Source organism: Camelus ferus, chromosome 13, assembly GCF_009834535.1.
Source record: "Camelus ferus isolate YT-003-E chromosome 13, BCGSAC_Cfer_1.0, whole genome shotgun sequence".
NCBI lineage: Eukaryota > Metazoa > Chordata > Mammalia > Artiodactyla > Camelidae > Camelus > Camelus ferus.
The window spans coordinates 64,950,540-65,022,628 of NC_045708.1; the positions used below are offsets into that span (position 1 = coordinate 64,950,540).

Below are 72,089 nucleotides of genomic sequence, written 5' to 3' on the forward strand. Positions count from 1 at the left end.
AAAGGGACACTGTCATAAATATTTGTCTATTTTCATGGGGCTGCATATGCCCAGTATTTCAAGGGAGCTTTTCCTAACTCCTCTGGTAAAGATGAAGGATCTCTCTTCCAACCTTCCAACCAAGAGTTTCCTGATTTTATTGAGGGAGTAATGGCATCTGCTCAAAATAACCTATATATCCCCCAAACATTAGAGAGGATCTTTCTTCAACATTTCAAAGACTTTAAACAAATTTTTCTTTAGGCATTGTGATATGTTGTTATTTGGGGTTAAAATGATAATGATTCACTAATTCAGTCAGTCCATCTGTCAAAAACAATTGCCTGAGCACCACCTCTATGGGATGAGAGCACACGTGGTTTGCTTTAAGCCCCTAGGCTGGAGTTCAGGGAGAAGTAGGGGGCAGTAGGAAGGGAGGGCAGGGCCACGCAGGGTGTATTTGTATGCCCAGTCGCCTACCACCTCTAGGTAATTGCCGTTTCCCTGAAGTGGCCAGTGTAACAGCTTCATCCTGTATCTTGCTCAATGTATTAATTCTACGAATGTACGATTGTCCCATAATATTCCTGAGAGAATGGAAGGAGGGTGTGGGATGCTGCCTAAAAGGGCAGAGTCTAGACACCTGTGATAAAATCTTTACCTTGATAAAAATCTCTTGCTTATTCAGAATGCAACATAGGTATCCTCCTACTTCAATTCTTAATTTAAAGATATTTTCTACTATTCTGTTTTTAGTTCTCTTTTGGGTTCTGATGAGCCCTGGCTCCTTTTGCTTTAGGACTAGACATTCTTGATTCATCACAACCCCTAATCTGACCCCCTTTCTCCACTTTAATAAAATCTTATATTATTTGCCTTACAAAACAATATTACCTTATTGTGAAGTGATTACATCTATGACTCTGGAGTAAGACTATTCAGTTCAAACACTGACTTTGCCATTTACTAGCTATGTGATCGTGGCAAGTTAGTGAAACTGTGTGCTTCAGTTTCCCCATTCATAAAATGAAGATAATATTTATACTTACATTACAGAGTCCCAGTGAGGATTAAGTGAGAGAATCTCTGCCCTGGTAAGTACTGAATAAATATTAACTATTAGTATTATTCACCCTTCCTTAGTAATAATCAACACACACCAGACTTTTTTGATATACTTGGGTAAAAACAAATTCATTCTTTACTGGACAGGATTTTTAAAACATTTATTCTAATTATCAAATCTGCCTTAGTTTATCAGTCTTTAAAATTTTTAATTTAGGTTTCAAAGTCATCTTACCTAATTGGGTATTATTTACATTTAGCAATCTTACATTCTCTTCTATTATTTATACCATTAGTAAATAATCTAAATAATAATTAAATCACTGTGTAAAACTGAATAATAAAATTAGCATTACTGTTTCTATTAATTTCATTATGTGATTGTATTTATTTTCACATTGTACTCTTCAGAAAATACAAAGTGTATGTCTGTACAGAGGAAATTAGTCAGAATTAGAAAGTTTATAAAACATGTTCCCAAAAGGAATACAATGTATTTTATAAAAAGGTTTGGATTTTTCTATGACTCAGAGCATTTTCATAATAACATACAATAAAATGACTGTGTTAACTGAAGTCAAATATTTTCCCACAAACGTAACATTGATCTTTGTACAGTCAATGTCCCATAATTTGCCAACATTGATAACGTTCAGGAATATATATACATGGAGAGATTAAAGGTGGAAGAAAAGCCTCTTGAAACAACCAACACTGGAGCCAGGAACAACTCAAGTGAAGTAATGGGCTTATTCAGAAGTTTTGTCTTCCTCTTAGGCCTATGCCTGCTGCAGAGGTCCAATACTTCCTTCATTCAGCTGAATGACAATGGTTATGAAGGCATTATCATTGCTATAGACCCTGCTGTGCCCGAAGATGAAACACTAATTGAGCAGATAAAGGTAAGGAAGAAATGGAATTTCTTCTGTTTGAATTGTAGAGGGAAAAATGGCAGTTATTAATTATTGTGGAAACTTCCCAGTACTCCAGGAAGCTTAAAAGCAGCATAATTCAGAGAGGATAAAGCTGGAATGGGCAGTGGGAATTGAAGGTTCTAGACAGGGTCCTACCCTGTCTCACTATAAGACCAAAGGCCAAAAAGCACAGGGCTTCCCTGATTCTCAGTTTCTTAATCTGTAAATTAGCAATTGGACTTGTCTGTTCCTAAACAATTTATTGAATGCCTGCTAATGGCATGCCAGGATAAAGAGCAGTGAATTTTTAAAATCTCCCGATCTCCTGCAATATATATTCTTCTCAGATGATGTAGATACAAACATGTCCATATATATGGTAGTAAGTTGCTATGGAATAAATCAGCAGAGGGGGATAGGCAGTGTTGGTGCAGCTGGGGTAGGAGAAGAATGTGGGTTACTGTTTCATGCAGGTAGTCAGGGAAGGTCTCACTGTTAATGTGACATCTGAGCAGAGGCCTGAGATGAGGGAGGGAAGAGCCCATTGAAAACCCGGGGGAGGAAACAGTAGGTGCAGTAGCATGGCGGTGACAGCATGCTTGATGTGACCAAGGAAAAAACTGTGAATGAGCAGGAGGAAGGGTGGGAAGAGCTGAAACCAGAGACGCAGCAGGCCCCAGACCACTGGAAAGATCTGGACTTTTACTCTAAGTGACATCAAAATCCATAGAAGGGGAGAGTTGTCTCTCTCGTGCTTATTCTGGGGCCACTCTGTCAGCAGTGTTGAGGAAACACTGTAGAGGGTTTTCCATTGTCACATCTGGTATAAGCTCTGTTGCAGCATAGAGGTTTAGAAGGGCATCGGGTAGGAAGCTGTCATAAGTGACAGGTGCTGGTGGCTAGGAACAGGGACACTATGGTAGAGATCACTAACATGGTGTGATTCTGAATGTGTCCTTTGTCTATGAGGTTATCATAGACAAGTTTGATGGTGGTTTAGATGTGTGGGGTAGGGGAGGGGAGGAGGGAAAAATAAAAGTCAAAGAAGTCTTCAAGGGTTTTGGTCTGAACACTTGAAAGTATGGAATTATTGATTGAGAAGGGAAATACTCAAGTGGAGAAAATTTGGCAATTGAAAGATCAGAAGCTAGTTTGGGAATTTTTGACTTTGAGATGCTTATTAGATAATAACATGGGTTGAGATAGGAATGTGAATTTGGTAGGGGGAATATGGGTGGAGATAAAAATTTGGGAGGGAGTCATCAGTGTGTGGATGAGATTGCAAGTCATGAGAATTGAAGAATTCACTAGGAGGGGCAGATAGAAAAGAGAAAGGCTCCAGGACTGAACCCAGGACTGTGATATTTAAAGTTCCATCCAACTATAACATTCCACGTAATAAAGAGACTGGTATTATATTATGGCTGTGTAGTAGTTTTCCCTCTCGCTGACATCAACATTTACTAATTCCTTACATTCAATTCCCCCACTGCTGTGTCCTTGTGCTCACTGTTTCAGTCTTCTGCATCGGTGTTGTTATCCATCAGAAGCCAATGGGCTTGACCTGAGTGGCGAGCAGGTGATTCAATGGCTGCTATTTATCATTTGTTCTGTATAATCTTAAGCACGGTGGCGTTCACTTATTGATATCTTTTGAATTCCAGGAAAATATAGATTCCTTTACTGAAGAACACAGGCTTGAAGAGCAGTTAATATTAGCTAATTCTGAATGACGGCTTTTTAGTGTCCAGGAAGAGCTGATCAGTGTCAAAATTCTCTGAACCTCAGAAATCAGTATTTGGAAAAATTTGTAAGGGAAAAATTTAGTTAAAATCATGGTCTACTGAATATACAAGTAAAAGTTTGATTTCTAGTAAATATTTCTAGATTAGAACAATATTTCCTGACATTTTCTGGGTCTTTACAAGGTCGTTGCATTAATATTATCAGGAAAACTTGTGAAATACCTTCATCCACATTGCACAGAAGAGAAAACCTGGATTTAGAGAAGGAAATAATTTTTCCAAGGTCACATTAAATCATACAATCAGAGCTGACATCCAGCACATGGGTTTTGAAGGCTGACAGGTCTGAGTTTGCGTTCTGGCTTATATAAGATGACAAAAATCACTCTTTTTTGTAATTGATGAACAAACTTGTGGAAATAACATTACCCTGAGGATACTATCTGACCATATTAAGATTTATGTTTATGTTGAATTGACTCATAATTCATAACCTGAGTTTCAATTGTCAACTTTCTTTTTTTTTTGAGGGGGTGTGCCCTTATTTTTAACATTTTTTATTGATTTAAAATCATTTTACAATATTGTATCAAATTACAGTGTACAGCACAATTTTTCAGTTATACATGAACATATATATATTCATTGTCACATTTTTTTCTCCGTGAGCTACCATAAGATCTTGTATATATTTCCCTGTGCTATACAATATAATCTTGTTTATCTATTCTACAATTTTGAAATCCCGTCTATCCCTTCCCACCCTCCACCCCTATGGCAACCACAAGTTTGTATTCTATGTCTATGAGTCTATTTCTGTTTTGTATTTATGTTTTGTTTTTGTTTTTTGTTTTTTAGGTCCCAAATATGGGCGATCTCATATGGTATTTTTCTTTCTCTTTCTGGCTTACTTCACTTAGAATGACATTCTCCAGGAGCATCCATGTTGCTGCAAATGGAATTATGTTGTCTGTTTTTATGGCTGAGTAGTATTCCATTGTATAAATATACCACTTCTTCTTTATCCAGTCATCTGTTGATGGACATTTAGGCTGTCTTCATGTCTTGGTTATTGTAAATAGTGCTGCTATGAACATTGGGGTGCAGGTGTCACCTTTGAAGTAGGGTTCCTTCTGGATATATGCCCAGGAGCGGGATTCCTGGGTCATACAGTAAGTCTATTCCTAGTCGTTTGAGGAATCTCCATACTGTTTTCCACAGTGGCTGCACCAAACTGCATTCCCACCAGCAGTGTAGGAGGGTTCCCTTTTCTCCACAGCCTCTCCAGCATTTGCCATTTCTGCACTTTTGAATGATGGCCATTCTGACTGATGTGAAGTGATACCTCATTGTAGTTTTGATTTGCATTTCTCTGATAATTAGTGATATTGAGCATTTTTTCATGTGCCTATTGATCATTTCTATGTCTTCCTTGGAGAATTGCTTGTTTAGATCTTCTGCCCATTTTTGGATTGGGTTGTTTGGTAGTTTCTTCTTAAGTCATATGAGCTACTTATATATTCTGGAGATCAAGCCTTTGTTGGTTTCATTTGCAAAAATGTTCTCCCATTCAATAAGTTGTCTTTTTGTTTTACTTATGGTTTCCTTTGCTGTGCAGAAGCTTGTAAGTTTCATTAGGTCCCATTTGTTTATTCTTGCTTTTATTTCTATTGCTTGAGTAGACTGTTCTAGGAGAACATTTTTGAGATGTATGTCAGATAATGTTTTGCCTATATTTTCTTCTAGGAAGTTTATTGTATCTTGTCTTATGTTTAAGTCTTTGATCCATTTTGAGTTTTTTTTGTGTGTGTGTGTATGGTGTAAGGGAGTGTTTTAGCTTCATTGCTTTACATGCTGCTGTCCTGTTTTCCCAACACCATTTGCTGAAGAGACTCTCTATTCCATTGTATATTCTTGCTTCCTTTGTTGAAGATTAGTTGACCAAAAGTTTGTGGGTTCATTTCTGGGCTCTCTGTTCTGTTCCATTGGTCTATATGTCTGTTTTTGTACCAATACCATGCTGTCTTGATGACTGTAGCTCTATAGTATTGTCTGAAGTCTGGGAGAGTTATTTCTCCAGCCTCTTTCTTTCTCTTCAGTAATGCTTTGGAAATTCTAGGTCTTTTGTGGTTCCCTATAAATTTTATTATGATTTGTTCTAGTTCTGTGAAATATGTCGTGGGTAATTTGATAGGGATTGCATCAAATCTGTAGATTGCCTTGGGCAGTGTGACCATTTTAACAATATGATTCTTCCAATCCAAGAGCATGGGATATCTTTCCATTTTTCAAAGTCTTCTTTAATTTCCTTCATCAATGGTTTATAATTGTCTGTGTATAATTCTTTCACCTCATTGGTTAGATTTATTCCTAGGTATTCTATTACTTTGGGTGCTATTTTAAAGGGGATTGTTTCTTTACTTTCTTTTTCTGTTGATTCATCGTTAGTGTAAAGAAATGCAACTGAGTTTTGAATGTTAATCTTGTAACCTGCTACCTTGCCGAATTCTTCGAACAGCCCTAGTAGTTTTTGTGTGGACCTTTTAGGATCTTCTATATATAGTAATATGTCATCTGCATATAGTGACACTTTTACCTCTTCTTTTCAAGTTTGGATCCCTTTTATTTCTCTCTCTTGCCTGATTGCTGTGGCTAGGTCTTCCAAGACTATGTTGAATAGGAGTGGTGATAGTGGGCAGCCTTGTGTTGTCCCAGATTTTAGTGGGAAGCTTTTGAGTTTTTCACCACTGAGTACTATGCTGGCTGTAGGTTTGCCATATATAGCTTTTATGATGTTGAGATATGTTCCCGCTATACCCACTTTGGTGAGAGTTTTCATCATAAATGGGTGTTGAATTTTATCAAATGATTCTTCTGCATCTATGGAGATGATCATCTGGTTTCTGTCCTTTCTTTTGTGGATGTGATGTATTACATTGATTGATTTGCATATGTTGAACCCCCCTTGTGTCCCTGGGATGAACCCCACTTGGTCATGATGTATAATCTTTTTTATGTGTTGTTGGATTCTACTTGCTAATATTTTGGTGAGGATTTTGGCGTCTATGTTCATCAGTGATATTGGCCTATAGTTCTCTTTTTTGGTAGTGTCTTTGCCTGGTTTTGGTATCAGGGTGATGGTGGCTTCATAGAATGAGTTTAGGAGTATTCCCTCCTTTTCAATCTTCTGGAAGAGTTTGAGAAGGACTGGTATGAGTTCTCCTTTGTGTGTTTGGTAGAATTCCCCAGTGAAGCCATCCAGTCCTGGACTTTTATTTGTAGGGCGGTCTTTTATTGCAATTTCGATTTCATTTCTAGTGATCGGTTTATTCAAGTGGTTAGTTTCTTCTTGATTCAGTCTTGGTGGACTGTATGTTTCCAGAAACTTGTCCATCTCTTCTAGGTTGTCCAGTTTGGTTCCATATAGTTTTTCATAATATTCTCATATGATGTTCTGTATTTCTATTTTATTTGTTGTAATTTCTCCATTTTCCTTTCTTATTTTGCTGATTTGTGCTCTCTTTGTTTTCTTCTTCGTGAGTTTGGCCAGAGGTTTGTCGATTTTATTTACTTTTTCCAAAAACTAGCTTTTGGTTTGATTGATTTCTTCTATGGTTTTTTTAATCTCTATTTTATTTATTTCCTCCCTGATCTTTATAATATCCTTCCTTCTGCTGCCTTTTGGGATTTTTTGTTCTTCTTTTTCTAGTTCTTTTAGTTGGTGTGTTAAATTATTTATTTGAGATTGTTCTTTTTTGAGGAAGTCCTGTATCGCTATAAACTTCCCTCTTATCACTGCCTTTGCTGTGTCCTATAAATTTTGTGTGGTTGTGCTTTCATTTTCATTTGTCTCAAGGTATTTTGTAATTTCAACTTTAATTTCCTCATTGACCCATTGGTTTTTTAATAGCATATTGTTTAATCTCCATGCTTTCCTTTTTTCTCCTTTGTTTCTTTGTTGTTGATTTGTAGTTTCATGGCATTGTGGTCAGTAAAGATGCTTGAGATAATTTCTATCTTCTTAAAATTGTTGAGGTTCCTTTTGTGCCCAAGTACATGATGAATCCTAGAAAATGTGCCACGTGCACTTGAAAAGAATGTATATCCTATTTTGGGGGGGTGTAATGCTCTGAAAATATCCACCAAATCTAATTTTTCTATTGTATCATTTAGTTTCTCTGTTGCCTTATTTATTTTCTGTCTGGAAGATCTGTCTAGTGATGTTAATGTGGTGTTAAAATCTCCAACTATGATTGTATTCCCATCAATATTCCCCTTCATCTCTGTTAGTAATTGTTTTATGTACTTAGGTGCTCCTATATTGGGTGCATATATATTAACGAGGGTAATATCCTCATCTTGTATCACTCCTTTAATCATTATAAAATACCCTTCCTTATCTTTCTTTATGGCCTTTGTTTTAAAGTCTACTTTGTCTGAAATCAGTACTGCAACACCTGCTTTTTTTGGCTTTTGCATTTGCATGGAATATCCTTTTCCATCCTTTCACTCTCAATCTATGTGTCTTTCTCCCTAAAGTGGGTCTCTTTTATGCAGCATATTGAAGGTTCTTGCTTTATTACCCAGTATGCCACTCTGTGTGTTTTGACTGGAGCATTTAGTCCATTAACATTTAGAGTAATTAATGATAGATGTGTGTTTATTGCCATTTTGAACTTATCTGTACATTTGATTTGGTATTTTTCTTTGTTCCCTTCTTCTTCCATTTGTGGCTTGGTAATTTTCCTTTGTATTATCATGGATTTTATTTAGTTTTTGTGACTCCCTTGTAAGTTTTTGGCTTGTGGTTACCCTCTTGTGTAAGTCTATTAGCCCAGTACTATAACTGTTTTTATTAAACTGATAGTAACATAATCTGAAACCCATCCTACCAAGAACAAAAAAAATTAGAAAAGAAAGAAAAAAAATTCTATATTTTCCTGCCTCTCTCTTCCAATGATTTAGATGTCTTCTTCTAAAATTTCATTTTATTTGTAATTCATGAGTTATCACCTTTCCAGTTGTGAGTTTCTCATTTCTGTAGCATCCTGCTGCTTTTCTATTTAGAGTAGACCTTTCAATATTTCTTTTAGCATGGGTTTAGTGTTGCTAAACTCTTTTAGTTTTTGCTTGTCTGTGAAGTTCTTTATCTCTCCTTCTATCCTAAAGGATAGCCTTGCTGGATTAAGTATCCTAGGCTGCATCTTTTTTTTCATTCAGGACTTTGAATATATGTTGCCACTCCCTTCTGGCCTGTAGTGTTTGTGTAGAGAAATCAGCTGAGAGCCTTATGGGGGTTCCCTTGTAACTCACTCTTTGGTTTTCTCTTTCTGCCTTTAGGATCATTTCTTTATCCTTAACTCTAGCCATCTTGATTATGATATGTCTTGGTGTGGGTCTATTTGGGTTCTTTCTGTTTGGGACCCTCTGAGCTTCCTGTACTTGGATATCTGGTTCCTTCTTTACGTTTGGGAAGTTTTCAGTCATGATTTCTTCCAATACCTTTTCAATCCCCTTTGATCTTTCTTCCCCTTCTGGGGCCCCTATTATGTGAAGATTGGCATGCTTTATATTATCCCATAGGTCCCTTATGCTATTGTCATTTGTTTTTATTTATTTATCTTGTAGCTGTTCTGATTGGGTGCTTTCTGTTGTCCTGTCTTCTAGGTCACTAATTCGTTCCTCTACATTATCTAGTCTGCTTTGCACAACCTTTAGATCATTTCTCATCTCAGCCAATGAGTTTACGAGTTCTACTTGGCTCTTCTTTATAGCTTCTATTTCGTTTTTGACATATTTTATATCTTTAAACACTATCTCTTTTAGTTCCTTCAGTACTTTGATCACTCCTTTTTTGAAATCTTGATCTAGTAGGCTAACGATGTCTATTTCATTGATCATTCTTTCAGGGGATTTCTCTTGTTCTTTTAATTGGGAATGGTTTCTCTGCTTCTCCATCTTGGTCATACCTCTCTGGCACTGTGGCTTATGGAGTATCAGTTATCTATTGTGATCCTTATGGAGTTTTTTAATTTATCTATCTAATGGCTATGTAGGAATAACACATAAAATAAAAAGAGAGAGAGAGAATTTTAAAAGAAGGGAGAAAAAAGTTTTGAAAACAGTGTATAATGAATAATAGAAGAGTAAGTTGAAGCAGAACAGCAGTCGGGTTGAGATGTCTTTTAAAAACCTTTAAAAAAGGGGAAAAGAGGGAAAAATGTATTTGAAACCTGTGTATAATCAATAACAGGACATCAAAACCAAGAGAAAAATGAAATGACTTGGATTTTTAAAAATAATAATAAAAATGTTTTTTAAAAATTTAAAAGGGATTAAAACTGGGAGTATATATAATTGTTTAAGAAGTAAAAATTAACAGGGTAATATAAAATAGAACAGGTAAAAACAGATTTTAAAAAAGGGGGGTAGGGTGTTCTGGAGACTGAGTGCTCTTAATGCGAAGTCTCTGTCTTCGCCCTGTTTTGGAAGCTCAGCTTGCTGTTTTCAGAGGCCCTCTGTTGGTGCCTTTGTCTGTGCTGCTCCCAGTGCCTGTCCACAAGCAGATCGCGCCCCCTCCCAACACTGGGTCAGGTGCAGCTCTCCTTTGCTGTGGGCGGGCGGGTCGCTGCCCCTCCGGATGCCGCAGTCAGGATGTTGCAGACCTGACAGGTAGGAGGGCGGGCCGCGCCCCCTCCCAGCACCGCGGTCAGGGACTGCGTTCCTGCCCGAAAGGCGGGGGTCGCCCGCCCTCTCCGGGCCCCAGCGGCTCCGCTGCTCTGTGCGGCTGCGCGCTCCGCCTCGGGTCTGCGCTCCGCAGGCGGGCTCGGGGAAGACCGCGGAACAGCCCTGCCCCTGCTCCGGGCCAGAACTCAGCTCCTTGGTTGTCTTGGCGGAGCAAGTTCTCTGAGGGACCAGGATGGAGGGATCCTATCTGCCCGGGGCTGTAGGCAAGTCTCTGTCTGGCCTTTGAGGCTGCTAAGCCCTTCGGTGCGGATGCAGGTTTCGCCCCCGCCCCCGCCTGGGTGCTCAGCGCGGAGGATATGGCGGCTGTGCCTGAGCCCCGCCTCTCTTCCCCCGAAAACTTTCCGCAGGTTTTCAGAGATGGGGTTGTGCACCCTTCCCCCGAGAGCACATCAACCTTGCTGTTTTATGGAGGGCTCAGGTTGTTCTGCCCTGTGCACCCACAGCCACGGCATGCAGCCCCCTGCGTTCCCCCGGGGCTGCCTCCGTGCAGCCACTCCGTCCTCCACCTGGCTAGGGCAGCCTGGCCCTGCCCGCCGCTGCAGGCCTGCGTCTCAGGCTGGGTGTCGGGGGGACCGTTTGTGCCCGTTTAGCTTAGTTCTGTCGGTCAAGGGCTACTCTGTACAGATCCGAGCCTCGGAGGCTCCCCCTCCGTCCCGCTGGCCTCTCGGTTGGAGAGGGGAGACCCAGCGAGCGAGCGGCAGTCCTCCTTTGCCGCTCCCTCCCCGCGGGGCCCGTCCCGCGCTGCTTTGCCTTTTCTTCTTTCTTTTTCCCTTTTCTCCTACCAGATTTTTGGCGTCTTTATCTTTTGAAGAGGACGATGTTCTGTCGGAGTTCCGCAGGTGCTCTGGTTGGCTGAGTGGGTCTGTGGATGTGAGTCTTGGTGTATCTGTGAGAGGGTGAGCTGCGAGCGTCCTACTACTCTGCCATCTTGGCCTCCTCCAATTGTCAACTTACTTTATTCCTTTCATTCATGTGTTTTTGCTTTTGAGAGTACTTATTCTTTTGAAACTTTGGTATCCTAATCTTCTTTGATCCAACTAGGATATTATAGGAATTTAGATGGAATATTGTATACAATATTCTGCTTGGAAGCTTGTGAGAACCATAATTAGCCACCCCAGCATGCCCCCAAGGTATCACAGTCATCTGATATAGGGTCTGGGCCATCCCTCATGACCTGAAACATACCAAAGATAGTTGTATAGAGTTATGAGACTACAAAGTAAATGGTTCCCTTGCCCAGCCCATGCAACTGTATGCAGCAACCCTACTTCCCCAAAGTGTACCACAGTTCAAGTCGCCATATATACGATAGACACTCATAGGCACAGAGCGAGCCATCTCTTTAAGCAGAAGGTAAAAACTGATTGAAATCTAAATGTACCAAAACAAAGAGGAGAGGCATTCTTAGGGAACATTCTCAGGTAGAAAATTCTCTCTGAAGTAACCTTCAATCTACTTTAGGAGATCTTTGAAGTCCTTTTCCTAACTCCTAGCCAGTCCTCTGGGTCTTCAGTTCTTTATACCCTGACTCCTGATTGATCCCTGGCTCTGAATCCAATCAGTTTGCTGATCTCTTCAGTACAAACGAGTCAGCACATTGGATTCTCTTCACGAGAACAGAGGAGAACCCTGGAATTCCTGAAGAAGAGTAATTCTAGTGGGGACTTACGTAGGTCAGGAAGCAGCATGGAGGAGGAGAACTTGCCATGAAGAGAACAACACTGTTGACTGGGGTGTTGCCAGCAAGATGGAGAGGTTGGCATCGTTATCCAACATGCAGGGTCCCACAATTATTCAGTGGGGTTAATCACATAGAATAGATTACCAAGGAACTTTTCTGTTTCCCCCACTAGGTAGTAAGCTCTAGGGAGAGACTATTTCCTTCACCAATCATTGTACCTTTGGGCTCAGGATACTGAAAAATATAAGGAGATATTATTTTCTGCTTGGTGACAGAGCAAAATGATCTGCCTATGACCCAAAAGCTCTGCCTCACCTATGATTTCTTTCATCACTCCACTCCCTGGGCTCCCAATCCAGTCCTTTCTCCTGAGGTTGGGAGTGCAGTGAAAAATATCTTCTATAACCCCTCCTTATAGACAACAGCTGAAGCCGTTCTCTACTAAGACTTATAAAAAGTGATGGTATCAAGCAGGTTTATGACTGCCTAGTGTGCAGAGTACTTTATAGCTTATTCCATGTTTACAACAATTTTAAAGATGGGCTGTAATAGTCCACTGAGGCCAAATTCTATCACCCAGAAAGTGCTAATGCCAGTGTTGGAACCAAGTAGATGACTCTAAAATCTACGCCTTTATCATTTTATACAATTTCTCTTAACAGCAAACAGTAGCACTCGCTCCTCGTTGAAGGCTTATGGAAAACTCAAAGACCTTGATGTGTGGGATCAAGCTGTACTTTTGGGCTGACAAGTGGCAAAGTTGCAATTGTGAGGGAGAGACTCTGCTCATTAGTTAGTTGCTTTTTCTATCTACTCTTAATTGGGGAAATGCCTGTGACGAGCATCTGCTCATTTAGTCCACACTCACTTGGCCATCTTCTCATATTTTTTCCTTTAATAATAGGAAATGGTGACTGCAGCATCTACTTACCTGTTTGAAGCCACAGAAAAAAGATTTTTTTTCAAAAATGTATCAATATTAGTTCCAGAGAATTGGAAGAGCAATACTCAGTACAAAAGGCCAAAACATGAAAGCTATAAACATGTAAGTGTCAAAAAGCTTCTCTTAGAAACGTTTTCTCTGCTGCCTCTCGATTTTGACCTAAATTGATCATCTCTGAGTTTTCTCAGACACATGTTATCATTTCTATTCTGATGTTTGAACATATTTTTAAACAGTCCTCAGGCTGATGTTTTGGTTGCACCACCTACCCTCCCAGGCAGGGATGAACCATATACCAAGCAGTTCACAGCCTGTGAAGAAAAAGGAGAATACATTCATCTCACTCCTGACTTCGTACTCGGAAAAAAACAAGATGCATATGGACCGTCAGGTAGGAATTTTGGTTAAAACACATATATTTTGGAATGATTCCAACAAGCAGCTTTGTATCCACGTTCAGTGTACAAGTCTTGGAACCAGAGTCCCTAGGGTCAAATCCTGATTCCCCTATAGCTGTGTGTGACCTTGGACGAGTGACCTAGCCTCTCTGTGCTTATTTCCTGTGACTAGAGGAGTTCCCACCTTACAGAACTGTTGGGAATATTACACTAGATACTCCTCGTGATTGTACTCAGCACAGTGTCTACAGAAAACTGAACACATGGGACAGCCATAGTCAATGTTTTTCACAAGGAATACTTTTTAGATTTTAATTTTTAAGTTTTCCACTCCTGAATGTTAATTGATCACATGCCCCCTCCATGGAAGGCAGATGCGTGGCAAACTGAAAGGGGCCCAGGTGACAGTTTCTGGCCAAGAGAAAACACTCCTAGGCTGTCAGTTTCTGATATTACTATTCAGCCAATCCTTTGAGCCAGATGACCCTGCCTCTAAGTGACTGTTTTTACCTATAAAAGTGTAAATTTCATCTAGTTCAATCTAAAAAGTTAAGATCACTGTTTCAAATGAACTAAAGCACATTATTTTTCCGATAAAAATGAAAATCCATTGTCAAAGGAGGGCCACCCCGCATGTCAGTACTCAGTGGAAGCCTTCCTAGATTCACACTCTCCAGACTCACCTCTTCTTCTTCCGCTGCCCCTTCAATGAACATTCACTGTCTCTTATCTCTGTCAGACAGTCAGCTAGTCGTGGTCCTCAGCAGTGCCTGGACCTGCTCCCCACCCCAATCTTGAAGCCTCCCTCATCCTGTCCCATTCCAACCCGACCTCTCCCCCAGACGTCAGCCTGACCATGTTTGTTGTGCTTGGCGCCTCTAGCCCTTTGTGCCCTTCCAGCTGTACTTTCTTCCCTACCTGGCCTGTCCAGCAAAGTCAGTCATGTCAACTACAAGTATAAACAGCTCAGTTTCCTCACCATCCTTATATTTTATTCAACTTGCCCAACCTCTGTACTAAATTTCCAGCCAGTTTCTTTTGGTTCTTGTTAATATGTTTCCAATATTGTGAAAGAAAAATATAAAACTAATTGGTGTCTTTAAAAAAACAAAGTTTCAAAGCCACTCAATGATGTTTGGACTTGCCTCCTCTCATCTCAGTTTCTCATTCCCCGTAGCAGCTGTTCTAAACATCCACTTTTCTCAAGACCATTAGCCAGTCTTTTCAACTCCATCACTGGTGCTCTGATTGAGAAAACAGAGGCCCCTGTCTTCTTCCTCTCTACTGCTAAATCTTGTCCACCTTCATGGCCCCCTACCTCCACCTGTATTAGAAGAGGACTGATTTTTCTCCAGTTTCTAAAGCCAATGTCCTCATCTGAGCTCTCGTTCTTTTCCCATACCACCCACCTTAACCCCACCCCATACCTTACAGTTTCGCCTTCCCTCCTAGACAGGTGTTTCTGCCATAATGTGATACAAGTGTTTGTGGGAAAAAAAAACCCACATTCTGCAAAACAGTGCTTTAAAAACAATGAGGCTTTTAGGAAAATAAAATTAAGAAGAAACTCCTCAAGATCTATGTAATCTGTAATAAAAATGATAACAGCAATAACAGGAGGTCCCTGAAAAGATCCTTTCGACTGCCCAAGCTGCAGCTCAGTATGGCTGGAGGCTGCCAACAGAGCAGATTTTAAGAGCACACACACACTCATGCTGTGAAATGGTACTGAAAATGAGAACAGGGCTAGTGGGGACAAGGACAATGATAGAGATAAGAATGGAATTCTGAGCTCAAAGGGGTTGCTTTTGTAAGATAAAAATTGTTTACATTTGAGAGGTACAAGATGATGATTTGATACACATGTACGTCGTGAAATGATCACTACTGTTAAGCTAATCAACACATCATTTCCTCACATAGTTCCCTTTTTGTATGTGTGGTCAGAGCACCTGAATTCTATTCTTTTAGCAAACTGAGGTGAGCATGGGAGCCAGACAACCTGCCATGAGCTGATAAGGAAATGAGCCTGAGAGTGGACTGTTCTAATAAGGGAGCCAGAGGTGGAGGCCGAATTAAATTTCTTAAAATTCACCAAATTCCTCTCACAGTGGCTGATGTGGGAGCTTCTTCCTCCCACACTGAAGGATATATATAATTCATGCTCACTAATTTGGCTCCATTTGCCTAGGAAGCCTAAAAACAGTGTTCTTAAAAGTTTGATGTGTAGAGGAATAACTTAGGGATCTTGTTAATAAGCAGATTTGGAGCCAGTAGGTCTAGGGTGGATCTAAGATTCTGCATTTCTTATTAGTGCCCAGTGATGCTGACATGGCTAGTGTAGGGAGCACATTTTGGGTGGCAAGTGCTTAAAGGAGAAGCATGACTTCTGCATGATACTGATATTTTCTCCCTATTTTCAGGCCTCATGAGTTAATTGAGTTGGAGAAACACAGACTGTAGCAGACCAGAGCATATTTCCAACTTCTCTTTTTCCATTTCTATTTCCTCTGAATTTTTCCTAATACTGCTAAAATAAAAATTCCACTTATTTCTTCTTCCCGTATTTCAAGCTTGGATTTGCCTTTATTCTTCTACTCACCCTGAAATTTTTAGGGGAAAAGAACGATTTAATTCAGACTCCCTCTTTCTATCTTTATCCTAATCAAGGACCATATCTTATTTATCTTTATATTTCCTAGTAGCTAGTACCTAGTGCTGAATATATAATTAAAAATAATTGTTTCCATTTAATGAATGCTTATATGTGCTAAGTACTATAAATTAATTACTGCATTTAGACCCACCCTCCAAATTATGTATTGTCTATAGCAGTGTTTTTCAATCTTTTCTTCTTCATTATCAACCCTTTAAGGAACATATATAGATATTTTTTAACTAATCACACTTCTACGAAATTTTAATACCACAAACGTCATATATCTGTTTATGTTGTTGGTAGGACTGAGTTTGTAGAGCCAAAAACTACTGTAATATCTGAGACTTTTTGCCCCTCAAGAACCAAAACTCAAAGCCCAATCTGTTCCACCTATAGCATATACATAATAAATGTTTCGTTGATTTAACATGTTGTGGAATAAGAAAATAATATGCTAGAAAAGCTATATAACAGTAAAATGAAATGGAATACAATATGCTTTTTTATAAACAAAAATATGAATGTTAGCAGTTATTTAAAACCCAAATGTCCTGGATTTTAAAAAAAACCCACATCTTAAAATATATGAGGGACAAATTACGTCACTTGAATTATGATCATGTGTTTGAAATATTTTCCCACAGGCAGACTGTTTGTCCACGAGTGGGCCCACCTCCGCTGGGGGGTGTTTGATGAGTACAATGATGATGAGCCTTTCTACAGCGCTTCGTCAAAGAAAATCGAAGCAACAAGGCATGGCCACTTCAACTGTCTTAAATTACTTCAGGCAGTAATTTCTGATTTTCCTTAGCCTGGTTTCTTTCAAAATCCATTTACTTATTTTTGTTCCAATGTGGGTAACAAATGCTTTGTCACAAATGGTGCCTTCCTGTTTTTTTAAAAAAATATATCTTAAAGTAGCTGGTTGATCATTTAAAACACACATAACTTCAAGAGCAGTTTGCAGCCAAGCTAGCATATCTTTACACCTCTCCACATCAGTTGCTGGAACTCATTTGTGCTGAAGTTAGTGCTCTGTGAAGAGGGTTGCACTTTGTGCCAGGAGATCAAAATTATTTATGCTGCTAAAGAAAGAAAGGGATAGCTATACTTATGGAGTAGTGTGAATGCCGACTGAGTAGGAAATCAACCAGCTTCAAAGAGCCAAACAGAAATGTCTTGGGATTTATAAAGTTCACGTTAAACTACCAATCTAACATCACAGTTAATAACAGACAATCCTCTTGGTTCTGAGATCAAGAGAACAGAATGTTTGGGGAAATCAATCTAAAATTGGGTGCCATCAGCTTAATCAATCTTAGATGCCTGGCTGGGGTTGGAGATTATCAAAAATACAAATTTCAGTAAAATCTGAATTTCCTCAGAACCACTGCGCCAACTTGCAGGATGCTTATTTTAAAGACTATTGTGTTGATTACATTTGTTTACATTGCATTCACCTAAATGTCTAAGTCTCTGCCAAAGAATATTCATCATGATTGTTAATACAGATAACATCATTACATTCGCTGAGTTTTGAGGCAATAAAGGCATGCATATATTTAGAAGACTCCATAAATTACTGAATGAAATCTAGTCATTGCTTTTTGAATTTGAACTGGATGCACATTGAAAAGATGAGATACAGTCACATTCCAGCATATTTATGGTAATCACTGCCACTTGTGGCCAATTCCACGAAATAAAACACAAGCTTGAAATCCCTCCACCAGTCTTTACCACCCTAGGCAGTACCCCAGTCTTTCCTTCAAGCCACATTTCACTTTGGATAAAACTGCTCATTGAATAATCAAAAAACCTGTAGCTATGCAACACTTTATTCTTTGAGGATATCTTCTTTGAATAAGAAATATACAAAGAGCCTTAGGTAAAGTGGTACCTAGAGTAAGTGATTTCACAGGTTGCCTTGTGCAGGTGCCTGCAGTGCACTTACCTACTAGGAGAGACGTGTGGGAAAGGGGAGCCTACGGATCCATTAGCATAAGGACAGCTGGGGCTTTAATTCCCACAGAGAACTCAGCCACTGCATATACTGGGTAGCCCACTCAAAATTTCCCTCTGAAATTTCTTGAAAAACAGATAAGTTCCCTGATAGAACCCTTAAACTTAGCTCTCAAAATAGGAAGTGTATGGTATACAAATAAGAATAAAAATCTTGATAAAGATCATTATTAAAAACCTTGATATAAAGACCACTTATGATTTTCAAAAACTGTTGATGATTAGGTTGCCTTAAAGACTAACTGTCATTTATTTTCAGGTGTTCCACAGGTATTACCGGTATCAACAGAGTTTACAAGTGCCAAGGGGACAGCTGTATAACTAGTAGATGCAAAACCTGATTCTAAGACAAAACTGTATGAAAAAGATTGTCAGTTCTTCCCTGATAAATATCAAACTGAAAAGGCATCCATAATGTTTATGCAAAGTATTGATTCTGTAAGTATGCCAACCATTACTTCAGACTGGATATTTATAATCAAAGGATATGTTATCATGTTTATAAAATATCTGTGCAGGTGACCTGAGGGATTAGATACATTAATAAAGGGTCCTTTGAACATTGACTGGCGCACAGTAAAGCACTTAACTAGTGCTAACCATTATTACTATTAATGAAAAATCATCTTACTATTATAGGTTTCCTCAGTGAATCATATTTCATTCAATAAACAACACACTTGGAGAATAGATTTTTGATTTTTTTCAGATTTGTAGTTGAGTTTTCAAATGCATTGTATATAAAGATTATTTTTATTAACATATAGGTCGTTGAATTCTGTAATGAAAAAAACCATAACCGAGAAGCTCCAAGCCTACAAAACAAAATGTGCGATTCTAGAAGCACATGGGAGGTGATCAGCAATTCTGAGGATTTTAAAAACACAACAGCAATGGTGACACAACCTCCTCCACCTGTCTTCTCGCTGCTGAAGATCCAGGAAAGAATTGTGTGCTTAGTTCTTGATAAGTCTGGAAGCATGCTAGTAAGTTCAGGGGTCCATTTTTCCTGGCTGTAGGGACAGAGCACTGAATGTCTAAGAACACTGACTGCTACCTACACCTGGGTTCTTCTAAGTTGCGTGGTACTTATGCCATCACTTTCTGTGACCTTGATCTCAAAGGGGCAATGAATATTATAATGAAAGAAGGATGGCAATAGAGTTAGAAGGACCTAGTACAAAAATCTCTATTTTTTCCAGAAAATGGAGAGTTTATTGAGGAGCAATTTTAGGCCCCTTAGTAAAGCTTTTGTTAGAAGAGCAGAACTAGAGATTGAAATACAGAGATGTTTCCTGACCTTGCTCCCTTTATGTACTGGGAATGCTTGATGGGCATGGGGACAGAACAGATTGGGAGGCTTCTGAACTCCATCCCAAATTAAGGAACAAGACTAACCAGAAGAATTCTTAACATGACTTTATCTTATGTGCATCATATATATGAATTACCTCTTTATGCTCAAAGACATAGAGAAAAAGCATCACCATAAAGAAGATATGGCCAGATTCAGCTACTCATTCCTTCTACCCTCATTAAGTGGATGGTAGACATTGTACTAGGGTTTAGGAATAGAGATCCATATAGTTCATAGCTGAACAGAGAAAATTTTCTCTCTGTTTCCCATCATGAATTAACTTACAATCATCTTTCAAAATTTTGTGTAGGCACTCACTTCCTCCAGGACATGGTCTGATCTTCCAGACGAGGCTAATAGCCCTTCTGCAGATCTCCCACAATGACCTGTGCAAACTTCTATTATTATCTATATATTATATTGAAATTACACATTTCTTTTCCACTATAGTGGGACCTCCTCTAGGACTTGGAGCCATTTTCCCTAGGAACTGGGTCACCTAGGACTTGAAGCAGTCATTCATATTTGTATTGCTTTTGCCTAGAATAGGGTTTACCACATGTAGGCACTCAATAAATAATTGTTGAAAAGAATTGACAACAAATTAGCAGATGTAATGTGATTAAGGTACCCAGAAGGATGGCATATTTGAGGGAGAACAGAGCATGCTGAAGATCAGGAATAATGTCTTCAACAAATGGGGGTTGGATGGTTAGTGGAAAGGGCAGAGGATGGTACAGCTGAATGAAATAATCCATAATAGACAGGGTTTCAGAAAGAGCATCAGTGTGCTGGACACCAGCACATGAACGTGTTCTAGGAAGTGTCACTGGGGAGAGATGAGGTTCTTGACTGGGAGAAGACAAGTAGCTTCCCCTAGACAGAGCCAAGTTTAAAGGGAAAGCAAAGCGGTAGGGAGAACCCTCAAAGATGGGGGTGTAGAAGTTCCTCACTGTGATTTGGTTTTAGGGAGTTCAGAGGAAAATTTGGGCATGTGTTGGGAAGAGGTACTACAGATCAGCTGGTATTGAGGCACTGATAAAAGACAAATGAATGAAGTGTACATCCTAGGAGACAGGGACGTGAGTCTTAATGGAATACCAAAGAACCAATTCCAATTAATCCACTACTGGAAATACAGAGGGAGATCAGAAGAGGAAATAGGTAAGGTAGGGATGGAGTCTCTCAGCATTTAGAGTAAGTTTCATCTTTGGGTCGTGTAGTGGCCAGGGGATGGGGAGATTTCAGTCCCTAGGTAGAGTCCATGATAATCTGGTTTGATACTGTGGGACCCGGAGAGTAGTTTCATCTTGATACAACTGGAACAGAGGATCCCAAGGGGAATTAGGCAGTCTCTAAGGTGTGAGTCATCATTCCTCAATGCCAATCCAACCCCCATCCTACCTACAGCTCTAATTCGGGTGCTTAGAAGCCAAGAATCTGCTCTAGTTAAAACCCTCCGTTCCTTACTATATTAAACATGTGAGTCCCATGATAAACAAAACTATATTTTTAAATTTTATCAATTGAAAAAATGCTTTCTTTAATAATACCATTACTATTGATAGAAAATCTTTAAGTAGATATTTCGTTCACTCAGCTTATGTGATCTTCTATTGTTTTCCAATGAAAAACTACTTGTTTGCTTTTCTTATTCTTTTTTATTCAGAATTATAACCGCCTAAACCGAATGAATCAAGCAGCCAAACATTTCCTGCTGCAGACCGTTGAAAACGGATCCTGGGTGGGGATGGTGCACTTTGATAGTTCTGCAAGCATCATAAGCAATCTAATCCAAATAAGCAGCAGCAGCGAAAGAAACAAGCTCTTGGAGAGTTTACCTACACGTGCTGGTGGAGGAACCTCCATCTGCTCTGGAATTAGAACAGGATTTCAGGTGAAAATCGTACTTCAAGTATAGTCTGTTTGTTTATTATTAGAACATTTTTGTAAGCGCTGGCTGCACATACTTGCTCCCTAATTTTAACGTAACTAATTCTAAGAAGCAGAGATATAAGCATATAGAAAAAAAAGTCACTTGCCAATTTTGATTGGATCAATGAAAAGTGAATAAATTAATGGGTGAGTAAATAACTATTAAAATTCCACTGGAATATAAGTCAAACAAGGTCAGAGACGGTGTCTTGTTACCATGCAGTAATCAGTGCTTAATAAATGTTAGTTAAAGAAGTAACAGTGCTTGGGCAGCAAAAGTCACCAAATTTTAAGGCAAGGAAGCAAGTTATATGGTATGATTCCACTTTAGGCCAACCCTTGTTTTAGTTTCTGAGACATTCAGTTAGGGAAACTGTTTATCCGTCAAAGCAGAGGTAGCAGGAACTGTTAGTTACACTCAGGGTAAGGAGTACTGGTCGGAACATGCGTTTTGACATCAGAGCACTGGCTCTACTACTCACTAGCTATGTGATCTAAGAAAAGTTTTCCGTCTCTTTGGACTCTCAATGCCTTAACTATAAAGTATAGGAAAATAAGAATGCCCATCTCATAGGATTATTACGAGACTTAAGTGAAATGATTCGTGTTCATACTTAAGACAATATGCATTATATTCTAAGGTAAACATATAATTCATAATAACTATTGCTGTGAGCCTTGTTTTTATCCAAATGGTCATCTTGAGCCCATGATTAATTAATATTAATGATGTCATTTTCCTGCTTGGAAATCCTCCTGTCTCCTAATGGTTTATAAAATTAAGTCCTAATTCTTCAGTCTGATGTTATTTAAAAGCTTCTCATCCTCTGATAAACTTGCCCTCACCTCTCTTGCCAGCCTTTTTTCTCAGTTCTCCACTCTCAACGCTCTATGCTCCAACCAATTTACTGCACACATTGTTCTCCAAGCACACTGTGTACTAACAGCCTCCATACATTTGCCGTGCGATTCCTCTGCCTAAAATGCTTCTTTCTTTTCCATCTTTGCATGTTGAAATTCTACCAATACTACTAAGTCCTTGTTCCTTCATGTAAATTTTCCTGCTACTCCCAAACCTACTGAATCTCCCTCTTTATGCGTTGCATGGCATTTAGCTTTCTAACATGATGTCCTGGGTTCAAACCCCAGTTATCACTTACTAGCTTTCTGACCCTAAGCATCACTTCCCTAATCTTTAATTACTTCATTGGTATAATGGGGTGGTGAAAGCTAGCATGCATTGTTGTTCATGTTTAATTTATTCAACATAGTAGGGAGCAGGGAGCAAGAATAGTGTATTTGAATTTATTCAACATAAAGTTATTTATGGGTCAAGCAAAGCTTGCTTGCTAATTCAGTGGGGAACAAATAATACATTAATCAAAAATCAACCAATCAATTAATTTTATAAAGCAATAATTGAAGACTGTGGAGAATGTGTTGTAAAGGAACTCAACAGAGTGGTGTGATAAAGTGACCGGGAAAACAGTGGCAGTCCCAGCTTTAGGCAGAGAGGCCACTGAGGCGCTCTCTGAAGGGAGACGTTTAAGCTAAGATTTGAAGGATGAGAAGGAAACATTGGTTCAGGCAGAAAGGAAAGGAGCTCAATACTAATGTCATGTATTCTTTGAACACCATCAATATGCTTAGCTTTCTGGTTCGATCTATTAGAGGTAAAATAAAAGTTATATGAGTAAAATCCCTAACCTTGACCTGCTTAGAACTGTCCATATCTTTTCTTTAAAGGCATACTGAGGACTCCCTAATTTAGAATCATTAACTTAAAAAAAAGTTGAAGTGGACTCTTCTTTTTTTTTTTGATATTCAATTTTTAGGTAATCACGTTTATTGGCAATTTGAGGGTTGATATCCACTATTAAGGTAAAAAGTATCTTTTGTTGTTGTTTGTTTTGGTGTTTTTATTTTTATTTTTTTATTGAGGTATAGTCATTTTATAATGTTGTGTTGAATTCCAGTGAAGAGCACAATTTTTCAGTTATACTTGAACATACATACAGTCACTGTCACATTCTCTTTCGCTGTGAGCCAAGGTAAAAAGTATTTTAATAACAACCTGTGTTTTTTTTAATGTTCTTTGGTTCAATGCTATTTGGAGTTAAGGGTTTTCAAGGGGGGTTTATTTTATTTTATTTTATTTTATTTTTGAAGTGCACTGAATGCATCTAGCTGTATATGCAACAGACTTTATACACTGAAGGCTTGTCAAGGGGCACTCTGCTCAAAGAAAGAAAAATATTTAATGCCACGTTCTGCCATCATGTTTTAGTGTCTGGTTGCCCTGAGTTCCCCAGACTGAGATGTCATTGTCATTTAACTCAAGTAGGATTTTCCACAGCCCTGTTCCCGCAAAAATTCATCTGAGCAGACATTCCTTACAGTAAGCAAACAGAAAATAAGAAGCCATGTTTAAGTTCCCTTGGTAGTGATTGACTGCAGATTCTATGATTCTATAATTTAAAAAAAAAAAAAGCTATCTCTTCTTTTCTGCACACTTTATTTTCTATGTCCATTTTTTCCTAATCTTTCATAAGTCTGTCTGATCTAGGAACACCTGTAATAATGCTCTAATTATATTTGTAGGTAATTAGAAGCCTTTACTCCCAAATAGATGGATCTGAAATAGTACTGCTGACTGATGGGGAAGATAGCTCTGCAAAGACTTGTATTGAAGAAGTGACAAATAGTGGGGCCATCATTCATTTTATTGCTCTGGGAGAAAATGCTGATGAAGCAGTCATAGAGATGAGCATCGTAACAGGTAAAACATGACTTATTCTAGTCCTCTGGTAGCAATGCATAAGTGTACAGGCTGACAACAACAATTTCTCTTGGGGTCTTGCTCTGCAGATGCTGTGCCAGGAACTTGGGACCAGAGTTAAACCAGACCGAATCTCAAGGCACTCCCAGTCCACCTGGCTGGAGAAACAAATGAAACTACTAATCAGACAGCATAATCAGATAGGAGACATACGTAGGAGGCAAGCACTGTGTGAGCAGAGGAAGGCACTAATTCTTCCAGGGTTGTACAGAGTCAGGGAAAGAAGGCCTGAGAGATGAGGTGACTTTTGAGCTTTATCTTGAACAAAATGTTGACTTTTTCTGGAGGAAAGAGGAGTGAGAGAAGATGATCAGGTTATGAGTAAAAAAAAAAAAAAAAAGAAAGAAAATCACATTGAGATGACAATGCACAGAATGTTGAGGGATAGTAGGAAATCCATGAGACCAGAGAGCCCAGGTTGTGGATTAAAGGATGTGAGATTAACAGAAGCTCAGGTTGAGTAAATATAGTAACAACAAGGTTTCTAGATTAAATACACAATAGCTATTATCTTAGACAGAGACATGATGAAAATGGACTACATGTTTTCAGTGCCTTCTTAAACATAGTAGAGAATACATAATTCATAACATTATGAATATCAGTTATTGTTGTGAATTGACCTCCAGTGTTACCAAATATACGCTTGCTTTTTAATGCTTAATTGTACAAACTCCCATCATTTCAAAGTACTTTCATTGCCACTGTGAAATATTTTTGTCCCAAGTATTCCCCCTAGAGTAGTCCTTTTTTGGACTTATTTCTGTTGCTTACCATTCTTCGGTCTCCTCATTGCCAGCTGTTGTCAGGGTACCTCAATATAAAAGCTCTTTAACCTTTCTGCTTTTCTGATTCTGATCCACTTGTGCTGGAAAACCTGAAAGCTGACACTGTCAGAAATGTATCTTAAATGGAAGTGAATGATCCCCCTAAAGGGTTATGTGAAGTCTGTGAGCTTTAGAACGTGAAACTGTAACATCTTCTCTGATTATTTCATGCATTTCAGCCAGGATGATTTCTATACATGGGCTTTAAAAGTAGCTTACACTTTCCAGGTGTGACATTTTAAAGTTAACACTTGTGAGTTAATCTTCACATCTATCTGATTTTGGTCTATTTTGATAATACATATTGAAACTATGATTTTGTTTATCCTGTTACCTTATTAATCACTAAAATGTGAAAAACACTCATTTTCTGAAAAGCAGCCTAGTTAATATATTTACATTTTAGGGGGAAGCCACTTTTATGCTTCGGATGTAGCCGAGAACAATGGCCTCATCGATTCTTTTGCTGCCCTTACATCAGGAAACACCGGTGCTTCCCAGCAGTCCCTTCAGGTCAGAGTTCCCAGTCCTTGGGTTTTTGTGTTTGCGTTTAGCAATAGCAAAAAAAATAGTAATAATCTGGTTGTTATAAGTTTTGAGTTATATATCTTTCTCAAATAAAATTTTAATTAAAATTAAAAATCTGAAATAGAAATTATCCTTTAGATAGGACCAAATTAAACAGCGAAATTGTGAAATAAGCAGTGAAATAGCAGATGTGGTTTTTTTTTTTTCTGTTTCCATAGGGTTTGGTTAAAGGATAACATCAAAACCTAATATTGTTAAATTTTCCACCAAAAATAGACTTTGTTCAATAATCCAGCATCCATTCTTCTATGAATGCATTAAAAAAAATCTCATGCTTCCAAGATTTCCCTCTCCTACTACAAAATAGATTTAAATTAGATAAGTGAACTCAAGAACCTGGTTTGGAAACGGAAGAATTATATCCTGGAAATAAATTTGTCAGGAGAAAGAGAGTGAATAATCAGTGCATAGCGACAAGCCTACGGTTTGTCTTACCTCTTCAATCACTTCTTCACTGGCTTTTTATTTTATTCACCCCTCTTCTCTTTGTTCACCTCAATTCCCTTTCTCTTCTGTGTTCCAATAACACAAGCATTTTCTGTTATTTATGTTTTCAAAAACCTCGAGTAAACTGATTCTTCTTTGTTTGTGTCCCATGCAAAATGTCAACACAGTATGCCTCCTTTAAAATATATTTTACAAAATTCTGTTTCTCTCCACATCCATTCCAACTTAAGTCTATATCATGTCACTTTTTGCCAAGTCATCTGTCTTCCATCTCCCAATTCACATCACTGCCTACATTAAAACTTGCCATATTCATCTAAACAAACCTATTTGCCTCTACTCTCTAACAGTGAGGAGGACAGAAGTTACAGGATGCAAGGTTAGAATAATATTGCAGATTGGTTTGGAGATCTTGTCTGTAGTTCAACCTATAATCAAATTAAAAATTGGTCTCAGATTTAGCTTGGCAGCGTACAGAGAATAAATTAAAGGAAGATAAAGCTCATTTCTGAGGGTTTCAACCTGGTTGACTGAGAGACTGATGATACAATTGTCTAAAATTGACAAGTAAGGTGAGAGATGTGATTCTGAGGATATTATTTTGTCTTTGTTTTACCTGTGGTAACTTTGAGTGGATGGTGATATATTAAAGTGGAATACACCAAAAGAACTTTTAAAATAGAAGAGCAGAGAGTGGGAAATCAGCTGCAGATGAGACATTCTCACGCAGGAGGTGCTCAAAGTTTTGAGAATGGACTTTATAAACAGCGCAAAAGAAGGAGGAATAAAGTTTTGTTCCCATCATTTAAAATACTGGCAGTTTCTTAAATAGAGAAATTACAGAAAGAAAGCAAAGTTTTCAAAAGGTTATCTGGACTGATGGACATGATGAGTACGTCTTGGGTGAGAAGAGTGACAAGGTAGAGGTATACGGTAACAACCTGAGTGGAGGGGAACTTGGATTTGGATGGTGGTGCCGGAAGATAGAGAAAAGGTTGCATCTCACTCTTTATTTAGCTATTTTCCCATAGTACTGCTATGTAGACAAAGCCTTCTAGCTTTGCTACACTTTCCTGATGGGGAGGTTTAAGGAGTCATTTACATTCAAATTTCAGTCAATAATAATATTTTGTTCACTCAAAGATATGTCCATTTAACATAGAGTAAGATATTTGTCATTGCCATCATGTTTCAGTGGTACAATTTATGCTCTTCTATCAGCATTGGTGTAAAGGTATCTTTGGTTTAAGACTGGGTTGGAATAGAAGTGGGGTTCCCCATCATTCTGGAAATGACACATCTGGAGAAAACACTTTCTTGGTCAGTCAATAAAGCTGGCTCTCCTTGCTAAGAGCTGTCCACAAAGACTTGAAAAACTTTCCTTTAAACTCCTCTCAGAAAGGTCCTATCTTTCACTTCTCTTCTCAGGATTCCAACCTTCATAGATGTCAGTTTACCCTCTTTCCACTCTTGTTGGACATGATTACTGTCCGGTGCTACATGCTCTATAATGTGTGAAAAATTATTTCAAGATTTCACATCAGGAAAGATATCCCTAAGTGCTTGTCTTATTTGCTAGTCCCGATGTTCTCTCTTGAATTCCACCCTTACTGTGTCTCTACTCAAATCCTCTAGCCACCGTCACTAAGTGTTTTCTTTTAGGTCATCATGAAAATGATAAGCTGAGGGCACCACACACACACACACACACACACACACACACACACACACACACACATATCTTATAGCTAACCTCCTCAGAGGCAGTTTCATCCTCTAACGCCGAATCCTAGGGTGGGGATTCGCCAAGACAAATGGGAAAATAAAAATAGGGCCATATCTCCAACTGTGAAACCCATTCTCCCGCTCTAATGTTTTTATTATCCCTGTCCTGTTCTCAGTCCTTATATTTCCACACTGACAACTGTCAGTGACTGTCAGTGACAACTGTTCTGACTGACAACTGTCACATCCCAATCAGCATTCAGGGCACTCACAAGACTATAGGAGTATGCCATATTTAAGTTTGTTTTCAGGGAAGAAATTAAAAACCATGGTAAAAAGTAAACAGAATAAAATTGCTCTCTTCTCCATTCATTAATTTTTTAATATATTTTAACAGCTTGAAAGTAAGGGATTAAAACTCAACAGTAATGCCTGGATGAATGGCACTGTGGTAATTGACAGCACTGTGGGAAAGGACACATTCTTTCTCATCACATGGAACCAACAATCTCCCACTATTTCCCTCTGGGATCCCAATGGAACACCGATGGAAAATTTCACAGTGGACACAGATTCCAAAATGGCCTACCTCAATATTCCAGGAAATGCAAAGGTGAACAATCAGCTTTTAGATGTCCTTGCAAATTTGTTTTATAGGTGAAAACACATTGTTTAATATCATAAATATAGGTGCCAATACTTGTATCATTTCAAAATTAAGATAAGATAGAATGTACTTTCTATGCATATATGGTCCTGAAAATTTTGGTGATAGGAAAAAAAAAAGAGAACTTATGCATTAGGAGAAAGGAAGAGAAGGGGAAAAATTAGGTAGACTCGGAATAACTTCGAGGAGGCAATGTGGTAAGAGTCTGTGCAGCTTGCTGTGTAGACAACTACACAGTCACTTCTTAGTACTACCAGATCACAGAATCTGTGGACTTCGAGATCAACAAATAAGGCCAAGGCCAAGGCCAAGGCCAACTTTCCAAGATTTATTTTTCCCAACTGAGATTTCATAAAGTTTGGATACCAGGTATGACAATAGTCAGGATGTTCTGTCCAAACTGCCTCAACTTTCATCCTTTTTCCCTCAAAAACCTCAAAACTCTCAAAACCCTGTTTATCCTGCAACAAACTTACAAAATTTATTTTAGAGTCAGAAAGTGGAAATCCAGAAAATACTTTGATCTTGGATACTTAATACATTTCCATTAAATTTTTAGGTGGGTGTTTGGACTTACAGCCTTCAAGCAAAAGTAGACACAGAAATATTAACTGTAACAGTAAATTCTCGGGCAGCAAATTCTTCCGTGCCTCCAATCACAATGAATGCTAAAATGAATAAAGACACAAACAGCTTCCCCAGCCCAATGATTGTTTATGCAGAAATTCTACAAGGGTATTTACCCATTCTTGGAGCCAATGTGACTGCTGTCATTGAATCACAGAGTGGGAAAACAGAAGTTTTGGAACTTTTGGATAACGGTGCAGGTAATTCACAGGTTTTTCTGCATAAGCCTATATTTCCATAACTCAGGATATGCTATGGGTCCCTGTGGCAGTGTGGGTCAGAGGGACAGGCACCAGAATTGGTGCAAATTCCAGGTGAAACTTAAAAAGGGTTTTGCAAGTATCTTGCACATTGTAAGGACTCAATAAATGTTATTAACTGTGATTACTGCTTGTCATCTAGACGACCAATGTCTATCACCAGATAGGAAAGTCTTGTTCAGGAGATTGAGTGCAGCATCCAGAATTCTGAACAAGTGTTTCTTAGGGGCACATCATCAAAAAAAGTCTGGCCAGAGAGAGTGAAACAGCAACAATATGGAATTAAGCGGTACAGTTTGGGCCCCTGGCAGGGGAGAGGTGACAGGCAGGAGCAATTCCCAACAGCTGGGGAAAAAAGTGCACCGATAGTCTTGGGAACTGAGGCCCAAGGGCAGGCAGACCTGCCATAAGAGAGGAGGGGATGTCACTGGGGCATCATCAGATACCAGATCTGACTGGAAGGAAACAAGACATACCGCGTTGGTCATGCTCTATCTCCTTGGTCTGTGTGAGTGAATGGTACTTAAAGACCTTTTCCCAGACTCTGGATTATTCTGGGAACTAAACCTTCTTTTGAGAGATCATTGAGCAAGGAAATTACCATATCAACAATCTTCTGAGTTGTCAGAATTTTCTGTCAGCTTGTTTTCAATGTAATTAAATCAGTCAGCTTATAATCCTACCATCAACTATAGCTGGCCCTGTGAAAAATTTAGAAGGCAAAATTGTTCTTTGGTTCACCTCAGTACCATCATCTGATGTGACAATATTTTCCTAAACTATCCTGTGACCCTTTGCTTTTCCCTCACGCACTGATGCTACATCAGAACTCCAGCATCTTGTTTCATTTCTCAAGGTGAAATGAAATTTCTCAAATGAAACCTGATGACTACTTAGCTAATTTGGAATGCCTTTACCAAAGAAAGTATTGGTGTTTGACAATGACTTGGAGCAGGTGTTCTCAAACTTTAGTGTGCAAGGGAACGACCTGGAGGGCTGTTTATAATGCAGAATGCTGGGCCTACTCTAGGGGGTCTAAGAGATAGACATTCCTAACATGATCCAACAAGATGCAGGTGCTGTTGGCTCAAGGACCTCACTGCAGGAACATACCCCTTGGAGTATTAAACCCCCTGAGAAATGGGTTTGTAATTTAACAAATGACTCTAGTATTGGTGATCTGAAGAAGTGTCCTTATGATACAGTATTCTTGAGCTCCCCCAAATGTTTATTCTAACAATGGATGGGGTTTTCCACTGTCAAACCAAAAATTTAATGAATCACAGAGTAAGAGGTGAGGATTAAATATAAAAAGGAGCGGTTGAAGATAAGTCAAAATAAGTAATTTGTAAGTGACTGTAGTGAGAATTAAATCCTCTGCAAGACACTTTCTCTTTAGTGGAGATCCTTTTCCTTTGAGTAGAGAGATGACGTAATTATGTTTAAAGTAAGAGCTGTAAGCAAACTATTTGGCAGAGAAATGGAAAGAGTACTATAATACCTGCATGTAAGTCGATAAGATGAAGGTATTTATCACATATACACAGCCATCGGTATGTGAGGATGTGTGAAATATCAGTACACCTGACACTGATATAATATTGTAAATCAACTCTACTTTGATTTTATAAAACTCAGTTTAGAAAAAATCATATATATTATTTTGTGCATACATACATAAAATAACTCAAGGGAATGAATTCAATAAGATATTGGATGGCAGAGCATAATGGAAATATTCCCCAAGGGGTCAATCACAAAACAGGGGGCCCAATCAAGGGGATATGCTTACAAAGGCCACATGCTTGGCTTAGAAAATGCTTAAATTTCTCATTTTCTTTACAGTAGTAACTTATTCCTTCACTTCTATAACAAGGTGCTGATGTTTTCAAGGATGATGGGGTATACTCAAGATACTTTACAGCCTATTCAGAGAACGGCAGATACAGTTTAAAAGTGCAGGCTCATGGAGGAGACAGTGCTGTCACACGAAACTTAAGGCATCCGCCGAACAGAGCTGCGTATATACCAGGCTGGGTAGTGAATGGTGAGTAACTCGCAATATCTGAAACCCAGTGCTGGCTTGAGCAATTGTGAATTGATACAATGAAGGCTTCAAATACTTTAAAACTCAAAGGATAGCCCCATTTCTGGAATGAAGTTCTCAAGCTACAGTTTGCCTCCAAGTCAGCCTAAGCTTTGGTACAGCGTTTGGCATCTAGTAAGCGCTCAAAAAATGTCAGGCATTATTATATTAGTTCAGAGCATCTTCCCTATAGCAACAATAATATGCCACATTTTCGGCTCAGGATGAAGGAAGCAGGCTAATGTTATATACCTAAGTATAAGCTAGTGGTAGAATTTATCCTTCAGATTACATATGCTGCAAAAGATACATACAGAAGTAAACATTTATTTGGAAAGTTTTTATTGAGTCAAAAGAAAAACAATGTGCAGTGGAAGGTGATGGTAAGGATTAAACAAGCATTCTTTGTTAGCTTTCCTTTGTCTTGTCCTTCATCTTGCGACTTTTAGGGGCTTTCTGTTGGCAATTGGAAAATAACCTGAAATATTATTCCTTAGCACTCGCAGCAGGGAAGAAGTGGTTGGAAGAGAACCGTCAGCAATTTCCCCAGATTTATTCTCAGCTTGGAGATAATTTGAGAAGCAATCCCTTGATTTTTAAAGCACATATTGAAATATATGCCAATATTCCCATTCAGTGCAGCCTTAATTCCAAAGCGATCATCATCCAGTTCTACCCTACAACACCCTCCCTGGTCAGGATGCTAAAGAAAAAATTCTTCCATCAATTGCACGCTTATGACCTTGTCACCAAAATTAGTAAAATATGACTGTGTATATAGAAAAAAAGGGGAAAGATGTGGATTAGGAAATACAATTCACTGAGTTCTGAAAATACTAGTATAGATTTGCACATTTAATACCAAGAATTTTTAATGCAGGAAACATTGAAGGGAATCCACCAAGACCTGAAACTGATGAAGACATTCAGACAAACTTGGAGAGTTTCACCAGAACAGCAACAGGAGGTGCGTTTGTGGTTTCAAATGTTCCAGCTGGTTCCTTACCTGACCTGTACCCACCAAGTCAAATCACAGACCTTGAAGCCACATCAGATGAGGATGAGATCAGGCTAACGTGGACCGCACCAGGAGATAATTTTGATGTTGGAAAAGGTAAGGATGAAATGTTATGCAATGTTGATTAAGAGAAACTTGTTCAAAAGTAAGGGTGTAAGGGTGTGTGAGAGGAAAATAATTTATAATTGATAGCTCAGCAAAGTATTAATTTTATAACCTTATGTTTTGAAACATCAAATGTGATACATTTTAACCTGCTACCACTTTTCATACAAAGAAGGTAGCATTTGGTTGAGTTTAAAAATCAGAATTCAGCTTTTATGGAAAGATAAATATTGGCTCTGGATACGAGTATAAGCTTGGCATAACTAAACAACATTTTTGAGGAAAATTAATAAAAAAATTTAACATGGTATACTCTAGTTTCTAAACTACATGTAATTTTTTTCTTAGTTCAACAGTATATCATAAGAACAAGTGGAAGCATCCTGGATCTAAGAGACAATTTTGATGATGCTCTGCAAGTAAATACTACTGATCTGTTACCAAACGAGGCCAACTCCAAGGAAACCTTTGCATTCAAACCAGGAAACATCTCAGAAGAAAATGCAACGCACATATTCATTGCCATTCAGAGTGTGGATAAAAGCAATCTGACATCAAAAGTATCCAACATTGCACAAGTACCTTTGTTTGTTCCGCAGGCAGATGAAGATCCTCTGCATCCTGATGACAGTCGCCCTAATTCCGGAGTCAGCGTTTCTACCGTGGTGCTGTCAGTAGTTGGCTCTGTGGTCGTTGTTGCTGTGGTTTTGAGCACCACCATTTGTATCTTAAGCAAGAAAAAAAATTCTAGTAGACCTAGAACAGGGTTTTAAAAAACATCAACAACAAAAGTGACAGACGTTTCTGAATTTTAAAATTTGTCATGTGTGATCATGAACTCGTAAAAAAAAATGACTTTAAGAGTTCTAGAAGGGATACTTAGATTAAATATAAACATGCAGAGGTATTTGAAAAATTGTGAATCAACATTAAATTTAAATAATTGTATTTATTATTATTTAATCATAAAAGGTGATGAATAAAGATCTTTTCCCCTATTCATACCTGGCTGTGTATTATCTGACACAAAACTTCTTTACAAAAATTCAGATTTCATCAAGAAGTTGAAGTCGTCTACCAGACTAGCCAAAATACAAGTGTAAGAAAGCAAATAAACAATATATGAGAAGAATGAACTTTGTCTTGGTACTTTCGAGCATAAATTGATTTTGTTATTTTTGCCCAAAGTCTTAAGTTATATACTACTATACACAATGTAAATAAAAGCACATTTACTGGACCTCATTGATATGGAAGACACTATTAAGGAAGCTGGGAAGAGGAAATAAGTTGAGACCCCTGATGACTGGGAATGCGGGTTTTATTCCCGTAGTATTCCTTGGGAATTGACCTGGGCAGTAGGGCATTTGGGGACTGTGCTGTTGAGACGGAATTTCTGTCAGCACCATTGGTTCTGCTAGTGGGCTGGCACCTGCTTGGCCAGTGCTAAAGGCTGTGAATGTGCAGGTAAACATGAAGAAAACAGAAAAGATGTAAGTGTAGGGCAACTGGCTTTTTATTGAGAGGGGGAAAAAGCCTTGAATTCCATATTAGAAATAATAAATAACATACAACAGCCAGACTTTCCCTGTGTCCTTCCCACCCACTAACCACACAGCTCTGGAGGCAAAGCCTGCTAGCCTATAGTACCCTCCCTGATGCTCTGGGGCAATAGCTGTGCTCTGGTGGAACTCGGCTGTAGGCTCTCCCCTTCCAGGGCAGGCTTTGATTTAGATCTATTTTCAGGACTACATCAAGTAGCTAATTGTGCATTAGTAAGAATCAGAAAAATAACTAAATGGTTACCATTGTTGTATTCTGAACAAGCTATAAAATGTGTAGGACTCAGTACAAAATGAAAATGAGGAGCCCCTGTTCAAAAATTAATAAGAATTTCACAACAGCAACAGCAAAGCATTACACCAGGTACAAGGATCTTCTAAGCATGGGGCTCTGTGCAAATGCACAGGTCTCATGCCCATGAAGCTCGCCCTGTCTACAGTCCAGGATAAAGTAGTGAGAGCACCTCTGGCGTAAAGCTTCTGCATGGGTTTTCCATTGTAGCCATATAGCACTCACTATTCATGGTCTAATAGTTGATCTAGTTACCAAGAAAATATAAGATTTGGAAATGAAACCTGGGCACCATCACCTCTGACAGGACATCTAGCTCCAGGAATAAATCTAAGCTTTCCCAGTAAAGAAAGAGGGAGGCCAGTGTGGGGAAGGACAGCCCCTAGTCAACCCCAGAGGTTCGAGTGACAGCAGGATTCCTGAAGAGAAAAGAGACCACATTAGCAACCATCTAACTGGCTGCTGCCCCTGGAGGTGGGCAGTTGGCAGTGTCACAAGCTAAGTATCTGCCTGCAGGGGTCTATCCAAGCTATGGGACCAAGGGTGGTGTACATTCACAACCTCAGCTATTCAGCCAGGACTGAGGAAACCACTTTCTCATGCTCCTACCCATGTTACCTGGTGTTGGCTGGTGTAACAGAGCACGTGTAAATGGCAGGACCCAAACCACAGTGCCTGATGAGCATGCACTATGACGCCAGCATAAAATGGGACTCGGAAGCGCACAGCTCAAAGTAGCTGTGAAGTGAGCCAGGACTGCTGCAGCTCTAACAGGAAAGTCTGGTAGCTAATCTCCAAAAGGATTTCTAAAGATCCACAGCTCCTATTGTTCATGGCCTTGTGTAGTTGCCTCCCATGTTAGGGTATGGGATGGCCACAGTGCCTTGCTTTAATTAATAGAAAGGAGCAGAAATGATGGACAATGCTATTTTTTGTGTTCTTGGGAACCCTGAGCTGCCATTTACAAAATTCAGCCCTGGTGATAGACAGACCACGGGAGGGGTCCCCAAAACCATACAGAGAATGAATGAGGCCTAACTATCCCTGCTTCCCAGTCACATCTCAAGGTGACTCTCTTTGCAGTCATTAGCCTCCAAGCATGATCAGCAAAGAAATCCCCTATTTAAGCCCAGTAAACCAACAGAATTACGGAGAAGACAAAATGGTGTTTGTTTTAAATCACTAAGCTTTCAAATGGTTTGGTCCATAGCACTAGATCACTGAAACAACCAGTGATGGTATTAGTCAGGCTTCCATCTGGCAGTCAGAACCGCCATAGACATTACAGAATTGAGAGTTTATTACAGGGTTAATTGGGGCAGCAAAGAACTGAAGAAAGAATCAGAGAATCAGAAAGAAAGTTACTAACAAGCCTCCCTGGAGCAATGGAGTTGGTTTTCAGTGTTGGATGTTGGAAGCTAAGAAGGCCAAGACCTGGCCTGTGACCATGAGAGGGCTGGTGCAGAAGTTGTGGGAGACTGTTGCCTCTGCATAGCTGCCACCTTTGTGAGTTCGTTGCCAAGTGTCTTGTGGCGGGTCTGGGATCACGACAAGTCAGCAGACCAGCATTTGAGAAGGAGTTGGACATGGAGTTGGGAAGGGCAAGGCTGCCAGACCATCTGCATCGGCTTCTTACTGACTCCTCTCACCCCCTCCCTTCAGTTACCAGGGCTGTCGCACTTCTGCCTTCCAAATCTAAAGCAAACGTCTCTTTCCACCAAATCTAACCTAAAACCCTACAGTTTCTGTGAAATGTATTTCTATTTTCTCCAAGTTACCTTAGCAAAGTCAATTCAAACATGGAAACATGTAATGATGACACTGTTACACAGCAAGGAATTTCCTTATGTGGCAGTAAGTGGACCCTGTCCCTAACCTGATAATAAAAATGGAAGCAAACAGGAAACTATGAACTCCGGTGACCTGGCAAAGCACTCTCCACATCGGCTGCACTGATTACAGAACTTCCACTCCTATGAGGAACTGTGCAGGCATGTGGCATTGTGTTCACTTATCCAATAAATCCGTATCTTATAAGCCTCTTACACTGTTTATATGCTGATAAAGCCAAGCGAAAACAATATAAGAAGCAGTTTCCAAACGATATACACAGTTTCGATAGTAAATAGAAGAGGAAGAACTGCAAGGGCTTATGAATACAAATGAGAGAACTCAACTGTGTGAGATCAAGGAAAGAAAAGGAAAGAATGATTCAAGAAAGAAGGAGCAGTCAGTTGCTTTTTTATGTTTTTGTTTTTTTTAAGGGGGAAGTAGAAATTTATTGAAAAGAGTTTTGTTTATAAATGGGAGTCACATAATTAGCCTAACACACAAATGCAGCATAATTAATGCTATTAACCAAAATGTATGTTGTAAAATATCTAGGAAAATTATATAATTATAATGTGATTGAAGCCATTTAAAGTGAAGCTCTGCCCTCTTCTTTGGGCTTGGATATTTTTTCCGTTGTCACATCCATGTTTTCTGATTCAAAAAGGTAAAATATGTTAAGGCATATCAGATCTCTAGACTTCTTTTCCTCTGACAAACAGACATATTAACTTGTTCATAAATATTCTTTGTTACCGTGATCCAGTGTCACATAAAATTCACACTAACAAAATACATATGTATCACTTTGATGAAATGTATAACTAGTCTCAACATTACATGAAAATCCCAAATATAGTTACAAAAATAGATAATAGTATGAGCATACGAATAATCCATGTTTCTATGGTTGTAATGATGCCAGTGTTTTCATAATAGTCCCTTTTTCAAAAATTATAACTTGACCCAAGGATTTTATACTAAGATTTAATGTGGTTTTTGAGCTCTCAACCAGAGAAATTTTTTTTAAAGTGATTTTCAAAGAAAGATTTGACATTTCTTAGTATGAGACAAGTACAGAAGGAGGACTGACTTCCTCATTACACCGTCACTTCAATGTCCTCATGTTACTGGAACACACTTGCATGCAAGAGAGGGCCATCTGCATCCTTGGGTCTATGTCATGGGCTGTCTTACAGGGCAAACAACTTATCCAATTATGAGACTAGTCAATCATTTTTTGATTAATGTTGAAATATGGTCAGTGAATATAGCAACACAGTTATTAGTGACCTCAATAAGAGAAATCTTGGTAAAGAAAAACTGGGGAGTGAATAAATAGAGAAATTGTGTATCCACAATTCTTTCAAGAATCTTGACTGTGAAGCAGGGCATAGACAAGGAGTAGAAATTAGGGAAAGTAATATGTGGTCAAAAGAGGTTTAATTTGTAGTATAATTATAAAATTTGCTGTAAATAGTATAGAACTATTTTTTATTGAAGTACAGTCAGTCTACAACGTTGTGTCAGTTTTTGGTGTACAGCATAATAGCAGAACTATTTTGTTTTAAATTCTCTATATACTGAACTGATAAAAAATTTTAACAATTCTTTGTAATTAGACATTGGTATGATAACAACAAAAATTAAGCCTTAGTTTTCTCATCTGTAAAAATACTCACCTAATACCCACCTCAAGAGTTGTATAAATCTCATGAGATAATGCTAGGTACTTGGCCTCATTCCTGAGTGTACTTAGGGTTCAATTCATAGCAGCTCCCATGCTGAGAAGCTTTGTACTGTTGTACCCCAAACTGGAGGATCTTAGCACTGAGGGCCACCTGTCCATCAGTCAGGCAGGATGTTAAGCTCTTACTGTTTATCAACACTCTGTAGCTAGGCACTGTGGATAGAATGGTGAATGAAAAAATAGTCTAAGTCCTCATGGAGGTTAGAGCCTAACAGAAAGACAGACATGAAACAAATCACAAGATATAAATAATTACAAGTTATCAAGGTGGTCTTCAGTTTCATTCAGTAATTGTATATCCCATGATACGTATCAAGCCCATAAGCAAATAAAATTCTCAACTATCCACACCATTGACCTTCCATTCATATTCAGATATTTCAGGGGCATAAGTTTTTACCTTCAGTGTGACCCTTACTATTGGAACAAGATAGTATTTAGTATCCATCAGGATACCATTTCCCCCAAATCAACCATGCAGGCCCAAATCTGAGAACAAAAGATAGTACCCCAGATTCTAAGCTTAGAATATTGCAAGCCACATCTTTCTGCAGCAAGTGAGAGGTACTAGGTCAGCCAAAACTATAGTATCAACACCCACCAATTCTACCACCCTGACCACATCCCCACCCAGGAAGAGGACTAGGAGAGAGAGAAAGGGCTTGGCCTTTAGGGGAAGTGCAGTATTCTGAAAGGATGCTCCTGAGTAAAATGTAAATCTCAGGAAGCCATGTAAGTCAAGAGGTGGTAATCCTTTCACACCAACATTGCTGGACCACTGGATGGGCAGAGTTCCTGATGTTGCTGAAATGGAATAAAGGGCAGGAGAGTGAGGGTGGGAAAGGCTGATTTGCTAGCGTAACCACCTTCATACACAAAAGATTTCATGCATGTTTGATACATTAAGGAGTGTAGAGTTTCTTAGAGTGGAATTGTAGAATGTGACTGGGCTTAATCTTGAGATCTCTCATGTCAAGAGACTGTGTAGAGAAGAGAGCCTCATAGGATCCATCTGAGAACATGGTAGAGAACAACTTTTGAGCATCTACAATTCTGAGTGACATCTGAACCCATACAATAGCAGGGCAGGCTCACGAGGAAACACCAGCCCCTCTTACTCCTCAAGCGGAATACCCCTAGGAAAAGGGGGGACATACTGAGACTGAGGCCTTCTACTTCCTCTTCCCCTACTTCAAGTCAGAGGCACAAGTCTGGCTTGAGTTAGAGAAAGGGAAAGAGAAGTGTTGCAAGTAAAAGACAAATATCTTAAAATGAATAGGATTGGGTCTTAACCATCAAGCCAAAACTGTCTGAAAACTCAAAACGCACAGTACTAACGTAGCTGGGCTGTCATGTCAGCACGTCAGAGAAACTGCCACCCAGTGAGACAGGGGGGCTCAATAGAACACGGCTCCTTACAAGTACTGAAACACATTATTTTCCCATCCTTATACCCCGGAGAGCACGCATTTATGGTGCACAATTTTATGCTGACACAAATATACGGTGACAAAACAACTGATATCCAGGCTCCATTCCCTAGACACCAAACTCCTACTGTGTTTCCATTCCCTCCTTCCTGTAAAGAACACGTGTTCATCTCCCCAGCACCCATTGTCCCTTCCTCAGGCAAGGTCCAGGCATTTTTCATGCTGAATTTCTTGGCAAGTCCTTGTCTTCATTTCTAGTCAACCCTCCTACCATCACCCTCTACTTCTGGTGCCTGGTGAGGCTGCATCCCTTGGATTGGCCCCACTTCCCTCTATTTCTGGCTTCTGTTTCCATAGAATCCCAGTTCTTACCTAGGACCACCACACATACAACTCCATAAGGATTCATTCAAATCATATCGTGTATTAATGGTACCCCTGGAGTTTCACAATGCACAGCCTCTGTGTCCTCATGTGATGGAGGGCCACAGAATAAAACTGACATATGAAAAAACATGTAGTCTTTGTAGAAGATTGTAGACGTAGCAGGAAGCAGCTATGACAGCCTGTTACACATCTGTTCAAGGAACATCTGTTGCAAAATAATTATTTGAATTATTATCCCAGTGCCCTGTTTTCTTTAATAATCTATGTGATGATCTGTACAGTTCACACGTGCTACACACCATGTGTCCAGTTATCTACTGTCACATGGTACTGGAAATAAGGGAGTGGCCTTTACACAAAATTGTCATAGAGGCATATGAGAAACTGAAAAGTAGCAATTTGGTGATATGGAAGGACAGCCATCACTCACTCCATAATTTGAATATCTAGTTGGACTGGAAAACAGCAACAATCAAAATTCTGTGCTTCTCTCCAAACGTGAATCCATGCATGGTTTCTCAAATATGCCTGCATCCCAGATGGAACTTTCTTCCTAAAGTAAAATAAGGTGCTCCAGATTCCAGAGAGTCTAATATCAGGGCATAATGCCATCAGAGGGAAGTCCGCTATTGAATTTCCATTCCACGTGCAACCATGTGCAGCTTCTGTTCCATCACCATGAACATCTCTCTTTCTCATACACACACACACACACACACACACACACACACACACTTTTTAAGCCAACATGGAAAATGAGAGTAGTTTAGAGAGCTGTTTAGATACAGATTTGTCAATTTTGGTCAGGAAACAAAATAATTCTATAAAACAGACATCATTCTCTTCACCCATACCTCCTTCTGAATTTCTTATCTCTGAGAAAGAAAAATATCTCACCACATATTCATTCAAATGAGAGACCAGGAGACCATTCAATAACATCTCTTTTGTCGCTCCCCACCTCATTTTCAGTGATGCTGCCTCAGTTCAGCATCCATCATCATCTCCTGGATACAGATGGTCTCTACCTTGTCTCTCTGTCTTCATTCTCTGCTCTCCAACTATCACATTGCCCCCAATGTTACGAGCAAAACCAAAATAGCTCCCAAACTATTTTCAAAATAAAGTCTAATAAACAAAATAAAGTCTAAATGCCATGAAGGTGTAACTATGACTGTTTATACATGACTTTTCCCAGGCACCAAGCACAAAGGGACCAAAATATTTGTCAAATGATAAGTGTTAGGTCCACCACCATCTGGCCCTTTCCTCCACTTCCCTACCTCTTATTGTACCATCCTCTGGTCTCTTTAATCAAAGACTTTCAATTTTACATCTCTTGATCTTTCTCAGGAACACTGTACTCCCCTCATTCTTCTTCATTTCTCATCTTACCATCTTCAGATGTCTGCCTTCTGAACACATGCCCCTCTTTTAAAATCCCACTCCTACTGCCTTTCCTGGCTGCTTCCCCCTCTCTCAGGCAGAGTAGAGCACTCTTTCTTTTGTGTCCTACTCTCGATTCTTCCTATAGAATTTTAAATCTCAAGTGCATTTACTTGCTTTTACATTTGACATAAGCCTCCTTAGCCCTTATCAACTATGCAGGGAGCTCTTCGGATAACATGACTGCATCCTGCAAAGAGAGAATAAAAGAGGAGAGGGGGAAGGATGAAGTACTGAATATATGAACACACATACACATACAATAATTTCCCCATTCTTTTTCCTTGCCCTCTTACAACCAGTTAGTCACCAAGTCCTGTCAATACTGAATATCTCAAAAAGCTCTCTACCTGTTTTTATCCTTAGTTCATGCCCCCAGCATCTCTCACCTGGATTCCTACATAACCCTTTGCAAACAGAGCCACTATGCACCACTGTGTCAGCTGTACCCTGCCTGAAAGCACCCAGCCTTGTCAGGGGCAAGGAGACTGGGGATGGAATACAGTCCAAACTCAGCTCCTAAGTCTGAGGTTGAGCGGGGGCACTATTTGATCATTTGTCTGCCCAAAGGGGACACATTTTCTAATTCACAAGTTGTTTTTCTAATTCCTACCACATATGTGCTAGCAATGCAGCTTTGTTTCAACCATTCTTCATCCTGTAGTCAGAGTCTTTCTAAAGTACAAATCTTATCCTTCTACTCTCCTTTTCAAAATCTTCTAATGACTCTCCTTTGCACTCAGTGTGAAGTTCAAGCCCATGATATGACTGATAACGTCTTTCATGTTCCACCTCTTCTGCTTCGGTGTTGCGTCTCCAGTCACAGTTCTCACACTTTCTGACATTGTGTTTACTGGGTTCCATCCACCCTTTCCCTATCCCCAGGCTGTGAGATGATTTTCCGTCTCTTGGAACAACCGTCTCCATCACCCATCCATTTCTACGTCTGCAGTCACATGGATGACTCATGCTCATCCTTTGAGTCTTAGACGAGGTGTCAGTCCCCTGGGAAGAACTCTCTAACTTCTTCAGTCCCCCTTTGATTGGGTTAAGTTCCTCTCCCCTCACCTCATTCTTACCCCTTGGATAACACTTAACCTTCTATGTTTTAATTGACAATTTATTTGTCTTTGTTTCCTTCCAGATGGTGAGCTTCTTGAGGGCAGGAGACAATCTCTTATTATCACTGTACCCTCTATGCCTATCACTACTCTCAGTAAAACCTTGTTAAAGGAAAGCAGGGAAACTGTCTCTCCAGAGTTTCAGTTGTAAAGAATCAATCCCAGTGCTGACAAAAGGACCACAAAAGGAACCAGTAACAACCTTACTCTACGGGTTTACACTATAGGGAGACAGTGTTACGCCTTTAGACAGGAATGCTAAGTCACCCCACCCAACAAAAGCATCTTGAACTATATCCTCATTGCTACTGGAATGACAAACCTTTAGCCTAACATTTCCTCTTAAGTAATCTCCCAACTAGCCTTCAGCCTCTATTTAGGGTGATTCAAAATTTTTATACAAATATAGTTCTGCCTAATATATTCCTCCAATACCAATTGCTTCTATGCCCAGGATTTTACTTTAATCCTTCAAATTAGTTTCAAATATCTTAAGGTCAGATTCATTCAAAAGTAGCTAAAAACTTACTTCACACTTGAGAAAGGCAGTCCCTCTTCACTCTCCTACATCAGCTGGCCACTCTTCCCACACTCCTGCGTGAACAGCAACACTGGTCTGCCCAGGTGCCTGAGCTCAAATGCAGAAGTCATCTTTTCTTTGAAACGCTGTCCTTTCTATCTGATTTTTCATGGCTGACTCTCTTTGTACATCTCTGTTTAAAGATCTCCTCATCTCTGTCAGCCCAGTTCTAAGCAGCAACTCAGTCAACATCACATCCTTCATTTTAAAATTCTCTACAAGAAAACATAGGCAAAACATTATCTAACATAAATCTCAGCAATGTTCTCCTAGGTCAGTCTACTCAGGCAATGAAAATAAAAGCAAAAATAAACAAATGGGACCTAATTAAACTTGTAAGCTTTTGCACAGCAAAGGAAACCATAAGCAAAACAAAAAGACAACCTACAGAATGGGAGAAAATATTTGCAAAAGAGGAGACCGACAAGGGCTTAATTTCCAGAATATATAAACAGTTCATACAACTTAATAAGAGAAGAACAAACAACCCAATACAAAAAAGGGCAGAAAACCTAAACAAGCAATTGTCCAATGAAGACATACAAATGGCCAATAGGCACATGGAAAAAATTCTCAAAATGGCTAATTATCAGAGAAATGCAAATCAAAACTACAGTGAAGTAACACCTCACACCAGTCAGAATGGCCATCATTCAGAAGTCCACAAACAATAACTGCCAGAGAGGGTGTGGAGAAAAGGCAACCGTCCTACACTGCTGGTGGGAATGTAGTTTGGTGTAGCCATTGTGGAAAATGTATGGAGATTCCTCAAAAGACTAAACATAGACTTCACATATGATCCAGCCATCCCACTCCTGGGCATGTAACTGGAGGGAGACTTAATTGAAAAAGATACATGCACCCAATACAAGCAGCACTATTTACAATAGCAAAGACATGGAAACAACCCAAATGTCCATGGCTCTGGCTCTAACTCCTCCATTTCCAGCCCTGCCTCCCGCCAAGGTTATAGCCACCAGCATACCCTGAGGAAAGACGTAATTTCTGTTCACATCAAATCCAGCTCTCCCACCAAAAGCACTGGACACAGACTCTATAGGGATGCCCTCACAGAAGAACACCCCTTCCAGACTGCAATAGGTAACTATTTCACCTAAATTCATAGAGATGTAAAAAGTTAGCAAAATGAAAGACAGAGGAACTGATCTCATTTGAAAGAGCAGAAGAAAACTCCTGAAAAAATTAAAATGAAACAGAAACAAACAATGTACCAGATGAAGAATTCGAAGCATTGCTAATAAAAATACTAACCGAATTATGGAAAACAATAGATGAACACAGTCCGAATTTTAACAAGAAACTAAAAAGTAAGTAAAAGAACCAGTCAGAACTGAAGAACAACAACTGAAATGAAAAGCACACTGGAAGGAATGAGCAGCAGACTAAGCGACATAGGAGAAGGCACAAGTGGTCTGGAGGACAGAATAACGGAGGTCACCCGATTAGAACAGCAAAAAGAAAAAAAGATTTAAATGAAACAGTTTAAGGGAATCTCTAAGACAACAGCAAGCACGCCAGTATTTATATTATAGGGGTCTGAGAAGAAGAGAGAGAAAGGGGTCAAATATGTATTTGATGAAATGATGGCTGAAAACTTCAATAGCTGAAGAAAGACTGTTTGACAAGATTCCACATCTATTCATGATAAAAACTCTCATCAAAGTTGTTGAAGGAATATATCTCAATACAACATAGGCCATTTATGATAAGCCCATGGCTAACGTCATACTCATGGTGAAACACAGAAAGCCTTTCCTCTGAATTCAAGAACAAGACAAGGGTGCCTACTCTAACCACTTCTATTTAACATAGTATGGGAGGTCCTAGCCACAATAATCAGAAAAGAAAAGAAATAAAAAGCATCCAAATTGGAAGGGAAGAAGTAAAACTGGAACTATTTGCAGGTGACATGATACTATGTATAGAACACCCTAAAGTCCCCACCAAGAAACTATTAGAACTGATAAATAAATTCAGTGAAGTTGAAGGATACAAAATTAATATGTAGAAGTCTGTTGCTTTTCTATACACTAGTAACAGACTATCAGGAAGAGAAAGCAAGAGTACAAGCCCTTTAAAAATCACATCAAAAAGAATAAGATACTTAAGAATAAACTTAACCAAGGAGGTGGCCTATACTCTGAAAACTATAAAACACTGATAAAGGAAAGAAATTGAAGATGATACAAAGAAATGAGAAGATATCCTGTGTTCTTGGATTGGAAAAATTAATATTGTTAAAATGTAATACTACCCAAAGCAATCTACAGATTTAATCTACAGATAGCATTCACTATCAAAATACCCAGGACACTTTTCACAGAACTAGAAAAAATAATCCTAAAATTTATATGGAGCCACAAAAGACCTAGAATTTCTAAAGCAATCCTGGGGAAAAAGAACAAACGTGGAGGCATAACCCTTCCATACTTCAGACAATACTACAATGCCATAGTAATCAAAGCAGTATGGTATTGGTACAAAAAACAGACAGAACTAGTCCTTAAGCCATTTTGGTTCTACTTTTGTGTATGGTGTAAGGGAGTGTCCTTACTTCATTGAGTTACATGACGCTGTTCAGCTTTGCCAACATCACTTGCTGAACAGACCATCTTTTCTCCATTGGATATTCTTGCCTTCTTTGTCATTGATTGACAATAGGTACATGGGTTTATTTTTGGGCTCTCTAGTCTGTTCCAGTGATCTATATATTTTTTGTGCCAGTACCATGCTGTCTTGATTAGTGTAGTTTTGTAGAATAGTCTGAAGTCAGGAAGCATGATACCTCTAGCTTTGTTCTTTTTCCTCCAGATTGCTATGGCAATTTGGGGTCTTTCATGATTCCCATGTTATTTTATTTACAATTGCCAAGATATAGAAGCAACTCAAGTGTCCATCAACAGGTGAATAGATAAAGAAAATATGATATATGTACATACAATGGAATACTACTCAGCCATAAAAAAGAATAAAATTTTGCCATTTGTAACAACTTGAATGGACTTGGAGGGTATTATTAGCATAGGGTATTAGTGAGGTAAGTCAGACAGAGAAAGACAAGTGCTATATAATTTTATTTATATGTGTAATATAAAAATAAAACAAATTCATGAATATAACAAAAAAGAAACAGATTCACAAATACAGAGAATAAACCAGTGGTTACCAGTGGAGATAGAGGAGTAGGGAAAGCAAGATAGGGGTAGGGGATTAAGAGGTACAAACTACTATATATAAAATAAATACACTACAAAGATATCTTGTACAATATAGGGAATATAGCCAAATTTTATCATAACTATAAATGTAATATAATATATAAAAATTGTGAATCAGTATATTGTATACCTGAAACTTATATAATATTGTACACCAGCTATACCTCAATTTAGAAAAAAAAAAGAATCATGTAAGTGTTAAATGACCGAGAAAAGGGTCAGGTTTAGATTCATCTGACTCCTAAGACAGCTCACAACACTATGTGTACAAGTATTCCAAGCTAAGAAACATTGGCAAATTTGTGTTCAATTCCAAAAAACAACTCTAATTGAAGTATATTAAGTTTTCAAGTTATACAAAGGCTTAAAGTATTCAATTCTATTTGAAAACTGATATATTCAAACAGTTATCATGGTAGGTAACCAAAAAACCCATTTGCTCCTTGACTCACAGCTGTCCCCAAACACTCAGCTTATATCACTTCCTTCTAAAGGAAGAATATAAATACTAATTAACTGTCACTCCCACTCTAGTTCCTTTATTCATTTTGTTTTGTTTTTCTTTTTAAGCTGGCCTTTTTCATCTGTTATTTCCTTGTGCTTTTCATTTCAGTTCCTCATTCTTCCATAGAATTCATTTCCCATTGGATGACAATGACAATTATCGCAATGAATGGCCACCATGATGAGGATGATGACTACACAATCAAAAAGAATTGCTCAGTTCAATAAGTCCTTAACACCTTAGCTGTCTTAGAAAGTATGATGAATGTTCAGCATAATCCCCATTGCTACTTAACAACTAAACAACTCTTTAGGTTAAGAAAAGGAAGTGCCTCAAGATATTTCAGTAATATATTATATTTATGCAAATATGTGGGTCTAGAGTCAAATATCTCAGTTAAGCAGGCACATAAATTCTCTGCTTACATTTCTAATAGGTTAATTTCAGCAAGAGCAAAAATGGCACTCAGTCTGAATGTTATCCTGTTCCTAACTTTCTATCTCTTACCTAGAATGAAAAGCTCAATGGTAACTTTGAATAATAATGGATATGATGGCATTGTCATTGCAATTAACCCCAGTGTGCCAGAAGATGAAAGACTCATTCAAAACATAAAGGTAAGAGAAAAATTTATTATCCAGTTACTTTTATTTCAGTATTTTCAACTCGTGTTGCCTAGGCACATACACACATTCATACAAAGTTATAACTTTACAAAATTGTTTTGACAGTATTCATCGTTTATGTAGTATGTATCTGAACTGCCAAGATTAATATCTGCTTAGTTTAAGTATTATTTATCATACATTAATAGTATTAGTCATTCCCCTAATGAATTATTAAAAGGCCAGACTATCAATACTTTTTCAACTCATTAAGCTGACAGAAAGACCTTAGAGATAGTGGAAAATTATTCTCAAATTTTAGCATTATAATGTTTAAATAACTAATTGACACTTAAGCCCTAGAGGTTTATTATCTTTTTTTTTCCCAATTTTTCAGTTGTTCATACTTGTTCAACTCTGAAAAAATTTGAAATTCTTCTGTATCTGATCTTAAGGAAAATATGTATTTTTGAAGTTGACTTACTTCCTAATTTTACTTGGGTTAGTCAGTATAATAAGACACTTGTTATATAGAACTTTATACTATTATCTTTGATCCTCCCAGGATCCCTATGAGGTAGTCAAGAACAGAGATGATTAATTATCTTTGTTGTATAAATGAGAAAAGTTAAGTGATTTGTACAGTCATACAATAAGTAGTAAAAGTGGAACTTGAAGCCAATGAGACCTATATATTTTTTAGAAAATTACTACTTGGTAAAACTTTGCCTTTTATAAACATGTGTCATATGAGAAGATAACTCAAAATAAATCTAGGAAAATTTTTTAAATTAACAACAATAAAAAAACAATAAAATCTACCAAACTTTAAACTCCCAACCCGATTATAAGCACCTCTGTTTAATTCAACAAGCACCTTGCCAACAGGCTCCCAGTCTCTGTCACCTTTATATCTCACTCAACACCCTCACGTCCTTCTCCAGCCTATAATGCTGAATGCAGGTCTGGATAGGTTTTAAAAAAGAGAATTGATTTCTAAGTATATGAAAATGGGAGTTTACAGACTAGAGAGATACAGTAAAATATAACCTATTTTTCAGTTAGTCTTTGCCAAAATATTTGGGGAGAGGGGCTTAGATTAGCTGCTTCTTGTTTGTATGTACACTTTCATGTTCATTTCATGTGAATTGTTACCACAAGGTGTTTTTAATATTGTCAGGAAATGGTAACTGAGGCTTCTACATACCTGTTTCATGCTACCAAAAGAAGAGTTTACTTCAGGAATGTAAGCATTTTAGTCCCAATAACCTGGAAGTCAAAATCCGAGTACTTAACGCCAAAGCAGGAATCATATGACCAGGTAGGGTGTTGTACTTAACTCCTAAACTGCTGCTTTCTTCTTGTAATTTTTAAAAATTAATACTCATAGCTTTTAATAATTAATAATCACGACTTTAGTATTTAAATTAGTAACATGACTGGTCTTAGTTTAGATGAAAAATTCCTTGTTTTTGTTGCTCTTGGGATCTGTTTTGGTTGTTTGTTCTTCTGCTTTTTAGGCAGATGTCATAGTTGCTAATCCTAACCTAAAATATGGAGATGATCCTTACACACTTCAATACGGACAATGTGGAGAAAAAGGACAGTATATACATTTCACTCCAAACTTCCTGTTGACTGATAATTTGCCTGTCTATGGGCCCCGAGGTAGGGATATCTATTTTATACTTCTGTTTTTATTCCCACTGGAAACAAATATAACGCTGTAGTTAATGGTATTTTTAAAGATTTTTAAAAGCAATAAATAGGTATTAATTAATCCCTTTGGAAATTTACTAGTTATGTTCAACTTAATTATACTTCTTGTGTTTGTGTGTTTAATAATAAAATTAGTCATTTATTGATACTAACGCATTTTAACCTTTTTGGTCTAATGAAAGTTGTCAATTTCTGGATTTCCCTGACTCAGTTAGGTTGAGGATATGGGGTAGGGAGTCTTAAAATATAAGGAAATAGTATTTAAATACAGGTTTCCCCTACTACCTGAAAGTAGTGTTCCTATGAAACCTTTCATAAGTCAAAATGGCATACAGCAAAGAAACAATTACTTTAGGACACGCGTTGTTAACAGATGCACAAAATACATCAAGATAAAGCACAGTTGCTCATAGACACAGTTCGAAGGTACGCGGTTTGATGCTGAGGTGCTGAGTGTAGCTCCCAGGGAAGGAGCTTGGTGGTGCCACCCTCCTTGCTCTGGGTGTGCACTGCCTGTAAAACAGCTGGCTGCAAAACCAGTGCTGAATGCTATTTTTGCTCTCTGCCTCTTTTCAAAAAAGCAAAAATGCTCTTTGAATTTCCTTCCATTAGTGAAAACAGGTACTAATGTAGGTCTTTTTAAAAAAGTGAAGTGATATAAAGTGAAATTTCAAAAAGCAGGGATACCTATATTGTAAATACAAATTTATAAGTGGCAATATTCTCTCATAGGCAGAGTACTTGTCCATGAGTGGGCCCATCTCCGATGGGGAGTATTTGATGAGTATAATGTGGACCGGCCATTCTATTTTTCCAGAAGGAACACCATTGAAGCAACAAGGTATCATTACATTGAACAAATCTGTTTTCACAACTTTTCACTTAAGAGTTTTTAATTTTTTATCCTAGGCAAACAAAGGCATTCTCAGAGGTTCAATGCTCACACAGTTAATTGCAATATCCAGCCTGCCCCACTATGTTTTTGTCCAGCAACTTCTGGGGATTACACGTTAGAATCAAGATCAATCAAAAACTGGGAATCATGTCAGTACTCATGGGGATTATGCTAAAATATGTTACTGTCAGAGGAGAAAGGAAAGAGTTGTAACCTAAATCTTAACATAGTTGAGAACTGGACTTCAAGTTCCTATACAATCTTTTGTTCCATTTGATTCATAACTTTTTAAGGTAAATTTGTTTCACTGAAATCAATTAAACTGTTAAATACATCATGTTAAATAGTCTCATGTTAAATATATTTTAATTTTCATTTAATCTTGAGCTTAAAGGGAAAAAAAGTACTTTTCATAAGGATAAGTGAGAAAATTGATTTTTTAAGAAATATAATTCTGTGTAAATTTAGACAGGCCTTATTTATGAATAGATACAATATTTAAATTAAAAATAATATCAAGCATACGGAGTAAAGAGCATTAAGGAACAAAAGAAATCAATGTAACAGGAAGTTAGTCTTTGAGATAAAAAACATACTAGAGGAAAGAGGTGTGGCAGAAAAATGCCTTTCCCATCCCATTTGTGTTGTTTGCATTATCTCTACTGAGCTGCCCACAATTTTTACAGACTAGGCTTCCAACCCAATACACTCATTCCTCTCACCTCCTCCCACCCTACTCCTCCCAGCACCACCTCCCTTATTCAAACAATGCTTGTTCATCCTTCAAGAATCAGTTTAAAACCTTCTTCCTTAAGTGCCTTTCCTCTCCCTCCATTTGGGTTCACATACCCTTTAAGACAGTTTCCAAAGCAGTGTAAGGGGTTTCTCTCACACTGGGCAGAAATTGTCTGTGTAATTTTATTTTCCCCACTAGATTTTAAGATCCTTGAGGACTGATTTTTTTTAATCCCCTAGCCTTGAGCATGGCATAAAGTAAAAGCTAAACAAAGAATGTATCAAACAACCAATTTTTCATAAATTAATGAAAAATGGATGAGTTTCCTTATTAGTCATAAAAAAGAGATATATTAGTTAAAAACGTGTATCTAAAATAACATTTATTGAGCCAGGCACTTTGTGGGAGGCAGTGTAAATTTAACTTTCATGCTCACTCTAAAGGTAACCCTCTTGGAAACTATGACTAACCATCTCCTCTAATCCTTGCAATACAAATAAATTTATTACAATGGGATTAATGTTATGAAGTACAGTATTAACACAGAATGGGAATGAATCCTGCAGATAAACAAGAACTCTTTGGAATCTTTTACCCACACCCCAACCCACTCCATTCCCTGCCAGGGACTTGACAATTATCTTACTTATTATTAAGACCAGAAGGTTTGAATGCATAAGCACTGTCATGCAGGGTTTATTTTTATTTCTTCCTTCAGTCTAGCTCAGCATTTTTCAAACGTAAATTGCAAAATGCTGTAAACACAAAACCACCTATGGTTTTCTATGTATGGGATATATATGTATCCATCTATATAACAATATATATGTATATATGAACCATACATAAGAAATTTAAGAGGGTTTTAAGCATAATGTTGACTCTCCCCTCTCCACTAGGAAGCACCTCCTCTGTATGTCGTAACTCACTTAATCTTCACATCCCTGTGAGTTAGGAATTATCATCTTTAGCTCAAAGTCACAAGGATAATAGATGTACTGATCACATTAGTGAGCAATAAATATTAATACATATGAATTAACATCATTATTCTTGTTGAAATCGATAGTAAATAGTTAATAGGACACTGTGCCCACCTCTGTCAAAATGGAACGTTGGTACATGATCTATAGCAACTGTCACTGAGGGAATGACTTTAGAATGTTAATCTTTATTCATAATTTCTCTAGCCTTCATCTATTTTTTCTTTCATCTAATTCTTTCATCATAGATGCTCAACTCGTATCACTGGTGCTAATGTAGTTTTCAAGGAGTGCCAGGGAGGCAGCTGTATAACGAGGCCGTGCAGACGTGACTCACAGACGGGGCTGTATGAAGCAAAATGTACATTCATCCCAGAAAAATCCCAGACTGCAAGGGAATCCATTATGTTTATGCAAAGTCTCCACTCAGTAAGTACCTTCTTCTTCTAGTCTCACAAAGGAAATTTTGGGGGAAAAATAATTAGGGAAGCTGGATTTTCTGTTATGAAATTATGTATACCATAGAAATGAAGGAAATTACAAAGACAATTAGTTAGCAGTCATTTTCTCCAGTCCTGTGTCAGGGTGTGTCTGGAAATTATTCCACTCTTTTTACTAACTTGTTTTTCTTTTTTTCTTCAGATGTAGAACTGTACCCTTCTCATTGGCATCACAGAATTTCTTATAACATCCCTTTCCTCATTTGACTTCTGTGGACTTGTGTCCACAACCTTACTTTTAACTCTTTCTAAATATAGTAATACTACTTTTCCAAAGTAATTCATTCAATAGCTTTGGAAAGTACTGACATTCCCTATTTTCCATTAACTTTACACTAAAACACACAAGTTATAGCAAAGCGATACTGTGAAGACATAAATGGTCCTGTCTCTACAAAACAAAGGGGAAAACTTCACAATCACCAATCACAATACAACAATTTAAGTTCCAAAGCTAATGTTTGACTCGAAATATCTGGTTTAAATGTATAAAGCTCAGTAGATAAGAACAGGTGCCTTGAAGTCAGATAGACTTGATATCAAAACCCGGTCCGTCATTTTCAAGCCATGTCACTATGAGCAAACTGTTAAATCTCAGGTTTAGCTCTCTCGTCTTTTAAATGGGGATTATAATGCTCACTTTACAGTGTCATTGTTGTTAGGTTTATAAGAGCTAATACATACAAAGTATGATCATAGTGCTTAGCACAAGCTGAGTACAAAATGAACTTAAAATTTTTTAACTTATAAAATATTTGGATAATAGTGAATTGTCTCTTCCCTTGGATAAATCCAGTCTTAATTAATGCAAACATATTATAGTTATATAATGAAAGTTTACAAACATGTAAAGAAGACTTATAAATGTGAAACATATGAGTTATTAAAAACAACAGATCAAAGTAAAGTATACCATCCCTAGATAGTAAACTAACATTTAAAAGAAGCAAATATTTTTATACCAAATTACTACAACATATACATCCCTGGGTAGTGGTTTATAAAGGCTTGCTGTTTCCAATAAAGTTTTAATTTTTTTGGAGTCTAGGGCATAATGATGAAGGACTTGAGTAAAAATATAGACTTGATAATTTCTTCTAAAACTCCTAAATGAATCCAATGAAGATATTTAAGCAGAAATTGTTTTCCAGAGCTCCGTCCTGGAAATATTTGAAAGATGAGTTAAGAAGTTTCACTTTAACTTGCTGAATCTGGGTCAGCAAAGGCTAGCCAAATAATTCAGCATCCGAATAGGTATCAGATCATGTGACACAAGAGGATAACTGAAATATATACTGCCTGTACCAAACTATAAATTCCAAAATCATTTGACTGTGAGAAGATAACTCATGCCTCCTACCTGGTAAATAAGCAATAATGAAGAAAGAAAATCATGTAGCTGAAATATGGAGGGCAACTAATTATACAAGATATGGCTCAGAGACAAATACTGTGCTTTAACCATTTATCTTGTCCAGAATAACACTACCTTCTAATTAACATAACATAGACTAAATATATTACATAGCATCCGTACCCAGGGCATAAGCTCAGACCCAGGAGAAATAAGATCTGAAATGTTGAATGTTCAAGTCTATGATTCCCTTCCCTGAAACTTCATTACTCCCACTTCATGCCCAACACTGTGCTAGGAGCTGAAAAAATACTGAAATAATTTAAAATATCTATTCTTGAGGAACTCAGTTTAGTGAAAGAGGTAGAGATATAAGAAAAATATACTTGGGTACAAAGTAGAAAGAGATAGAAACCAAATGCTATGAGAGTACAGCAAACCTCTCCAACTGGAGGTCAGAAAATGGTTTCTAAAGAGATGAGTTTTGAGCTGGGATTTGGAAAAAAATAAGTATGAACTTGCCAAAGCAGGACAGGGAAGGAAGGGAGTTACAAGCAAAGAAACAGGTTTACAGAAGCAAAGAGTGGAAAAATACAGGGAAGTCACACATGACTGTACAAGTTGAGCACTGCCCAAATTACTTGCATCATGGTCACTAAAGATTTTAATATTGATTAGAACAATTTTCCATAAAAAGCAGTAAAAAAGACTTGAGAAAAGGGCACCCTTTCCTAAATTGCACAAAATTTTCTCTCCTTTTTTCCATTTGGATTAGTGAGACCCTGTGAAAGTTTCCAGCACACTCTAAGGATAGGAAAAGGTTCAGTGTTCTATAAGCAAAGCATACATAGTGAGCAAGGGGCAGGAAATAAGACTGAAACAAGAAACTGGAACCTGCAAAGCTAGGGCGTTTGTATTTTATCAACTTCAGATTGCTGATGTGATCAGCCAATTCAGGAAGATAATTCTACTAGCTGTGAAACACAAAATGGAGCGAGATGACAGTGGAGGCAGGGAGACCAGCTGGAAGGCCACGGCAACAGGCAGATTAAGGGGCCTGAAGGCCCTGGATAAAGCCAGTGGGTGTAGCAAGAGGAGCTAGATTTGATAGGCATTTCATATCATCAAGATGATTACAAATTACTGCTTTGACTGAAAAATGTACTTTTCTCCCATCCAATATAACCCCTTCCGGGAAATGTAAATCGGAAACATAATAGAAGAAAAACAAACTCTTAAAACTTGAATAGAAGGTATTCAAGTTTAATAATTTAGTTCTAAATCTGAGCTTACAGCTGGAGATTTTGTATGGGGAGGGCATTTGAAAAAACAAAATGAGACTTATAAAGCTAAGGTTTTACTGCAAGATGAATTCTTTTCTGAATGCTGCATTAGTTTATGCGAGTGTCTATCCAAGTTACTACGTTTTCAGAACTTGGAGGATTTTCACAGATTCTTTAGTAATGAAACATCATGTGGCAGAATTACTGGATACAAATCACCATTTGCAACTGAAAGAGAAGCAATTGCATTTCCTTATTTCATCCTACATTTTCATTACTTTTTCGGAAGTATTATTTTATTTACAGCAGAGTTCATCAGAACTAACAGCATTTGAGGTTGTGAGAATATCTGTCATCAAGGTTTTCAATAAACTATAAAGAGACAGAAAATACCTAGGCAATTAAAGAAGGCCATTTTCTTTATCCCACTTTTAGGGGGCAGCTAGAAATTACTCCAAATCCTGTCCCCCTCTCCATTAAACTTAATTCCATGCTTGAGTCCCACCAGAGCCTAGAAGGGAAGGTAAGAAGTTAACCTAGCAGTTGTGCCAGCTGTCACCGCCCCCCATGCTATGATCTGCCTGTATCTAAAAGGAATCACCAAATAACTTCCCAGGATATACTGATGGTTTTACTTTGCTTCCTCTCCACTCAAGTATGCAAGATGGACGTCAGAATGTTAGATTATGAAACGATTTTTAATTGTCAGGAGATAAAATCTGTGAAGGATGTATACAGCAGCCAACTGTGTATTTGGGAAGGAAGGTAACGCCTCATCAGTGGCCATATTATTGTCTTTTAATTGATCTTTTTCAGGTGACTGAATTTTGTACAGCAAAAACACACAATACAGAAGCTCCAAACCTACACAACAAAATGTGCAATAGGAGAAGCACATGGGATGTAATCATGGGCTCCAGTGACTTCCAGAATGTATCTCCCATGACAGGAACAAACCCACCATCTCATCCCACGTTTTCACTGCTTAAGTCCAAACAGCGAGTTGTCTGTCTGGTACTTGATAAATCTGGAAGCATGGATTCAGTAAGATCTTTATTTGTTAGCTCTCCTAAATTAAGTATTTAAGCTAATAGAAATATAATTTAATCTTAGGTTTAATTCTACTAAGGTAACTAAAATATATTTTTGTTATTTTAATAAATTTAATTACAAGGATTTTATATGGACAAGCACTAGAAGATAATATACCAAAATAAAAAGTTGTTTAAAAAGGTTATTGGATTATGGATAATGTTTATTCTTTAACTTTAAATTCTAACAAACTAGAAATAACATAACTGACGAGAAGAAAAAGTAAAAATTATCCATAATTCTATCATTGAGCATATGTCATTCTAGTCTTTTTTCTGTTTATGTATTTGTTTTTCCTCCTCAAAAATGAGATTATATCTTATATAATGTTTTATAATATGATTTTTCTGCTTACTGTACCTTAAACACTCCCCAAGGAAAAAATTGATTCCATGACATAAATTTCAATAGTTTTATCATATGCAATACTATAATTTAGTCAAATAACCCCCCATTATTGGACATTTTGGTGATATAAAATTATGTTGCAGTGAACATTTTTGTATGCATTTTTAAATTATTTCTTTAGCATAAGTTTCTGAATATAAAACTGTTAAAGAAGGTATAAATTTTTAAGGCTTTTCCAAGTATAACATGACTGATTTTTAACATTTTTCTTTCAAATTATTTCTTTTTAATATAATGAAATTAAACTTTAAAATACAATAATCAATTATTATCATGATCTCTGGCCCATGAACAACCTTGTCTTTTACCAATCTTTCAAGACTGGAGGAGATTTGGGAATTGTTCAGACATCTCTTTCTTACAGGAAGACCGTCTCTTTCGAATGAATCAAGCAGCAGAATTATTCTTGATTCAAATTATTGAAAAGGGATCCTTGGTTGGGATGGTCACATTTGAAAGTTTTGCTAAAATCCAAAATAATCTAACCAGGATAACTGACCATAACGTTTACCAAAACATCACTGCAAATCTGCCTCAAGAGGCCAGTGGTGGAACTGCAATTTGCAGCGGACTCGAAGCAGGATTTCAGGTAAAATAAAAAGGCTTTTCTGAATATCATTTGCCATTTACCGTTGTTTTTAATTTTGTCCAGCTATCTTGGAACAAGGATCATGAGTTTATAGGCCCCTTATTTAAATAATTTTAGAGGCTTTCTGTTGTCTATAGCTGGAGCCTCTCTGAGTGTGGTTATATCACCAACATACTCCAGAGATACTCAGTTGCACTGAGGAGTGGCTAATTAGGGGAAGAAAAATCCAGTGTGCGCATAGCCATCATGATTTTAGTGAGGAGCAACTATGCATTGCAACAGTATGGATGTACCTAAAGGGTTTTATGCATACTTAGTGAAATAAGTCATACAGGGAAAGACAAATATTTTGTTATCAATTATATGTGGAATCTAGAAAATAACACAAATGAATGTATATAACAAAATAAAGACTCAGAGCTATAGTGAACAATCTGGGAGTTACCAGTGGGGAGAGGAAAGAGGGAGGCACAGGGTGGGGTATGGCTTATTCATATAAAATAAATAAGTAACCAGGAAATATTATATAGCACAGGGATATACAGTCATTATTTTGTAACAACTTTAAATAGAGTATAATTCATAAAAATATTGAATCACTCTGTTGTACACTTGAAACTAATATACCGTTGTAAATCAACTATAATTCAATAAAAAAGAAACAAGTGCTCAAGAAAGGATTGCTATTTTATAATAACCATAATTCTTATATGTATAATAATCATAATTCTTACATATGCCTATTCACTTCTAAAATATGACAGTACTATATGTTGGGAAGGTGTCATAATGTTTGCACTTACTGGTTCATAAATGTTTTTCTTAATATGTTTTGATATATATCATATAACATTTTGACCAGAGTCTACTGCTGGATAGATTATATTAAATTACATTCAAACATATAAAAACTTCCTAATTACTTATGTAATGAAACCATATCAATATATAAACCTTTACTTACATAACCATGCAATTCATCTGAAATTTATTGAGCATATATACTACATTATTGCCTATGTTAAATGCTTTATATGCATGCTCTTACTTCATCCTTACTATTAATTTTTTAGTCAGGCACTATTATTATGCCCAGTTTGCACATAAGGAAACTGAGGTGCAGAGTAATTAAGTATCTCTCTCAAGATCATATGTCAGTAATTGGTAAATCTACAGTTCAAACCTGGTCTTTCTTACCCCAAAGTTCAAAAAGGTAAGCACTACACTGAGCTATTTATAGACCTCTATTATAAATATAAATATATATTTATATATATGTATATATATATGAATGAGAGAAATTAAATACTAGCTATTCTGTTTAGCAAATGACAGAGCTAAAATTTACTCTCAGTTTGTCTGAGTACATTGTCTTAGCCAATATTCTTGGTACAAGCCAGGAAAATACCCCTCAAAATTATAACACTTGGTAAATTCATAAACTTCCTTCTTCATAACAGGTCAGTGTTTTTCCCAGGAATCCTGAGATTCTTCAATTATCAACTAAAATGCATAAAAAGACACATGTCACATCATTTAACTTTGCATATCTGCCTTCACTCACCACTTTGCAAATACTGTCTAACCTTCTAAAACTGCCCGGGTCATTTGCCTCCACCCCAAATATCTCTTGGGATAATAATAAAAGCTAATGTTCATTGAGTACTTACAACGTGTTAGGCATTGTTCTCAGTGTTTTATTCTTTCTCTCTTGAGTAGCTTCAGTATATTTGAAAGGGTTAGAAGCACTTTTTAACATTCTATCTAGGAAACCCTACATGAGCATTGTACATTACACTCTATTCCAAGCCACCTCAGCCTGGAATGTCAACTCAAAGGAAGTTTCCTCTGATGGGCAGGCCTAGTGACTTCTCTAAGACTAAAGTGACTTCTCTAAAGACTAAAGGTTTATTCCTAGTTTAAATCTTTTTAGATGTGATATTCCATAATTAATAATCTGGTTTTTCATTATCAGGCAATTATCCAGAGTAACCAGAGTACTTCTGGTTCTGAAATCATATTACTAACAGATGGGGAAGATAATAAAATAAGCCTGTGCTTCGAGAGAGTAAAGCAAAGTGGTGCAATCATTCACACCATTGCTCTGGGACCTTCTGCTGACAAAGAACTGGAGATGCTGTCAAATATGACAGGTAAACTTTTGGAACACTTTGCATAGAAAGTACTTTTTCAGTTTCTCCCATTCCAGGGACTCTATCCCCTTAAATTACAAAACTGCTCAAAATTTTCCTGTCCTAAAAAATAAATCTTTATCCTTTCCTTGTCTTTCGTTCAAATTAATATCTTCCTCTCCCCACCCCCACTTCTCTCCATTGCTACCTATACTGGCTTCTTCTAATATTAGTCAACATTTGCTGTCTTCATTCATTTCTCACCGCTTTCTACCAATACCACCTAAATGAAACTTCTTTCTCCATGGTTACTCAACTGCAGTTCCAAAATTCTTGCTCAGTTTTGGTCCTGCTCTATCCTATGGTAGATTCAGATAGCCCCGTTTTATCGAGGAAGAAACGGAAACCTAGAGAATACAAATGATTTGCCCAAGGCAAATTACCAAGATTACCTGATTACCAAGTCTTGCCCTTTGCAATCCTTTCTTTTGCAGCTCCTGATACCTAAGTAATCTCCCTCTTACTTAAATCCCGTATCATTTATATCCTGCACTTACTTTTTATTTTATTTAAACTATCATTCTCTAATTGTTTTGGTATATCTTAGATACAACTAAAAAATAAGCAGACAGTTTAAAAATTGTCTAAAATTTCATTCCATAACATTATTTGGGATTAGATCAGCTTTACTAATGTGGCAAGCACTTAAATTTTAATAATTGATATAAAATGATAATATTTGGCCAGGTTTTTTGTTTTGTCCTAACATATTTTGAGCAAGGTTTAGTTACTGTAGGATTACATCTGGGATATTGATATACTAAAAGTTCCTAAGGTCCAGGAAATTCATCTTTTATAAGTTTAAAAAGAAATTTTAAAATGTATTCTATAGTACATTGATAGCAGCACAATAGCAAACACGATTTTCTCATTTAAAATTAATATTATAAAAGTAAGTACAATTCCATTTTAGGAGGACATCGTTTCTATGCCAATAAAGACATAAATGGCCTCACTAATGCTTTCAGTAGAATTTCATCTAGAAGCGGCAGCATCACTCAGCAGGCTATTCAGGTCAGTATCTCAAAAAAATTCTTTGCCTTTCCACATTTGTAATAAGTTTCTATTATCCTAAATAGTAACTTCTTCTTCTAATAAATAACTCTTCTGCCTGAAAGCATTTCACATGTGCAGAAGAAAAACATCCTTACTGAATTTGCTTTTTGTGATACTTATAGACACTTTTTTTGATTCTTCTATTTTTTATCATTATAAATGCTTTTTATATGCAAAATTCTTTAAAATAATAATAATTTTCATTGAAATCATAAAAATACATTTAGAGTTACTCCGAACTGACTAAACTTTGAAATGCTATTAACTGTAATAACAAATCAGTTTCATGTGTTTGTTGTTTTTATTTATGTAACAGCTGGAAAGCAAAGCCCTAAATATTGCAGGAAGGAAATGGATAAATGGTACAGTGCCTGTGGATAGTACAATTGGAAATGACACTTTCTTTGTTGTCACATGGACGATAAAAAAGCCAGAAATTCTTCTGCAAGATCCAAAAGGAAAGAAATATAAAACCTCAGATTTCAAAGAAGATAAACTAAATATTCGGTCTGCTCGGCTTCGAATACCAGGTATTGCCGAGGTAAGAATACACTTTTATTTTCGTCATGTTTTATCAACCAATTTTGAGGGAAAAATGAAGATAACATCTTATACAGGAGTAGGAAAAAATTCAAAAGCTCTCAAATAGACATTCTTTTTAAAATTTTCAGACAGGTACTTGGACTTACAGCCTTCTAAATAATCATGCCAGCTCTCAAATGCTAACAGTGACAATGACTACTCGAGCAAGAAGTCCTACTACACTCCCAGTAACTGCAACTGCTCACATGAGCCAAAATACAGCACACTACCCTAGCCCACTGATTGTTTATGCACAAGTCAGTCAAGGGTTTTTGCCTGTTCTGGGAATCAATGTAACAGCCACTATAGAAACTGAAGATGGACATCAAATAATATTGGAGCTCTGGGACAATGGTGCAGGTAATAAGAATCTACATCAACTTTCACTGAACTGAAACTCCTACTATAGTCACATGACTTAGAAGTCAGTCAATATTTTGTATGTATGCTAATAGATCATAATTTAAATGAATTAAATTTAATTTGAAATGTTTTTAATTTTTTAACTTGTCACTTAGTTATCTTGACTAGACATAGACATGAGTACATTTATCTTTTTTAAATTTTATGAACAACTTTACTTTTCCCATGTAACTTAAAGAGTATAATTTTTCTCTATTTTCATTCATGTCAGTGTTTTGCATTTGCTTTCTCCAGTCTAGTTATATTTTCCCTTTTTTGTTAGGCTTCTTTTATGAAATAATAGTAGCTAATATTAATTGAATACTTACCATGAATTAGACTTTTCCAAAGTCAAAGGTTTGCAAGTGGCCAAGCCAGGCTTTGAACCCAAATAGTCCGATTCTAGGGTTCATATACTTAAAAAATTGTGCTATACTATCTCCCAAAATGGTTGCCATCACTAGTGCTCATGAACAGTTAGGATTGTCATTTTTACTCTGTTTGATGTCTAATTATTACATTTCAATATCAAGGTGCTGATACTGTCAAGAATGATGGCATCTACTCAAGATATTTTACAGATTACCATGGAAATGGTAGATACAGTTTAAAAGTACATGCCCAGGCAAGAAACAATACGGCTAGGCTAAGTTTAAGACAAGGACAGAACAAAGCTCTGTATATACCAGGCTATGTTGAAAATGGTAAGTAGCATTAAAATGGAAATGTGTCATTTATTATATGTGGCAAGCATTCAACATATAATGTACCATGGAAAACCTAGGTATACAGTTATATAATCATCTCTATGTTTCAAAACCATACTCTGCTTCTAGTATGTTTTGCTTATGTCCCCCTCAGTTCATTTCATTTACGTTGAGAAAAAAATTTACTGAGCACCTCCTATGTGGCAAGCATTTCGGTAGATGCTGGCGCTCCAGAGATAAATAAGACACCATCCTCATCCTCAAAGAATTTACAGTTAAGTAGTAAAGACAGACAGGTTAAAAGATAGTACAAACAGTGCTTAACGTCTCCTCATCAGTTTTAAAACGACACCAATAAAACAAGCTATTTTTCACTAGAAGCTGTTACTTTTTCAATGGCTGCTATCAGTCAGTGTTAACTCTCTACAGCTGCAAATGAGATTACAAGATAAAGAATAGACATCACAATCTGAAAAGTCATAAAATTACTTTTCTGGTAGGTAAAATTATACTGAATCCACCCAGACCTGAAGTCAAAGATGACATGGCAGAAGCTGAAATAGAAGACTTTAGCAGGCTAACCTCTGGAGGGTCATTCACTGTATCAGGGGCTCCTCCTCCTGGTAATCACCCTCAAGTGTTCCCACCCGGTAAAATTACAGACCTTGAGGCCAAGTTTAAAGAAAGTCATATTCAACTTTCATGGACAGCTCCTGGCAACGTCCTAGATAAAGGAAAAGGTAAGTTTGATATTACGTTTAAAAATATTGAATACTAAAATAAATCTCAATGGCTTTCATTTGCTAAAAATTTTCTAATGTCGTATTTATAAATAACATGTATAGAGTATCTCCTGTGGGCCACCTATTTTTATATGTGAAAACTGAAGCTCCAAGAGTTAATGCACTAGCCCAAGTTATTTCTATATTTAATAAATTAGAAGTTTAACTCACCCTTGTCAGATTCTGTTGTGCCAAACTGCCTCTCACATGAACCATCTTAGAAATTACTTTGAGAAGACTGAGTTAACAGCATCCCATTGCACTCTTTTGTCCCTAACAAGGAAAAATTTTTCCAATCTCATTTATTCATTGACCTTTTGTTGAATTTTCAAACACTATTAAGTTCTTAAGAAATAACCCCTACTTTCAACAGTCAGTTGAATGCAGAAGACACTTTCTGCAAGTAAACAGATAATTTTACAGAATGTAATAAGAAATATGCCATCAGAAAGCCACTTCTAGTTGGGGGTTAAGATCACAAGGTATACCTTAAAAGGCTTTTCAGGGAAGACTATCCCTGACCTCGGTCTTGAAGAATGAGAGAAGTTAGCCAAGTAAAGTGAAGATGTCTTAGGGAAACAGGGGATAATGTGCAGAGAAACTCACTAGTTTGAGAGATTTGGCCACGGAGTTTGAATTGAAATTGAAGGCCAAAATATCTCATTCATTCAAAGATCCTCATAATAAATTGCCCTTACTCTAGAAAGTTTAACTCACTTTTAGCTTTGCTTTAAATTTAACTGAATTCAATTAGTATGTATTGAATACCTACAATATTCCAGTATTGTGCTAGACTAGTAGACTCTTCAAAGGTAAAGCCAATCTTTCTATTTTTCCCTTTAAGGTGGAAAAAACAATATGCATATCAATAGACACAGTATCTCAGGGGTTGTCAGTGCTGAGAAGATACACGTTCGATACTCTTTCTCCTGGGTTTTAATAAACCCCTCGCTGTATGCTCTCAAAGAAAAGGTGCTTTTTAATCTTTCATTTCCTGTAAAGCATTTTTAAAGCTGTATTTCTTTCTGTCATTATTACACAAGGAAAAAAATCATTCTAAAGCCAAAGGGAGTATACAATACCCACAAAGGGCTCTTTGTGCTTCAATGTTGAAATTCTTACCATGACAGCTTCTGAAATACGTTATGACCCTTAAAGATTTGGTGAAATGAAAAAAAAAATACTTCCACTGAAAAAGCCATAAATGAAATTATCTGACCAAATGTTTAGTTCTAAATTGAATTCAGTCAAGACCAAGCCTTCAGTTCAAGATTGGGTTCATAATAAATGTCCTTTATGCTGATCATAGTAACTAAAAGAAAGAAAGCGTTTCGTAACACATGGGAGAGAAAGAACTTCACTGGTATTTAACCACAAAAGCCTAAAATATGTGGGATCTGATCTCCCTCTTTCCTTGTGACAAATAGGAAGAGACTGCAGTTGCTATCAGATGTTACCATTAGGCTTTCAAAAAGAAGGTAGTAGCAGTATCTCAAAAAATAAATGAATATCAGTAAAATTTTGAATGAAGAATTTAAATTTTCTGGGACCCAATTTCCATACCTGTCAAATATGCAAATTAGACCGTATGACCTAGAATTACTAAAACAGATGTAATTCTCATATTTTATGATCCTCTAATTTCATCATTTGGGGCATCAACTGAATAACTGTGTTGTTGGCCAACAAGTAATATTTTTATTAAAGTATAATTGACCTATAATACTATGTTAGTTCCAGGTATATAATACAGTGATTTGATATTCCTATACATTACAAAATGATCACCAGGATAAATCTAATTACCATCTGTCACCATACAAAGTTATTACAGGATTATTGACTATGCTCCCCATTCTGTACATTTCATCCCAAGACTCATTTATTTTGTAACTGGAAGTTTGTATCTCTTAATCTCCCTCACCTATTTCACTCATCACCCCACTCCTCTCCCCTCTGGCAAATACTTGTTTGCTCTCTGTATCTATGAGTCTATTTCTCTTTTGTTATGTTTGTTCATCTGCTTTATTTTTTAGATTCCACATATAAGTGAAATCGTATGGTATTTGTCTTTTTCTGTCTGTCTTATTTCACTTAGCATAATCCCCTCTGGGTCAATCCATGTTTCACAAAAGGCAAGATTTCATACTTTTCTATAGCTAAGTAATACTTAACTGTATATATGTTGCATCTTCTTTATCCATTCATCTATCAATGGACACTTAGGTTGCTTCCATATCTTGGCTCTTGTAAATACTGCTGCTATGAACACAGAAGTGCATATATCTTTTTGAATTAGTGTTTTTTTTCCTTCAGAAAAACACCCAGAAGTGGAATTGTTGGATCATATGGTCTTTTTATTTTTAATTTTTTGAGGAACCTCCATACTCTTTTCCATAGTGGCTGCATCAATTTTCATTCTCAACAACAACAGTACAAGAGTGTTCCCTTCTTTCCACATTCTTGCCAACATCTGTTATTTGTTGTCTTTTTGATAATGTCCATTCTGACAAGTGTCAGGTGGTTTTGACTTGCATTTTCCTGATGATTAGCGGTGTTGAGGATCTTTTCATGTGTCTGTTGGGGACCAGAAGTAATTAAGGCTTTTCATGTGTCTGTTGGGGACCAGAAGTAATTAAGGAGGTCAAATACATGCACAATAGAGTACCAAATACTCTAGTTGATACCAAAGGAACATTATTAAACATACATTTGCCCTCAAGAGTAATATGTTCAAATTGAAAAAATAAATAGAACCTCCATAAAACTGCTTTCCATACAATTAAAGTTCATGGAAGAGAGTCATCAGGGGATGAAATACATGAACAAGACTTCATGAAGAAGTTGAGCTTCCTGTTGGGCTTTGAAGACATTTGCATAGATAGGGAGAGGGAGGCACATTCCACGGAGTCATGACAGGGAGAAAGGGAACCAAATAATATGCTCAAAATCAAGAAAGCAAAATTTCACAATGGAATATTTGAATTAAAGTAAGGAACAGATGGATGGATGGATAGACAGATAGATAGATAGATAGATAGATAGATAGATAGATAGATAGATAGATAGACCGACCTAAATGGAACACAGAGTGGATGTGAGAGTAGTGGAATGGATCAGAACGATAAGGCCTATTTATTGAAAAACTAGAATATTAAGGCACAGGGCCTGAATATTTTTTTAAAATCCACTAAATTGAAGTTATTCACCACACACTTAAAACACTTTCAACATTTCATGAGAACATTGTAAATCAACTACATTTCAATAAAAAGTGAAAAAAAAAACCATTTCATGAGAAAATAGTCTTCACTTCAAAAAGAGACATTTGATATTTTATTGTTCCCGGCATTTCAGAATGTGAGAATATATTTCTATATGATGGCTCTGGTAGATTTCTAAAGGTATTTTGGAATGAAACATTTGTCAGCATCTTCGTTTCCCTTCTTGATAAATTAACAGATATAATAGCTAACATTTCAAATGTTTATTAAGACCCACACATTATGCTAAACACTTTTCATATATCATCATATATAATTCTGATCACTAGCATTCAAAAAATGTTTGTTGAATGAATTGAATGCCTGATTCTTTACAGACAAGAAAATTAAAGGTAAGAAAGGTTAAATTTTTCTTTGTTACAGCTAGGAAGTAGTAGAATTATGGTGCTAATCAAAGTCTACCTAGCTCCTAAATATGTTTCAGTTAGTACACATTCTAGCCTCTCTGCCTCCGTTCGCTCTTCATCCTTATTCCTTCCTCCCACTCTGTCTGCTTCCTTACTCACCCATCCTGTTACTCCCTCTCTCAGCTTAATGAGAAATAATACAGACATGGGATACTGAATGTCTTTACAATACTCAAACATGATTGTGTTCCTTGTTCTAAATTCAGAATGGATTCAGTTCTTCATATCTTTATTTCTAGATTCAATTTTTAGTACTATATAATTTTGAATTAAATTTTTTGTGATTAGAAAACTAGATTAAAAACTGTTCACATGTTTCTTATTACAATAAAGAAGATGGAATAACCAGACAAAAACTACAGCTCAGATTTCCGTAACTAAAACCTTTGTGTGCATTTCTGATAGGTCCCTAAATGTAAGGCAATGTGGTAGCAATAAGACAACCTAATTATTTTAATATAAATGAAATGTGTATTTGTTTTCCAGCCAACAGCTACATTATAAGAATAAGTAAGAATTTCCTGGATCTCCGAGAAGATTTTGATAACGCTACTTTAGTGAACACTTCTAGTCTAATACCTAAGGAGGCTGGCTCAATAGAAAATTTTGAATTTAAGCCAGAATCTCTTAGAATAGAAAATGGCACCAAAATCTATATTGCAATTCAAGCCGTCCATGAAGCTAACCTCACCTCAGAGGTTTCTAACATTGCACAAGCAACCAGGTTTATTCCTCTGCAGGAAGCCAGTGTTCCTGCTCTGGGTACCAAGATTTCTGAAATCAGTTTGGCAATTTTTGGATTAGCTATGATTTTATCTATAATTTAAACTAGGAATTGTATCAGAACTGAAATTCAACATTATACATACTTGGTAAACATTTATTTAGAATTTAATTTGTCATACTCATCATCTATTGTAAAACTCTTTAAAATATATAAATGAATGTACAAAAGTTGTAAGTGTCCTTAGTACTTGAGTTCGTTAGTTCTAATTAGTTGCTACATGTAAATCAAAATGAATACACCATTTTCTATCTTTGAAAAATGCATTTATTAACTTAATAGAAAATAAAATGCATATTTGTACTTGTTGGGTTTTTAAGAAACATTTTCAAAGTGTGTTACAAATTCACTTTATATATTAACAAAATCAGGATTTATCCAAACCATCTGAAAAATATTTAGGAATCCACAATAGAAATAATTGTATGGTAGAATTATTTAGGTTTCATTTTTGATTATGAATGAATACTTCATACTATACTTAATATAAACCATAATCAAAAAAGACAATAAAGATAATTTTTCAATGAGAAATTTGTTTTTTATCATTGATGAAAAGTGGTATATCAAAACTTTGACCCTAGGTATAAAATGACTGTTAGACAGCAAGAATACTTTCTTTTGCATGAATTGTGGAACATCATTAAAGTTCCATTTTTATTCTGAGACTGTTATTAGGTCCTAAGACTATCACTAAGATGCTCTATCAGGGCAGGGATTTTTTTTTTTTTTTTCACTGCTGTATCCTCAGCATCTAGAATAGTATTTGACACACAATTGATATTCAGTAAACTTCATGAAGCAAATTAATGAGCATTTTCATATTGTCAAAGAAATTCAAATTGGACTGATTACATCAGAAAATATCCACAAAATATTATGTGTACATGGTATTGTAAGGATTTGATATAATGAAAACTAACCACTCAATAACAGTGATCTGAGTCAACATGTAGCATTTCAGGAAATTAAATGTATCATGTCAATAGAATTTATAAACTACCTAATAAAATATAAATTAAACTATTTTTATCTTTTTTGTATACATATTTTCATTAAATTAAGCTATGAATATAGCAATAATGTGATTTTTTTTTCTGAGAAAGGGATAGAGAGACAGAGTGACAATGATATTAGAGGAAAATCCTTTGTTTACAGGCAGGAAGATTTCAAACACTCTTTGAATGTCTGAAAAGTAGAAGCTATATGATATATCTAGAACAGTCAGGGAAAAAATTATAAGACATTAGCAAACCAAATCGTGAAGAATATATAAAACATAATAATATATCATGACCAAGTTGAATTTATCCTAGGAATACAAAGATAGATTAATATTAGAAAATCAATGTAAATCACCACATTAATAGTTTAAAAAGGTAACTATTATCATTTCAATACATATACATAAGTATACCATAATTCAACCACTGTTCTTCATTAAAAGTGAAACCTTTGAAAACTTTATTAACCTAATATTATGAACCTTAATATCTAACCCTGATCATTTAAAAAAAAAATTTAAGGGCATATTAAATCCTTGAGTAGGGATGAGAATTTGGACACAAAAGAGGGAGAATTCCAAATTCCTAAGAAAATAAATCACTGATGAGTCCATAAAGCATAAAAAATTGTTGATTATGAAAGTCTCAAAGGGTCAGAGAATAATTTATTCTATCTACATGGCCATTATACTGAGAAATAATTTACAGAGCTTTAGCAGTCACTGAGGAAAGTAAGATTTCTATGCAGTTAAAAAAAAAGGAATAGAAGATACAATAATTGAGAAGAAAGATACAAAACTGTACTTATTTTCAGGTGACATAGAAAATCCAATAGAATTAAAAATAATTAAAACTAATAAGAGAGTTCTGTAAAGTTACCAGAGTATCAATTTATAGAAGTCATTAGCAATAGTCTGACACATAAAGAGCTGGAGGTCATCACTCCCAACCTTGCAACAAGAAAAAAGCTGAATAACTGAAAATCAACAATTTTTCTTAGTTCCATCAAAGAATTAAGTCCACATCACTATCTTCTGCCCTATAAATTGGAAAGACAGGCAAATACAGAGAATCACAGCTCACGAGGAACAGAAGCCCAGGTGCTGAAGCTTGCCACAGAAGCTAGGACCAGCAGGAGCACAAACCATAAATGATGAACTGCCGGAGGCTCAGTGTGGCTAAGCTTGAGAGCTAAAAACTCCAGGGGGCCTTAGAGGAGCCTCCACACTTTCCTGAGCTTTTCTTCCAGGATCCCCACCAGGTTCTCAGAGTGAGGGTTGGAGACAAATTCCTTCAAACTTTCAGCAGTGGGGAGAGGGAAAAGTAAGAATTTTGAAATATGCCTAGAGCATTCTGTTCTCCTTAACAAAAGACTGTCCTCAGGGGAAACAATTTTACCAGACTATCCAGCCGGAGTTTTACGAGAGCCTAGCCAACTTTGAGGAAGAGAAATACCCAACTCCTTTTCCCCTAGACTTCCATGTGGGAAGAGAAAAATGCCTAACTCAAGCCCCCACTAGCCCTCCACATGGAGGAATAGAAACACCTAACTCCAGAGTTGTTTACTCATTCCTGTCTTATCAAAGGAAAAAAAAACATCTGTAAAACACTTGTGAAGGTCACAGCCCAGGGAACAAGCACACCAAAAAAATGAGATGTAATTATAGGACTATAAGATGTTTCCCCTTCCTCTACACTTTCCACCACATTAATAAGGCTGTTGTATAATAACAGAGGATTACAGATAAAAGAACTAAAAGTCTCAATCTCAATTTAAGAAGGAGTATCTAAGGAAGACCAAGACAGCCAAGGAGACAAAAACAAAGACACTAGAGGAAATTTTTTTCTCTGACACCTAAATCTACACCAGTAAACATACCCTAATTACTAGCAAGATAGCATAAAACCTCAGAAGAAAGGCCTATTTACCTCAGCTCCTTTCACCCAACATATAATGTGTGGCTATCAACCAAAAATTACAAGGCATGATAAAGGCAAAAAAAAAAACACAGTCTGAAGAGACAAAAAAAAAAAAAAAAAAAAAAGCATCAGGACCAGACTTACATACAGCAGAAATTCTGGACTCATCAGATAAAGAATTTACAATAACTATGATTAATATCCTAGGGCTGTAATACAAAAAGTGGACAACATGCAAGAACAGGTAACCAATGTAAGCAAAGACAGGGAAATCATAAGAAAGAATAAAAATCAAATTCTAAGAATCAAAACCACTGTAACAGAAAAGAAGAATGTCTTTGAGGGACTTATCAGTACATTGGACATGGCCAAGAAAAGAATCAGTAAGCTTGAAGATATGTCAATAGAAACTTCCCAAACTGAAAAGCAAAGAGAAAAAAAAAAAGGAGGCGGGGGATATGGAATAGAATATCCAAGAACTATGTGACAATTACAGAAAGTGTAACATATATTCAATGGATGTAGCAGGAGAAGAAGAAAGAGAAAGGAAGAAAAGAAATATACAAAGAATGGCAGAGAATCTTCCAAAATTAATTACAAACACCAACCACAGATTAAAGAAGCTCAGAGAATACCAAGTACAATAAATTCTGAAAAATCTATACCTAGGTATATCATACTCAAACTGCAGAAAATAAAGACAAAAAATCTTGAAAGAATCTATAAATAAAAACCACCTTATCTATACAGGAACAAGGATAAGAATTCTTCACAGAAACAATGCAGGCAACAGGAGGGTAGCATGATACATTTAAAGTGTTGAAAGAGAAACCACCAACTTAGAATAATCTATCCAGAAAATTATCCTTCAAAAGTAAGGGAGAAATACTTCCTCAAACAAAAACTGAACGAGTTTGTCTCCAATAGACCTGCCTTACATAAATGTTAAATGAAATTTTGTGGTGGCCTTCCTTTAAGACTGGCCCCAATGATTCTTGCCTCGTAATATACATGCCATTGTGTGGATCCCCTTCTTAAGTCCACAAGTCTTCAGATCAAAAGAAACTCTACTCAAAGAATTGTACTTAAGGAACTATATCCAAGGAGCCTCATCACCTCTGGACCTAATTTAGATGACATTTGGGACTTCAGGCTGATTCTGAACTGGGATGGGATTTGGTGGAGTCTTGCGAGAAAAGTGAGTCTATTTCGCACATGGGAGGGACATTAATTATTGTCAACTGGAGGTTGAACTGAGGTTGGCCCCCAGCGATAAGTGCTTCCTGGTGTAGTTCCCTCTCACACTGAGAAGAGCTCTCTTGTACAATCAATAGGATACTGCAGGAATCCTGGAGTGTGACTTCTGAGACTAGGTCATAAACAACATCACAGGTTCTACCTTGCTATGTCCTGGATCACTTCCTCTAGCAGACATCAGCCTCCATGCTGTAAGGATATTCAAGAAGCTCTGTCACAAGGTTGATGTGACAAGGAGCCAACTGTCAGCCATGTGAGTGGACCATCTTGGAGAATAGTCACCCAGCCCCAGTCAACCCTTCAGATGACTCTCGCCCCAGCTGACAACTTGATTACAACCTCATCAAAGACTCCAAGCCAGAAACACTCAACTAAGATGTCTTTAATTCCTGATCCACAGAAACTGAGAGATAATATTTATTGTTGTTTTAGCCACTAAGTCATAGAGTAATTAGTCATCCAGCAATAATAGACAACTAATTCAGATTTCAATAAAAATCTAGAAGATTTAACAAGCACATCCTCCAAATTATATGAAATAAAGGTTCACAAAAAACTAAATTTTGAAAAAGATAAGTAAAATGGAAGAACTTCTTTCCCAGATATTAATACAATTTACAATGCTGTAGTAATAAATGTGGTGTGAAACTGCACACAAACAAATACAAAATGTAACAGAATAGAAAGCTCAGAAACATAAATTGATGTCTGATAAAGGTGGCACCATAAATCAATACAGAAGAAATACATTACTTTCCAGAAAGTGTTA

At 37.2% G+C, this 72,089-nt stretch overlaps 2 protein-coding genes and 1 long non-coding RNA gene across 3 annotated transcripts; 2 read left to right on the top strand and 1 right to left on the bottom strand.

Annotated features, from left to right (window-relative positions):
• The first annotated feature begins 1,747 nt into the window (after positions 1 to 1,747).
• Positions 1,748 to 35,127, top strand: CLCA4 (chloride channel accessory 4). The gene is given in 15 exon segments (XM_032494731.1): positions 1,748 to 1,946; positions 13,039 to 13,179; positions 13,321 to 13,468; positions 16,779 to 16,887; positions 18,416 to 18,494; positions 18,496 to 18,594; positions 18,924 to 19,142; positions 21,183 to 21,410; positions 24,050 to 24,227; positions 25,521 to 25,627; positions 28,272 to 28,487; positions 29,101 to 29,368; positions 31,305 to 31,475; positions 32,395 to 32,628; positions 32,986 to 35,127. Coding segments are annotated over 15 exon segments (2,781 nt in total). The 5' UTR covers positions 1,748 to 1,787; the 3' UTR covers positions 33,411 to 35,127.
• On the bottom strand, positions 23,585 to 33,357 carry LOC116668129. Its single transcript, XR_004325202.1, has 2 exons — positions 33,220 to 33,357; positions 23,585 to 24,385 (listed from the first exon to the last, which is right to left on the bottom strand). It is a non-coding gene; the product is annotated as an uncharacterized LOC116668129 (long non-coding RNA).
• Positions 35,128 to 47,200: 12,073 nt separating the features above from the next.
• LOC102512064 (calcium-activated chloride channel regulator 1) lies at positions 47,201 to 68,165 on the top strand. Its single transcript, XM_006188909.3, has 14 exons — positions 47,201 to 47,396; positions 48,565 to 48,705; positions 48,905 to 49,052; positions 49,836 to 49,944; positions 51,966 to 52,146; positions 55,671 to 55,898; positions 56,719 to 56,943; positions 58,919 to 59,096; positions 60,049 to 60,149; positions 60,508 to 60,732; positions 60,863 to 61,133; positions 61,709 to 61,879; positions 62,383 to 62,622; positions 66,842 to 68,165. Exons 1-14 carry the CDS (start codon positions 47,238 to 47,240, stop codon positions 67,180 to 67,182), a joined length of 2,718 nt encoding a protein of 905 aa, XP_006188971.2. The 5' UTR covers positions 47,201 to 47,237; the 3' UTR covers positions 67,183 to 68,165.
• Positions 68,166 to 72,089: the final 3,924 nt, after the last annotated feature.

Excerpts from the sequence above, each read along its gene's own strand:
- LOC102512064 (XM_006188909.3), top strand. The coding sequence starts at position 47,238 with ATGGCACTCAGTCTGAATGTTATCCTGTTCCTAACTTTCTATCTCTTA. Across the intron at positions 47,397-48,564 it reads GACTCATTCAAAACATAAAG|GAAATGGTAACTGAGGCTTC; the intron begins GTAAGAGAAAAA and ends TAATATTGTCAG. Across the intron at positions 49,945-51,965 it reads AACACCATTGAAGCAACAAG|ATGCTCAACTCGTATCACTG; the intron begins GTATCATTACAT and ends CTTTCATCATAG.